Source organism: Pholcus phalangioides, unplaced genomic scaffold, assembly GCF_987345545.1.
Source record: "Pholcus phalangioides strain wild (caught in Gottingen) unplaced genomic scaffold, Ppha-v1.0 ptg000017l_1, whole genome shotgun sequence".
In the NCBI taxonomy this organism is placed as follows: domain Eukaryota; kingdom Metazoa; phylum Arthropoda; class Arachnida; order Araneae; family Pholcidae; genus Pholcus; species Pholcus phalangioides.
This window is the reverse complement of record NW_028301610.1, coordinates 4,253,628-4,325,356: the sequence shown is the minus strand read 5'-3', so window position 1 is coordinate 4,325,356 and position 71,729 is coordinate 4,253,628. Positions and strand designations below refer to the sequence as shown.

General features: G+C 36.3%; 1 protein-coding gene across 1 annotated transcript; it reads right to left on the bottom strand.

The window, feature by feature from the left end:
* Positions 1-17,119: 17,119 nt before the first annotated feature.
* Positions 17,120-44,083, bottom strand: LOC149072126 (uncharacterized). Its single transcript, XM_089246439.1, has 3 exons — positions 43,702-44,083; positions 37,224-38,190; positions 17,120-17,450 (listed from the first exon to the last, which is right to left on the bottom strand). Exons 2-3 carry the CDS (start codon positions 38,043-38,045, stop codon positions 17,445-17,447), a joined length of 828 nt encoding a protein of 275 aa, XP_089102565.1. The 5' UTR covers positions 38,046-38,190; positions 43,702-44,083; the 3' UTR covers positions 17,120-17,444.
* Positions 44,084-71,729: the final 27,646 nt, after the last annotated feature.

Sequence of the window (71,729 nt, the reverse complement as noted above, 5' to 3'; positions counted from 1 at the left end):
AATATCTTCCCAAAATCAGAAATTTCATTACGATAATTGCGAATACAAATAAGAAGGTAGGCAGATTCATGTGTCTCCAGTGGTGTAGATGGTAGCATGTTTGCCCGGTATGCAAGAGGCCTGGGTTCGAGTCCCGGCGGAGACGTGATGACTTTTCTTTCCGAGCTCACCTCAGCATAATATCCGGAAAATAACTGTTTCCTTGACAAATAAGAATATTCGTCTCACTTATTTTTGTCATGTTTTTTATTTTAAATCACTGCAATTTTAAGTGGAACTTCATTTCCCGCAATTTTTCCTTTGATTTTAGCACGAGTTGGAAATTTTGCTTACTTTTCGCATCATTTTTGGCGATAATTGGCAATGTCCCGTATTTTCCCGTATTTCGAAGTCTGATTTTCCGTATTTTTCTCGAGCAAATATGGTCAGTCTATGTATAATTTATATTATTATGTTTTTAAATGTGTATATGTAAGAGCGAAAAGAAATTGAAATTACTACATTAAAAATTTTGAGTATTTTGGGAAAACAAGTAATAATGACATTTTATCACTTGAAATATAACACAGTTTATTTAATTCAATTATAATTCTTTTAAATACTTTTTATCACATAAATAAATTTTTATCAAATTTTAAATTCTCTTTAAATTTCAATCGATGTATTTTCAGTTTTTGCTTTTAAAATGAAGCACTGTAATTAAAAGTGGATAGAAGAAAGATGCATTATTATTTATAGAATCGTATTAGAAGTAAAGAATTCATTGCATAATCAGAATTTAAATATAATTGAATAAAAATAATACCTCATTCCTCTGCACTAGCCGGCATGCCGCCGGAACTCGAGGGACACCAGATTTTTGAAAGTTGGGATTTGGTCCGTTCCTTGCAAGTCGGGAAAAGCGAGGTTTGATAGAGATCGCAAAATGCATTCAGCCAATTCACACAATGCACTTTTATAATAAAGATTTTTATAGAAAGAATTTTCCAAAATCTGTGATTCGAACTCCTCGGCAAACCGGCTAATATGGGGGAATACGAATCACAAAAAATTAGATTTTATATCAATGCAAAATGTAAAGAAAACAACAATTTTGCTGTATTAATGGAATGCAGTCAGAAAAGACACCTTTGAATAATATGAACTACTGTACAATCATGGATCCCTGGACAAAATGATGTTCTGGGCCCCCATCTAGCAAAAAAGTACCCCTGTCTGAATTTAAGTACCGCGAATAGCCTGGGACGTTTCCGGTTGGGCCCATGCGTTCAGATGCTCTGCGGTACTATATTTTTATTCGGAAACGATTAATAAAGCGAAAAAAATGACCTGTGATATTCAATTATGACCACTGAATATTTTCAGGTGCACCCAGCCTTGGTAAAGTTATAGTATAGTGGTGACTTACGCTATCAACGTTATATAGGCAACGCCAATAGTCCATTTTCAAATAAGACATGTTACAGGGTGGACGAGAAGTCCTGGACATATTTCAAAAATTAGTAACAAATTAACAAATTGACATAGAAAGGTGCGGTTTGCACTGAAATACTTACCATGACCAAGCGATTTTTTATTCTGATAAATTAAAAAAAGTTTGAATTCCACTCGCGGTAGCGATGAAAAACGAAAACTTTAAAAAAAAGAACCCTGAGAGTTGGTTTATCACCTTAGGATCACTCTCCTATAATTCCCTCACCGGGAAGTAAAGGCGATTAATTATATCCGCAGTTGGAATAATGGTTATAGTACGAGACTCGCGTACCGAAGGTTGCGTGTTCGATTCAGTCTGAAACCCATATCTTTGAATTTCCATTTACTGACTTTATTAAAAAATCGTTAAAATTTTTGTTTTGGATTTAATCAAATGCGGTTCACGTGCATCGAGAAGACAATAATAACGGCTCAAGAAGCTGGGCCCATCAATCCTTTACCTATTCAATAAAAAATGCTTTCATTTTTCGTGAATGAACTTTGAAATTCAGTTTCGCCCAAAACTTCGCCTCTCGTGACGTCTTGCTAGTTCTCAATCGAAGAAATAAAAATCTAAAGGAAGAGCAAAAGTAAGCGCTACAAATTTCCACACGATAAGATTTAAGTTCTACGTAGTTATTGTTTCTTTGTATTCTAAAAATGTGTTTAGTCATTAATTACTAAAAATTATCATTACAGAATGCTTTCTCACACAGGAATAATTTTGTTGTCGGCGGAGGTTGAGTTTGTGCGGTTCCCAACTTCGAGTTAAAAAGTTTCGCCACAGATAGCAACAGGTCTACAACGGTACACCTATTCAATCACTTCACTTCACTCCCAGTTTGAAAAATTAATGACAGATGGCAGCACTATAAAAAAAGCATTACACAGAAACAAAGGTTAGGTTCCCAACACATGCATTCACATTTTCCAGCATAGTTAGTTCTTCTTCGACCATCTGCTTACATGTATCTTTTTATTGAGACAGAGCGGCGGGCCATGATCTGGTGAGAAGGAGGAGGGTTATTTTTGAATAGATGAAATGTGCGTGGGGGCAATTTTCATTTAGTTGATGTTCGAATGTTATGCGACAATGTTCATAGTGAATTCTTAGAGATTGTGTTTTTTCTAACAAATATTAAAGTAGGCGCTAGAAGCCTTAAAAATTATGTTTTGAGAAACACCGTGATGAAAAGGCTAAAAAATACTGTAATTAATACTGTAAAATCAATATTGGTTTTTAAACTTAAACGTAATTAAAAATTTATTTTTGAAATGTAAGGTGAAAAACGATTGGTGTATTGGTTCACAAAACCCGCTACGACGAAATTTCATTAATCATTTCCTCCGTTAATTTATTTTCAATGAAAGTTGTGAACAAACAGCTCAACCCACATTTTGGGGACCAATGCGACACCTAATTTTTACCTTTTTTTATAACCTCTTGTTCCTTTCTACGAAAATAAGGAAGGTGTCTTGTTTCACACATTTTTTAACCTGTTTCATTTTTCTCTTTTCTCATCAACTGATTTGATGTTGCAATTCCAATCCACCATGTTGGTGAAACATTCCATTCTATCACACTGTAGATTCAGAAAGTTACACATAATTGAAGCGTTCGGACAAATAACGGTTACAGTTTTGCGAAATCGGTTTTTTTGACTGAATAACGTTCCATATAGCTTCCGTTACACGTTCCTATAGCAAGTTCCTGCTTAGTCCAACAGATGTAGTTGCTATGCAGCTTAACACATCTGTAATCCACGCTAAAAAAAGTGTTTCCCTAATTCAGCGATGACTTTTACTGTGTCTCCTCTAAAGGTTAGAAAAACGACATAGACCATTGTTCGGCAGAACGCTTCAATTACAGAAATATTTAATTGAAAGGAAAAAATCAAAACATCAAAATCAAATAATTTTCTTTTCTCGCGTTCAAATACCACCCAAGAAGTTGGAACTTCTTCTCGCCCTATATTTGGACATACCATGAGAAAATAAATTCCATTACAGCGAATTCATAGCCATTTAGCAATCATATTTTACGACACCCTCAATCATTTACCGAACAGGTAAACAGTTCGCTATTATATTGTGAGTCGAACATTCGGATCATTATTCATTTTAAACAACAGTCACATTCACAAAGTGTAAGAGAATATTGTTTGTCATAAGGCCTGTAACCAAAGAACGTGCGTTTAATATAATCATAGCTATTAGATTGGATCCCAGAACCATTCGTGAATCGAGGGTTGGAGGTGGAATCGCAGGTAGCGAACCATCTTGAGAAGGGGGAAGGGACCCACGTCAAATATTAATCATGTCGGCAAGGGGGCCTCCATCTTTCTTTTTTATGCTTTCTTATTGTATATCGCTATTCGTCCATGTGGAAATATATTGACTCAATATCGGTAACACATCCGTAACGTCGATAATCGCGAGCAGTTTATCATACGGTCGTGCGTATTTTTAGCGTTGTTCGAGTATATTTTGTGTATCGAGATACTATTTTGTTTAGTTCTTAGTATATATATATTGACCTCTTAAATAATACTTAACTATGAGAAGCGTGACGCCATAAAACTTTAAATGATCCGCTAAAGTCAAAAGACTGGCCATTAACGGCCAGAAGAAATATTTACGGAACGATAATAGGACGTTTATTGTAAACGCTTCTATTACGTTCTAACATTATACTTTATGTATTTCTCGTGTGTTAAATAATCTCTCATTTCATATATTGTACATGAAATCATTTATTAGGTCCCAATAATCTAAAAACTTTCACCAAATTTAGAGTTAAAAGCGCCTCTGGTTAAATTTGATGAGGACTCTTATCCATATTGTTCTTTACACCGTCTATCTCTTGAATATACCGGAAAACGCATTGTCTTCTATCCCCCAAGTAAATTTTCCTGCTTTTCACTGAATGCACACTACAATGTTGAAAGAAGCTATAATGCCAGGTGAAAAATGGCGATTAAAAAAAAGTAACTGTTAGAATTGATGGTCATCACCTCAGAGATGATGTGTGTGTGAGTACGATGAGAAATAATATCTTGAATTTTATTTAAAAGAGAGAGAGAAAATACTTTTTCCACTAAATACTTTTATTCGATTATCATTGTAATGCAATTGAAACAAACTATAAGGCCAACTCCTTTTTTCTCGCGTGACTTCCTTATTTACATATTCTTTTGTCTGGACATCATTTCTAGGAGATTATCGAATAATCCGACGTTGTTGTTTTCCGCGCTTCGTAAACATGAGACCAGGCAAAAAGTTATCTCTTATAGAAAAAGGTAAAATTCCATACTTTAAAAAAAGTGTGTATTAATTTCTCGAGAAATTGGATAGAATCATTAGCGTACGAGGGGGGGGGGGCGGAGCTGAGATTCTAAACCCCCAAGCCGAGATTATGGTGTTATTTTGCAGGAAAAAATGTAAACCCTCCCTTCAGAAGAAAAAAGAAATTGAACCTTCCCCCCTTGAGAAAATTCTGGGTTCGCCTATGGATAGAACACTAATATTTCTACGACACAGGTTAACATTTTCTTGAAGAACATCGAGTGTTATTCTGAGTATAAAGATAGGGTTAAGCCATCTTCTTTAACAGATTTGCAGAAGAGAATAGCAATAAACCGAAATATGAGCAAAAAAATATATCTTCAGAGAAAATTGAGAACTATTTGAAACTCCCTTATATAAGTAGAAACGTTCACAATAGAAGATTAGGAAGTTCACAAACAGTGTCTCAGAAATTAAGAGCTGCCTTTACTGCCCTCTGCAAACGCATATAGTGCAGTGGTTCAGTGCAAAGTAGCTTAATGTGTCTCAGTGGCCCATGCTAACTCTGGAAGAAATCACTTTCTCTTATCCATCCAAGATATAAAAGCCAATGAAAGCCTGATAGTGCAGCGGCCGGAATTCACACATCATCGTTTTGGATATTTTCTTTCGTTCTTATAAACTGAAAACGGCCCAGGCCTACTATAAAAAATTTATCCATTGCCTCTGTTACGGGGCGAGATCATGTCGGGGGCAAATTTACCATACAAACGTAGAACGAAAGTAAAAAAAAAACATTTATGGAATTTTTGATAACGACTGTAAAATGAATACAGATTTCAATCCAGGAGGGGCTGTTTCACATAAGTTCAAGCCCTGGGCAAAAATTACTTTTCTTTGGTCCCTTATATAAGGCGGGGAAGTACGCAGGAGAAAAGGGAAAATTTACAAAAATTGCTAATATTTTTGTAAAAAATAAAATATCAAAAGGAAATGAAATTTTTAGGCCGACAGAAAATTTGTGGGCACTTAGCGCTGCCCCGTTTGCCCATGCGAGAAACAGGCCCTAAATACAGGGTGCGTAAACTGGTGATACGTATATGAGCTAAAACTTCACACAGTGTTGTTGCTAGAAAGACATAGAAATGCTTACTATGAGAACTTAAAGGGAAAAGTGAAACCAATCTGCTGAACTGAAGGCAAAAATTGCAGATTACGGCACAGATAATGGAAAAATTATCCGCAGAAAAACGTGATTTTTTTGCGTTTTGACATTGATCAGTTTGTCTTCTTCAATGTGTTATTTTGGAAACTGCTCTTTGCAGTCAGCCATGCTCAAAATATGCCAAATATGCATGCTTCCACTAACCTCTATATGTAAAAATTTCCATCGATAATGAATTCATAACATAATGTCCATGGAATCTGTCCAAAAGATAAAAAACCATTACGCTTAATATTATTCATTATATTGAAATCGCACTTTTGTTTTTTTATTCCCGCGAAAATCCGGAATATGGAAATTGCTCCTTAAGGAATCACACCAGCCTTGAAAAAGGGGTATGCCATGGCAGATTCGACCGCCCACAACATGATATGCTTAAATCACTTTATTTGTAGCAGATTTGCCAAAAGACGGGGAACGTTCAAGTCGATTGTAACGTGGACTTTGGAAATTATCCTTTGCACTGATGTGATCATGTTTCTTTAAGCTTGTTCATGGCCTGTTACCATAAAAAGAGATAAACGACCACCAGAGCAGTTGCCAATTAACCCCATTTGACCCAAGCCGTCCCTTCTATAACCACCAACATTCGTACACAGGCCACATCACGCTTAAAAGCCCATCACGTTATGGGGGCACCCACGCAAAAAAAATAAAATAAAGCGGGTGTAAGAATGTGTGTGTAGATACAATATATAAATGGTGTTCACCATTGCTTTAAAATAATTATTTCAATGAAAAGAACGATAACATGCCATTCATTCTTGAATCCTCTTACTACAAGACAAACAACATCGCTATTTCAATAAATGTCTTCATAGATCATGGTCTTTGCATCTACGGGTTCTGGTAGATCGCACGATCCACGTGAGAAATCTCTAACCATCGACGATGTAAACCGGTGACAAGAAACTTGACGAAACCGATAATTTGGCTCTAACCGATTAGCTGAGTATTTTACCTGCCTTGGGAGATAAATTAGGCTCCCGAACAGCTACAAGATAAAAGGTCAAGATGTCGAAGAAATAGGCGGTACGAGAGTACCGAGATCTTGTGCTACACAAAAACCAGATACATAATATATTTCTCCTTTCATTTATGGCAGATTCGGACTAAAATTCTTTGGATACCTACAATTTTGAAGGAACATTGAGCAACTTGACCCGTTCGCGGTCGGTGTCGACAATTCACAAGTATCATTGCCAACCCACCCCGAAGTAACATAAAGTGCCAGTGACCTAGTCCAGTGTTTCTTGATCTTTTTCCGCCCGAGGCTCACTTTGGAACATATTTTTTTCTCATGCCGCTCCCTCCCATTTATCTTTATCCAGATAAAATTTTGTAAATGAAGTCGATTTCCGGAATCCTCGATCAGGGCCGTCTTAAGAGCACCAGAGTGATCTTTGGCTCTTGGATCTTTGGCCAGCCGCTGTGGTGGTCGAGTGGTTATAGTGCCGGACTCGTGATGCGAGGATCCGGGTTCGAACCCCACAGTGGTGGTCGGCTGAAGTTGGTTTTCTGTGGTTCCCAACTTCAAGGCGCAAATGCGAGCCGATCTCCCCGTTAAAAAGTCTCGCCACAGAGAGCAACAGTCCTACAACGGTAAATCATTCAACCATAACACTTCACTCATAGTTAGTAAAACTGGGGGCAGATGACAGCACTACACATAACAAGCATTACACAATAACAAACTATACGTCAGGTTGCACTACACGTACACACACATTCCCGCATTTACCGATTCGTTGGGGGGTTCCGCGGGGGGGGGGGGGTGCATGTGTGGTGTAGCAGTAGTAGGTAGGGGCTCGGGGATCCATAATGTTCTTAAGTCAGCCACCTCGTTGGGCAATTTGCCTGTTGTGGCGTTGTATTTGTATTTCTGAGGTCTTCTATCCGGATGGAAATATCTGTACTTACCTATTTTACATACTTTGTCTCGAATTGGTCGGCTGAAGTTGGTTTTCTGTGGTTCCCAACTTCAAGGCGCAAATGCGAGCAGATCTCCCCGTTAAAAAGTCTCGCCACAGAGAGCAACAGTCCTACAACGATAAATCATTCAATCATAACACTTCACTCATAGTTAGAAAAACTGGTGGCAGATGGCAGCACTACACATAACAAGCATTACAGAGAAACAAAAAAACTTCACGTCAGGTTTCACTACACGTACACGCACATTCCCGCATGTACCGATTCGTTGGGGGTTCCGCGGGGGGGGGGGTGTGTGGGCGGGGTGCATGTGTGGTGTAGCAGTAGTAGGTAGGGCCTCCAAAAAATGGCTCGGGGATCCATGATGTTTGTATAAAACTGTAACCAGAACTCATTATCACGAGGTCATCTCTATACTTGGGCCCATGCGTTTAAAGGAAATGATATTCGGTCGGGACTGACCGAAGTTGGTTTTCTGTGGTTCCCAACTTCTCGAGCCGATCTCCCAATTAAGAAGTCTTGCAACATGCCTGCATCCAGAGTCGGACTTGAGTATTTTGTGGCCCGATGCAGAAACAGCTTTGCGGCCCTTTAAAACGGGGTTCCTTGTGTCCATGAACACCCTGGTGCACCCCAGGTTTCCATTGACACCCATGACCATCAAACTATCACTATTTCATGGCCATGAAACAAAAACATTCGACAATAAATTTTGACGATAGGGCTCGCTGTTCACCGAAAAAAAAAATTGCAAGTGTTCCTTTAGGCACTCAAAGGTCGAGGACTGCCAGGGCTAGAGAAGCGATACCCAGGGCCGTAACACTCTTTCAGCCGGGCAAGTATGTATTATGCCTCCTCCATTTTGAATAATTTTAAAAGAAGGATTAAGTGCAGCTTCTAGTCTAGAACCTAGTGCACCAGATCCACTTGTATCCTTCTCTTGGATTGGGGGGAAGGGGTCCTGTCAAAAACTTTTATGCTATTGCACTTTGTTAAGGAGTTGAAGTCAAAATGTAATCAAAATATTTTCATCCCGTTTTACTGCCCCTTAAATTTGGAGGCCCGGTGCAGTACCGTAAAATGGTACAACTTTGTGCCACTTTTTGAGGTTTTTAAAGAGTATCTCCTTCAAATATGCACTTATTTGCCTGAATGTTTTACTTATTATACCTACATATCTCACCTATTGAATGATGCGTAGGAAAAAAATCTATTTTTGTAGGAAGGGAGGGAAGATTTTTTTTTGTACCCATGTAAGTTACAACTTTGGGCCACCCTTTTCTCTGCCTTTAAAATGCATTACAAACTTGATCTGCTTTTATCGTTTCTACGTATTTGCTTTAATAAAACCCTCAAAACATTTTCTATCCCTTATTTTTCTTCTTTTTTCATTATAAATTGAAGAATGAAAAATTATACAAACTTAACTTAAAATTATACAAAATTAAACAATCAAAATAAGTTTTCAATTCAATTTCAATTTATTTCATTAAGGAACTGTTGGTAGGTTTGACACACATCTACCTTTAACAATTTTAAACCCTCTTATGGAGAACACTCACGGCTTCGTGTCAACTAGGTACGTGCTATGTATTGCCCGCATGTTCTCTCTCTCTGGTGGAGTTATTTCCCTTACAATTTGATTTTCGCGACACAAGACGATGTCAGCAAGGTCTGGCCATGTCCAATACTTTCCTTTCTTCACCATAGCGGAAACTAGTACATCTCCTTCGTCGTCTCTGGCTTGGAAACCTTCGGTCCTGGATAAAACTTTCCATTATATTTCACAATAAAGTAAATATTTTCATCCTTTTGTTGTGCACAGAGGCGTAGCCAGAAATTTCGTTCGGGGGGGGGGACCACTTTCATTTTGGGGGGGGGGACCAAAGTGACAGAACAATGGATTTGGCCATCTTTTTCCCTTTTTTCGGTCATTTTCTCACATTTCGGGAGGGGGGGGGGACCAGACCCCCAAGTCCCCCCCCCCGCTACGCCCTTGGTTGTGCATCACCTTGTACACTCTCAACTTCATCTCGGCTTTCAATCCTATTAGAGAAAAAAAGAGATAAAAATATGAAAATTGGGAAGAAATTGGTGGCGCAAAGTTGTAACACAAAGTTCTGATTATTGATAACAAATGATACTACGGATAAACAAAAAAACATTTAGAAACACCCAAATGCACCAATTTGTAATAGATAACATATATAGAAATAAACATATATATATATATATATATATATATATATATATATACTTACCAGATCTCTAAGGAAACCCTAAATGGTCTAACCCAGTGTTTCCCAAAATGGGCAATATCGCCCCCTGGTGGGCGATGGAATGGTCCAAGGGGGCGATAGAACCTACTGATTTAACATAGGATCTTATGGGTTTACTTGAGTTGGGAGGGGCAATGAGAGGAAAAAATTTCTGATGAAGGGGGTGATGGAACAACAAAAAGTTTGGGAGACTATGGTCTAACCAAAGGAGACACTTTTCAACTTTTCATGAACACCAAAATCTTGCAAATCACCAATAATTTTCTGATAAACACGGAACTGGGAAGGTTATTCTTACCCAATATTACCTCTACATACGTGTACCTTCTACCAGTATTTTTCCCAACTTCTACTTTCACAACTATTCACTGCTAGAACGCGTTGACGTTTGGAAATCGTGTGTGGCACAATGTTGTAGCCTTGGCACAAAGTTATACTATTTTACGGTAGCACACTTTGCAACTGTCTAGATCCCGCCCTGCTTACACAACGGTAAAAATATTCAATCATTACATTTCATTCACAATCGGAAATATAGATGGCAGCATTGAAAAATCAGGCACAACACTAGACACGCACTCGCACGCACACACTCGCACTTCCAGCAAAACTCACTAGGTACTCGATTACCCATGGCATTAGGACCATAGTTGTGCTCAGTTTGAAGGAAAGAAAACTCATGGTGGCCTCTCTAGCCACCTCTCATAGCTCCCCTTCTATTTGATTTTCATCCGTGGCTTCCTTAGAATATCCCAGGACCACAAGGGGTTCATATGGCTCAAAGTTGTGAAACACTGACCTGGTCAAGCTACGTTTTATAATTCTTGGTATAACGATCTTTAAAAATTTAGCATTTATGATATCCCGTGGTAAACCATTTTCAAAGGAAGGTATGTATGATTATGTAGTGAAATGTAAAAAAGGATAAAAAGAGTAAAAGTCCTTCCAAAAGACGTTTTTATTTTGTGGTTAACTAGATGCAGGTCAAACTGGCCAATTTTCCATTAAAAAGCAGGAGGGCCCATACCGATCGGTATGGAAAAAAAATAGCTGGCTAATTGAAACATTTAACTATACGGTCAGGGCCCAAGGCCTGCAATTATGTCGTGGATTGAGAAAGCACGAATAGCTCATCAAGAAATCTTTAATAACAAGGGAATGGTAGAGTTATCAGCTTCATAATTAGGGCCATCTTTAATAACTCTCGTGGGTGTACAAAGCTAAGAGCAGGATGGATGGAGATATCTCTTCGACCTTCGATGATGGCATTCTTTATTTTTGTTCTTATTATTATTTTGCTTCCAGGAGGGTCTTCTGATGAAGATATATCCGTGTCTATCTATACATAACCGCAACAAAACAAACACGCAACAAAAAAATTTCTCAAAGTTGAAACCACGATATTTCAAGCTTCTCCAACGAACATAGCGATCTCTGATGTGCATATGTGGTATAGTATATAACGCACGTTTCTCAGCCTTTCTGAACCCAAGGACTAGTAGAACGTCCGAAAGAATTCGACGGATCACTTTTGTCCCGTATTACATGACACTCTTGTATTTTTTGTTGTTCTGTTTTTTGAAACATTTGTTCAGTTGATCCCAGTTCCACTTGTTTTTCTGTTTTTTCAGCAAATACATTTTTATTTACTGTGGTTTGTAGCACACACACAGCCCTTTATTTTTCCACTCTTTACCCATTTTAGCAATAATTAGCAAATTTGTCTAAATTGCATTCTTTTGGCTACAATTAGTGACATCCCGTATTTAGGATCGAAATTTCTCGCATTTTTATTGATAGGGTGTGGTGAACCTAAGTATGAAAGTACAATTTTTATTTGAACCCGTATGGATATTGCTTATATCAATTACGACAATTGAATAATTTTTCATTCAGTTATAATTGAATTATCAAGTTTGCTTGAGGACCAGTAATGCCATCGTTGTGGACCACCTCTGGTCCGGGGCCATAGATTGAGAAACGCTAGTATAATGTATTCTTTCAAAGTATCAATTATTCTAAAAAAACCTTTAACGTTTTCTTTGTGATTTATTACATTCAATAGATGCATGTGAAGAAAATGAATTTAATACGTTGCGTATTAAAAGGAATATTCGCCATCATAATAGTATTAGATTGGTCGAAGGGCTTAGCAAAGCTGGTAACATGCCATAAACAAAACCATTTTATTATACATTATTCATTCTTCCTTGGGATTTTAATCAGCATCAACAATACGACCGAGAATCGAGTCGGCAGTACAATTTTGTAATTATTGTTATCAATGATCAGCTTTAAAATTTTCAAGGACCCGGATGCCCTTTACATATTTGTTACTAATTACATCTAATTCGTTAGCTTTGATAACTGCAAGTTTCTGTAAAAACAACGATAGTATTCACTATTAGGGTGATTAGAATAATCAATTCCAACAGAGCATTTTATTACCATTTTACATCCGAAGAGGCTTCAGAAGTAAAATGGTAGTAAATTGTTTCTGTAGTGATAGGACTAGAGCTGTGTACTGGTAAAATATGGTAGTAATATATGCGTAATAAAGTTTGTCCAAATTGTGGTCCCACATAATACAGGATGAACCTGACCTATTCTGCCAAACGAAAGGAGATGATAGACGAGCCTAATTGGATTATGAAACATCCCACAAACCTTGTTCTATCTGAAACCGTTTTCGAGTTATGGTGGATAATCGATTATGGAAAAAATGTGTCTAAAAACCCTGCATTTGGGAAGTTTTTAAGAGGTTAAACTAACTAAGAGGATTAAACTAAGAGGCAAACTAAGCATATATTTGGAAAGAATGGAAAAAGTCCTATAAATTATCATACATTTCGTAGAAATATCTGGATTTATTGGTGAGCTACAAGCGCTGAAAGATTGGCTAAATTCAAATTGAGATTGTCGCTAAAATTTTTCATCGCCAATTACGCAAATACCCTTTCGACTACAATCGGTCAAATTTAACAAAAACTTGTCCATTGCACCAGCTTTCGAAAGAGCCTACAATAAAACAGCCATTAGCTTCAATACTCTTCACCCGGTCTAATTAGTTCTCCTACACATAAAATGAACATGGTGCGGTAAAAATGACCGAATGATACTGAATCAAATGCATCTAACATCGTTATTTGTTTTAAATTTTAGTTACCGAAAAAGCAAAAAACGCAATCTTTCCATGGTTAATATACAGGATGAAACCAACCTATTCTGCCAGACGAAAGGAGGTGATAGACGAGCCCAAGTGGATCATGAAACACACTAATATAAACAATATTAGTGTTCTGGTTCAGGAGAAATTTATCCCTTTGCCCACAATACATTACTGAAATAAAAGTTTGTCGAAGTAGATATTCTATATATCTGTATTTAATGGCAAGCTTCAATCACTGAGAGATTGGTGAAGTAAAAAATCGAATTGTCGCCAAAACCTACTAGAATTACTTCGACGAACGCAGGTTTCAGTGACGTATTGCGAACAAAGGGCTAAATTTCTCCTGAACCAGAACACCAATATGGTTTGTTGTAGGCTCTTTCGAAAGCTGGTGCAACGGAAATGTTTTTGGTAAATTTGACCGAAAACGGTCTGAGATAGGCCAGAGTTGGTAATGTGTTTCATGATCCACTTGGGCTCGTCTATCACCTCCTTTCGTCTGGCAGAATAGGTTGGTTTCATCCTGTATATTAACCATGGAAAGATTGCGTTTTTTGCTTTTTCGGTAACTAAAATTTAAAACAAATAACGATGTTAGATGCATTTGATTCAGTATCATTCGGTCATTTTTACCGCACCATGTTCATTTTATGTGTAGGAGAACTAATTAGACCGGGTGAAGAGTATTGAAGCTAATGGCTGTTTTTATTTACCACTCCTGTGTGGAATTCAAACCCAGACCTTTAGAGCTCTGAACGTTGTTGCTCTGATCTCTTTGCTGCTAGACTTCTTTCCAGTGATAGGCAATGAATGAACGCCAGGGGCTCTGCCACCGTACTTATCCCGTTGTCGAGATCTCTTCCAGCCCAGCTAAGTGGTAGAGTCTGGAACAAAGTGAGTGCACCTAACAGTCTGAGTGTGTAGCTAGTGTTGTGCTTTATATTTTAGTGCTGCCATCTATACTTCAAATTGTGAGTGAAGTGTAATGATTGAATATTTGTTACGTTGTAGGCCTGTTGCTCTCTGTGGCGAGACTTTTTAACGGGGTGATAGACAGGATGTTTTCCCTTTCATCATGAGAAGTAATTTTTTAAACATAATTCTCTGTTATTTATTTAGTTTCTAAGAAATTTAACTCGGAGAAACAATGTAATAGTACGATTTGAAATATAATATTATGGAGTTTTTAAATTTAAAGGAAGCTTTTTATTACTGAGCCAATATGCAGAGATCCCCATAATCATTCTATACAATATATTTTAATATGATTTCCGTTTTATCAAGTAATGTCGAACAAATATTGCCATTTTAAATTTAAAATATACCAATATGATATTTTTGTTTGTAATTTCGGAAGTTCGTTAGTGCCGGGAGTCCTTACATTAGTATGTAAAGGCAAACAAAATAGTTACAAAGAGACTGATGATGGGTAGCAGAGGCATGGTCTGAAGGCCGTAATGGTCCAGGCCAATCGGCTAAAAAAATATGTTGAGCAGTTTTGTGGTTTTGAAAACAGCTCATATAGTTCTTTTTCGGACCAGCAAGATAACAAGTCTCCTTGGGAAAGATCAATGACATCAGTATTAACATATTATAAAAAATAGTTAAATTTAACAATACTTCGAAGTATTGGAACGGTTTAGGAACGGGGTATTATATGGCAGTGTTCAGATAACACGGTATTGGAGTTTGAGGAAATAGAATGCAGGAACGAGGGTGAATATGGAGAACGCCGAACATTTTTACATGGCTCTACAGACAGTTCTATCCCAGTTTATGCGGTAGGTATATTGCGGGTGCAGACATAGAAACATAGAAGATGCACGTATATGATACTCTATGAGATGATCAGCAATTTTCAGCCGATGTGCACTTTTATGTAGTAGTAATTATTATAGTAATTATAGTCTCGTTTTTTATATATATATTTGTAGTGATATAATACAAATATGTGCCAGGGCGGTTTAAGGCGAATGCCACCAAAAAAAAGAAAAAAAAAGTCGGCAGCTAGCAATAGTAAAGATTAAGTTTAGCAAAGATTAATGACAAAAGTTGAATTTGTATGAATTTCATAAACTACTGTATTTAGAATTGTCGCGAAATCACAAATGTTGAAACCACGAGGATAGACAATCATGCGCAAAAAGGGGACTAAAAGGTGCTTGAATGATTTAAATAATAATACAATGAGCTCAAGGTAAGTGGTAATATCTGCTTAAGTCTTTACAGGATCACACTTAAGGACAAACGGATAGAAAACTGTATGTTTAATCAGTACCTAAACTGAGGAGGAACCAGACGAATCTAGTGAAAAATTTGTTTTTTTCTTTCATCATTTCTTCCACAATACGTGGAGGGGGATGAAAGAATTCACGTTTACACTCCAGCTGACCAACTATCTAGTTGCGCTTAGTATAGTCTTAGTATAGTCTAGCTGGGGTTAATATAGTGAAACCTCGATACAACGATATTCAGCTGGCCAAGAAAAAATATCGTTGTAGAGGAATTATCGCGGTTATATCGAAAGGCAACATTGTCATCACGTGTCACCAAATATATGCTGTTGTTGGCATTTTTTTATAAATCTGCGTTATTAGCGCCATCAGAAAACGCGCTTTAAAGTATTTACTTTTCGCTGAAAACTAATTGATTAGTACAGTGTTTCCGAAAGTGGGCAACGGCGATGGAATAGTCCAGGATGTGTGGTAGAAGCTTTGGACTCAGTTTAAGATCCTATGAGATCTTATCCTATCTTATCTTGAAATGTGGCGAGGCGATGAGAATTTTTTTTTTTTTTTTGAAGGAGGGGGCGATGGAACGAAAAGTTTGGGAAACTGGATTATAGTAGATTATTGAAATTCATTCAGATGCATCGCCCCTGTAAAGATGTTTACCGTATTGCACTTTTGTGTCGTACAAAGAAAGTGGCAAAACCAACAGCTTTATCAACAATTTCAGTGATCATATAGTGCGAAACACCGATGTTATTTGACGCTCTAGAAGAATGAAAACAAGTGACGCGAAAAATTAAAATTAAATTCACGACGATTTTGAGGAAAATCTCAAAAAATATTGTTATAGAGGGATTTATCGTAGTGGAGGATATTGTTGTATCGAGAGGTGTTTAACATTAGACTATAGGCAATTCCAAACAAGATTCGAGAAAATATCGTCATAGAGGAATTTATTTTTATATTGAGTATCGTTGTAGAAAGGTTTCACTGTATCATAAAATATTAACCAACTATCCGAGTTCGGCAGTTTTCTGCATATGATCATTCAATGGCATGTTTTTCGTCAACAAAAACATTTTCAGTTTCACGTCTTTCATTCGTTTATCCATCACAATAATTCATCCCAAATTATCACCAGTGGTAAACCTGGGTAATTTACCTTCGAATAAGAATTTCTTGTTCAACGGATGTTCATGGTCTGCAACTTGAAAGCAATCAAATAAGAGATTAAATTCTTGCACATCAACCCCAGCTTAAACGGGTCTAGTTTCGAATTCTAGTGAATGCACGGAAGCCTAACCGCTGAAATTTTATACTAGGCTGAAAAAGCCGGCCTAATCAGCCCATTAAGTGATTGTGGTACGACAAAAATAACCAACTACCCACGCATGCATTACGTGTGTTGTTTTCAAAGAAACACAATTTCTTCACAAATACAACTTTGTTTTAATATCTTTCTTATCATATTACATTTCATATAATACAACTACAAAAATTTACTCTAATAAATTCGCACATAAACAATAACAAATATATATATATATATATATTTATAAAGACATTACAAAAAAAAGTTGGATGATTGCAAAGGACGTGTCTCAGTTAAAGACATCAATATTCACAATGGAGCCTAATTTTCATAGGCCATGTACATACAATTCAATGCAATCTCATACATTTTTACTTCATATATATATAAGGTAGGTTATCTTATATAATTTCTCAGTCAAAAGTCTTTGTAAATCTTTCGAATGGGAAGCTTCACCAATTGCACGACTAATATTATTCATTGAAATAGACTAATAGAGGAAAAATACTTTTTTGTGGTTCGACTTTCTGTAGATCATTCACACCTGTAACAGAAAAGACAGTAATTGCAGTATTTTGTGATCTAAAAGAATAATGACCATAAATACATTCATGTATAAAAATTTGAGAAAACTTGTATGCAGCCCAGCATTTGCAAAATTTCAATATTTGGTAAATAAAGGGACATATTACTACTATGAAGACATCGTTTGTCCTTTTCCTCTATCCGGAGTGACTTGTTGAGGCCCACATAAACTCTGCGGCACTGTAAGGCTCTCTCTGTGTAGATGGAAAATTCCGAAAAAATCATACTTTTCCGACCCATAGTTTTAGAGTAAAACGCGAAATAAAATTTATGACGCTATATCCGGCGCAAGGGATGGAAACCAGTACGTAAGTTTTGGTCCCATTCGCCAGATGTGACGTCATAAATTTTGTTGCGCGTTCTATTCGAGAAGCGTTGTAGAGTTATGGTTCTTCAAACTCTTTTTATCTACTCGGAGTATTGTTCATGACATTGTGTGTTTTATATACAGGGTGGCTGACATTTACTCAATACAATACATATACAAATACAACGCCACAACAGGCAAAATGCCCAACGAGTTGGCTGAGAAAAAGATGCCCATAAATGAATGTACGTAGCGCTCATTCTGATGGAGGTATATGAAACTTGGTATATAGGGGTATATAATAAAAAAAATTCAATTTCTCACCAACAGATGAAAAAGTGGCTCCTTTATCGCAGTTAAATTTTTCCCATTGTCCAAATAATGTATATATCAAGTTCCGATGAAATGGTCAGTTTAATTATACTGGCACTACTTCGCCCGTTGTGGCAGACTTATTTCATTGAAACTTGGTACAGGGTGATCAGCGAATAAGCCCTTATTTCAAAATTAAATATCTATACAACAAAGATCAATAGAATTATGCGGTAAACGGTACGTTTATTATCAAAACTGTAAGAATGTTGTACAGAAATTTCGAAAATTTAGTTTTTTTTAAAATTTTTTGCGCCAGAGGCTTTATCGGCCCCATCTTCGTGCGAGAAACGATTACTACTGAACGTTACGTTACAATTTTGGAACAATTTGTCAGCACACATGGCGCATACCGCAGCCCATGCAGTACCTTTAGGCGAATGCAGTGGTTTCTCTTCACACAAATGAGGATTTTCGGAACCCCAAAATCTCCAGTTTTGTTTTTGTTTTTTTAATTTTAAAAAATTAAAAAACAAACTAAATTTTCGAAATATCTGTACAACATTCTTACAGTTTTGCTAATAAACGTACCGTTTACCGCATAACTCTATTGATCTTTGTTGTAGAGATATTTAATTTTGAAATAAGGGCTTATTCGCTGATCACCCTGTATATACGTTATTTGGACCATGGGGAAAGGATACCTGCGACAAAAAGCGCCACTTTATCGTCTGGTGGTCAAAAATTTAACTGTTTTTTTATTGAATCTTTCTTTTCCCCACGATCCATATATCCTATACACATACGAAGTTTCATCAAAATACCACCATCAGAATTGGCGCCACATACTTCTAAGTAGTGCCAGTTCATTCATAAACATCCTGTAATTTTTAATCCGAATTTTTCCGGACTGTGTGTGTGTATTTCATTTTATCAAAATTATTCATTATTTTTCGTGATAATTGTTTTTTTAGTTGCTGTATTTTAGATATATTTAACAACCATATTTTTACGGTAATCTTTTTTCAGCCACCTTGTTGGGCATTTTGCTTACTTTGGGCTTTTTATTTGTATTTGTATAGACAAAAATCCCATCTCTTAATTAATAAATTCCGACACGACGTTATTATTCCGTTCAGAGCCGCCATTATCAGATTCGGGGCCCGGTGCGAAAATAATATCGGGGTTCCTTAGCCCCGATATCATATATTTTGTGGGGGAAGAGGAATCGGCATTCACAGATTTATGCATTATGACGGAATATTTAAGAATGCTGAAAAACATCCACTCAAAATATATATAGATACAATTAAATGTGTGTGTGTGTAAATAAACGCAAAAATTAATGAAAATTCAGAGCGAAAGAAATTTTAAACTGATGAAAGAAATTATTTTTCTTTTAAAAAATAAAATTAATGAAAATTTTAGGGCCTAATGATCCACAAACTAATGATAATTTGAAATTGATGAATTAAAAATGAGAAATAATTGTAGCAAAAAACCATCAATGAAAATTCAGGATTAGTTAAAGAAAAAATCCCCCAGAATTGATGAAAATTCATAATCAATGAACGAAAAATTTGGTGAGTGATCAAAATTCAGAATTAATGAGGGAAAAATCCTCAAAATTGATAAAAATGGAAAATTGATTAGAGAAAAATTTTAGAACCGATAAAAATTCAGAATTAACGAGAGAAATAATCCCAGAATGGCTGAAAATTGAGAATTTATTAAAGAAATATTTTTAGAATTTTTACTTCTACCATCGTGAGTGTGAGGCGCTCCAAACCGTGGGCCCCGGTGCGATCGCGCTTGTGGCACAACCCTAAGGGCAGCTCTGATTTCGTGTCTAAAAAGCCTTGATAGATTGGAGCAGTGATTCCCCAAAGACGTGGCGTGAAATCTCTCATGGATTCCACTAGATGTTTTAGAGTTACGTTTGTAAAAAATATCAGATTTTCTCAACCAGTGTGTGTCAATTAGAAAATTGTTGCCCTGTCTCTTCTGTCTTTCACAAAAAAAAATTCATGTTTCTAAGTGCAATATTCTTTGAGATATTCAAATCAAAGAAACGGAGGAAATTTAGGAAAAAACAGCGTTAAATGCGGGTGAAACGGTTTTTACGCATTTAACGCTGTTATTTCCCATTTTTCCTCCGTTTTTCGAATTCGAATATTTTAGTGACTATTGAAAACGTGGAATTTTTTTGGTGGCATCAGGAGAGACAGGGCAACAACTTTCTAATTGGGTTTTGGATCACGCGGGGACTCTATATGAAAAGTTAAAAACCCCTTAACACATGAATGACGTTTTTGAGTACTTCCCGTTACTTGAAAATTTTTTTCTAATTGGAAGTATACCTTTAGGATCAACGGTTCGCCGGTAAAATGTCATACTCCCGTTTGCTATTCACCCCGTATACATATACATATATTGAGTATATGTTCTTTGCTCCCACCGGAAAAAGTTGAAATGACGGGCCGGGGGCGATAGAAGCTATGAGTATAACATAGGATCCTATGAGTTCGTTTGAGTCGGGGGGCGATAAAAGAAAAACATTCTGGATTGGGGGCGACGGAACAAAAAAATTTGGGAAACTATGGACTAAGGAGTCTGTAATGGTTATTTGACTGTTTTTAATTAGTTGATAGTCACATAAATAGTGTTCAATTAATATAGAAATTCCTTGTTTATACAGTGAAACCTTGATATAACAATACCTTATGGACAAAGACAAAATATTGTTGTATAGCAGGATTATCGTTATATCAAGAGGCTCGTTATACCGAGAATCGTTGTAGTGAGGTTTAGCTGTAGTTTATTCATCAAGCATTGTCTGAATTTCAATTTTCCGGGCCACACGGTCCAAAGAGGTTCAGAACCACTGTCATAGGGTGTCACGGGAGGGTCCTTGATTGTCTCGGTTTCCGACCAAGGGTCCTCGGTATATGTTAATTAGAAAAAACACCAAGACAAATACTTTCAGACTCGAGAATTCATTTTTTGAATTTTCAAAATGTTCTTGCATTTTTAATACACACAAAATGCATCAAATTCTCAATTTCTTTTTAAAAGAAATAATTCACTTCGCTCAAATTTTTTTCTTTCAAATTTTTTATGCAAAGTTTCCAGAATTTTATTGCTAAATTTTATGTAATAAATCACATTTTTGTACAAGAGGAACTTTCTTCTGGAAGTCATCTTGAAAACGCCCTGAAAGTTCCATTTTAAGTGCTACCCTTTAATGAAAGGTCCCACAGTTCATATTCAACATATTTCCAACTCAAAACTTACACAATCCTTCGAGTCAGAGCTTAACTCCCTGAAGTCAAAAGAAAAAATTCTACAGTGAAAAAAAGCAACCCACACATTTGTGACACCAGGGTCTGAAAGGGTTAAGAAACAATGTTCAAAATAGTGTTAAAAAAATATGAAAATATGCCTTAAATTCTGAAAATCATGAAAAATGCCTCAAAATTACTGAAAAATCATGAAAAATTGTCTTAAAATTTCTAAAAATCTTGAAAAAATGCTCTATCATGTAAAAATAGCGAAATATGCAAAATCTATAAAAAAATATGCTAAGTCATAGCAATCCGAGCCCTAGTGATTATGATTACTCCATGCGGCTATAGTTCGATCCAATCAACCATCTTATTCTTCATGAGCAGAGCTCTCTAGCCACAGTATTTCATTAGTCCACCATCTGAAATTCCTACAAACACCATTAGAAGTTTATTAGTCAAGTTTCTCCAATAGAATAGGATAGCGTTTCCCAACCTATGGTCCGCGGACCAGAGATGGTTCTCAATGATGACAATAGTGGTCCACCAGACTTGATAATTTACTTCCAAATCAATCGTAGAATTATTCAATTGGTGTAATTGATACTAGTAATAATCTTATGAGTTCAAATAAAAATTACAGCTTCATATTTGGCGTCAACATATCTCTTCGAGAAAAATGCATTTTGGTCAGTTTGATAAATTTTCCTAAATTAATCCCTTTTACCGGCGATTATACATAGTACCCAAGCGTCGTTGGTAAATTTGATAAGTACTAAAAAAATACCACTTTTACTGACTGTTATGCATAATACCCAAGCGTCGCATCGTTGATAAACATGATAAATCATACTACAGTAAAACCTCTCTTTCACGGACACCAACGGGACGAAAAAATTGTCACTAAAAGAGAAGTGACCGTTAATGAGGTATTTGAAATGCATACGTTTTGTGTGCAATGGGAAATTATTATTTGGCGGCAAAAGAGATGGATGACCGCTAAGAGACATTTTACTGTATATGATATACTATACATATAATTCATACATGTATCATTATATCGGGGTATGATCGTAAAATTTGTTATCATTATATCGGAGTCCGGATATATTCATCACCCATACTAGACTCATTTCGAATTTTTTTTCATATTTGTCAAATTTACCCACGACACTTATGCATATTCACTGGTAAAAGAGATAAATAGAGCCCGGAATTTCAGGCAAAATGTCAGAAATGCCTTTTTTCGAACTTTTTTTGGAAAAATACCTTTTTTGAATTTTTCCTGGCGCATATGCCTATTTTGACATTGTTTTATGTTTATTCGTTAATTTTAAAGGGTAGTACTTGCATATTTTTAGCATTGGGAACTTCAGAATAATTTTCCTTTATAAAATCTTCAACGCTTAATATTTATTCTTATCAGCACACCCGGACCTATTTAAACGCATATAAGGCTACGTGCCGGAGAGACAGGAAAATCGACGTTTGGCATAGACTTTTCAAGTCAGCTACATATAGAAGAGTTGATCCACTTTGCCCAAGAATATTTAGAAGACACCAACGAATAAGGCAAATACACATGTGTATTTGCCTTATTCGGCGGTGTCTTCTAAACAGCTACATATAGCCTTCAGATCATCAACATACCGTCGAATTCGCATCAAGATGTATATAAGATTTCTGGACGAAAGCAACCCATGTATATATAAGAAAAGCTGAGAATAAATTATGAACATGTTTGTAAATAATTCCATATGAAAAAGTTGTAGTTAAACTTCGGCCTAGCACTAATGCATCTCAACTAATCACATATCAAGTGTTCTATTGAATCGAACTTAGGACTAACCCTTAAGGACTGCTAACACTTTTTTTGGCAGAATAATATCAACACAGCTAATAATGCATTTATTACAATCTATTATTGAAACAGTAAATTCAGTGAGTGCAGCCATTTTTTAGTCAGTTTTTTGACTCTTAATATCGTAGCGCTTTCAGTTACTTTTTTCCCTTCTTTCGTTAATTATAAATGCTTTTTTAGTGCCTTCCTGCCTGCCTATTTTGACCTTTTTTAGTGCCTAAACTCCCAGGCTCTAGGGATAAATTTATCAACTTACCTAGACGAGATTGGTAAGTATGCATAGTAATTGGCTATTATATATAATAACCGATTCATCACATTTACCGTAACATGTATACTCCATGTAATAATGGAATACATGTAAAATAATGGATGATTTCGTAAAGTGCCACCTTCGTAGGGACTAAAGGGAAATACTATTAGTTACTTTTCCGCATATGATACCATGGAGAGAATTAAACGTTTAAAATGGAAATGGGCTGGACATAATGAAAGAAGACAGGACAGCAGATGGACCACAACTATTCTGGATTGGTATCCCCATGGTGTTAAACTTCCGAGAAGGAGTCCCCACGCAGGATGGATAGAAGACATCAGGAAAGTGGCTAGAGTCATTTGGATGACAAAAGCATCTGAGTAAAATGGAAAAATTTAGAGGAGACCGTCATCCAGCAGTGGATAGAAAATGGTTGATGACGATGATAACTTTTCCGCATAACGTCTGTAAAGAGGATCACGCCAACCTCTGCAACATGGGAGCCTAATGATGGGTGCACAAACCCCAGGCTCAAATTTCTCATGGCTTATTCCACAATCGGAATCTCTGTCAGCTAAGATTTCCAGAGAACCCTCAGAGTTCCACGAAAGCTTTTCTATAGAAAGCTATAATAGTTTTCATTGATGTTACAATAAAAATAATTATATTAGACAAATATTCATATTCTGTTTGGCTTCCGTGAATATTAACCACTTCACGTACAAGCTTCGCGTTAGCAATAAATTTGGATTATCTCTATGTGATGAATCGGCGATAAATCTGGTAACCTCGTCCTAACCTAACCGCACGTTAGAAAAAAAAGGAGGAAAGAAAAAAATATATATACACAAAAGGAAAAGTATAGTAGATAAGGTAGACAGGAGACTTTTTAGTGTCTCTTTTCACTTTCACCCTACGTGTTCTCTTTCGCTCTTACATGCATGTAGTAGAAAGATACATTATATGCATGAGGGAAAAACCATTAACAGGAGTATAGGAAGGAAGGAAACGAAAAAAGGAGGAGGAAAAGCAACTTCAGTTAATAGGGTTACTGTAAAGCTTCGCGATGGCGAAGAGAAAGGAAAGAAAACGCAGTAAACTTTTGTTTGAATTTATTTCGCGCTCACGTTTGAAACCAATATTACGTCTGTGATCGTAAAAAGTTTAAGGGGGGGGGGGCGGCAAAGAACATATACTCAACATATGCATATATATACAGGGTGAATAGCAAACAGGGGAGTATGACATTTCACCATCGCCCACCAAGGGGTGATATTGCCCACTTTGAGAAACACTGCCTTAATCTGTGAAATTTGTTATCGTTGGGACTATTATACTGTAGTATGATTGATGTCGTGGCCCCGTAGTGAGAAACATTCTCCAATGCCACATTGTCACTACACATCTCATATTATTATTTTTTCTTTATTCTGAAACATATTCCGTGGACCTCTTACAGACCCCTGAGTCCACGGAACATTTTGGAAACCAATGATCTCTAGGCCATCCTATATTTTTATTGTGTTGTTTGTATTCCCTGGTAAGCTCTCTACTGTCGTTTATTCCTCTAGGAAACATTTTTGACTTCGATACTTTTTGTATGAGCAGACAGAGAAAGCTGTCACATAATAATTGATTTCGAAACGGGAAAAATTTCAGATTGGAAAACTTGAAGTATAGTGCAGAATAATTTATCCGCATAAGCTAACTATGGATTATACATGTTGATTACTTAGTTCCCTTCGCACATTTTACCGTTAGTGAAGGCATACTTTCAATTAGAAAAATTACCAAAATAACAATAATAAATTGTAATCATTTAAAATCTAAACTTCGTTTCATTTTATACAAATTCTTCAACCTAAAACCATATGTAAATCGATCTTTCTTGTTAACCTATTATTATTCAATGTTTCATTCACACTTACTGTAATTTATGGTCTGCCACTCTGGGGAAGTCATTATGTCACCAATATTGCACCCATTATTTCTTTACAAAAAAAAGTTATTAGAATTTTGGCAAGCAATTACATCACTCCAACAAATGAACTTTTTCTTCAATTAAACATCCTTCCTGTAAGACATCTATACTTTTACAGATCCATATTTATAATTGAAAAAAACCAATTCTCTCTACCTCTGAACTCGTCAAAAACATCTAATAGACACAATTTTATTCACTAAATGCCTTCAGTTCATAAAACTATCCTCAAAAAACATTTTAGCTTTTTCATTCCTAAATTTTTTAATAGCCTTCCAAATGATCTCATACAGTCCCCCTCATTTTCAATTTTCAGAAAAAACCTCAAAAAACACTTGTTATAAATTTTCAATATTGAAAATTATTTCTGATTTCATCCTCAGATTCTCAATCACTCCCTGTTGTGTGTGTGTTACTGTCTTTTCACCTCCCGAGGTTGAATTATTCATTAAAATACCCTTGCTGTCAACTGCTCTGCCAATCCAATTCATACATAATCGTATGTTGATTTATAGTTTTTTTTTATAATCACTAAAGCACCCTCCTGTGACCGTTGCATTTTTTATATATATTTGTATTTTATGTATTATATGTGTTTGTGTATTTGCATTCCCCCCCCCCCACCCCCCTTCCTATTTTGATGTTTTTTCATAATTTTTTGTTTTCAATCTCAAAAATTACTACATAGTGACTCTTTATTTTACACTGTATGATAATTGAAATGTTATTGAATTAACTTCATTGTTACAACCAGTATGGGACCTTGGTGTCTCCTTGGTGGTTTTCACTAACCTAATGTATTGTTATCATTCTTCTAACATATTAATAAAATTGAAATTGAAACTCAGATACGTCATTAATGTTGCAAGGTTTTCTATAGTTATCAAAATATAAAGATTAACTTTTTATACGGACACCCTGTCCTCAAAATCCAATTACAAAGTTGTTGATCTGTTTCTCCTGAGACCAACTCCAATAGTCGTTGAGGTATTTGAGTTGGAAACTGGGAGAAAAATTGCGAATAAATGGAGAGAAATTGCAAAAACTAACGGACAACGTTTATTTCCCTTATTTATGCTGTTCTTTCCTCGGGTTTTTAATATTCCAGTGAATAGTGCACTTAGAAACGCGAAATTTTCTTGGTTGGCTCCAGGAGAGACAGAGCAACAACTTTGTAATTGGGACAGGGTGTTTGTATGTATAAAAAGTTGATTTTTTTATTTTTATATTTATTTATTTTTTAATTTTTACAACCCCTCGCAACATGAATTTCATATCTGAGTACTAGATATGCCTAGTGTAGTGTACTAATATTTGGATAATTTTTCTAACTGAAAGTATGTCTCTAGGATCCAACTGTTCACCAGTAAAATGCGGCAAGGGGAGTTAAGCAAACACCGTGTATAACATAGCAGAACATCCAGTGTCTCTACACGACTTAGTATAAAATCTCTATGACAGACATCTTCAACCCGTTGCTCGCGAGCACCACGGTGTTCCTTGAAGCACCCAGAATGCTCGATGTTCGTGTCCAATTTCGTACTCGCGAGTACTTGATCAACGTCCCAAGTAAACACCTTGTACCAATTGTATCGAAGGATTGAAATCATCCTGATTTCGTGCATGGGTATGTCAAACTAGCCGTAAGGGTGCTCCTCTTTCGATGATAGGTACAAGCAGTGCTCGTGACTAGAAAAAAGTTGAAGACCTCTGCTCTCTATGATAACGAGTCCATACAACAGGAAAGTTTCTGAATGAAAATAAAATCAATTATTGGTGAACATATTCCGTGATATTAATACTTGACATCTGTGATGATAATGCAAACATATTCCAGCTCATATGAAAGGAATTCGATTGTAATTCCTGTCTAGCATGCACGCCAAGTAAATCACCTTGAATTTGATTGTGAAATATCTCTACAATGAACAAAATAACACCGACAGTTTTGAGGTAGTTTCTTCGACGCATCAATTAGAAAATACCACATTACATTCTCAAAAATGACCGTAAAAACATCAAATGAATTCATTGCACATCTAAACTTCAGTGAGGCGAAAAAAAATAATTATTGTAAGAAAGGTGACCCGGAATTCAATTAAAAACATACATATCTTACGATGGGGCGCAAGGAAAAAGAAATCAACATTACTAGTCGCAAATGAAAGAAAAGACACGTGAAATGGATATTATTACTAGGAGCCTCTGAATAACCTCCTCTCGTTCAGGGCATTGCGGCTTTTCCATCATCAAGAAGTGAGAGGTTGTAGGTAGTAGCCCCTGAGCCTTTGCCATCTCAAGAAACAGCTAAATTTGACTGGCATCCGCGTCCATGGTCGTGCTATTCGAGGTGAAAAGGTTAAACTGAGCGGTGGAGACCTCTCTCTCGTTAAAAGTGATTCTCGCTTTCTTTTCTTCTATTAGCTCAATCTTTTCTCTTTACACTTTTCAAGAAAAGACTGTCTATCTGCGTAACGCCTTTCTTTTTCATTTTGAGAAAACAGATTAGTCTAAGAAGAGCTGGCCGGAAGGAGTTCTCCCAAAACACTCAATATACGTACAGATATTTCTTCTGTGGAATCTCAAAAGTGATTCATTTCTATTTGTAGATGAGAGGAGCAAGATTAAATTGCAATTTCCTAAGGCTGCCTCCAAATGACAAACTCCAATTAGATTCAAAAATTTTTGTTTGTCACGCAGTACTGTCGGCCCTGCTTAATCGGATATCAACGATTCCAGCACACAATATCCGATCATGCGGGGAACAATTCAATATACGTATACGTTGCCATTTTTCAACGTTAATATAATTTGTATTTTGAAAGCGGATGGAGGAACAATATTAATAAAGCTTTTCGAATAAATCAGGTATCAAAAATGAAAGGAAAATAACAATCGACGATACATTTTACGAACCTCCAATTTACGAACGCGATCTTATTACGAACTGGTCCTCTGTCCCGAACCACATGCCATAAAGATAATGTTAAAATCTGCTCTAATTACGAACTCTCATTTCTATTAACTTTTTATCCCGCTATATTCCCCCCCCCCCCCTATTATTTTATTCTTCCAGCCGCCCTCGAGTTCGCTTTAACTAAAAGTAAATTTCAATTCGGACGTTCTACGTGAAAACAGAGAAAGAGGGGGGAGGGGGTTAATATGTTCACCAATTTTTCATCACCAACATAAAAATCCACATCATGTAGTTCGTGGGGTTGACTATGAAGTGAAGATGTGTTGCATTATGATTAGATAAACTGGTAGTTTTTGAGGGTATGGTACATTATTTATTGATAAGGCAATTTCTGAGTCGGGAATTTATTGAACTAACTGCTGTTGGTCTACTTTCCTCTTCGCAACTTCAACGAAACAGAAAAGATTGTGCTTGAGAGTAAATGAAAAAAAAAATTAATGAAATAAAATGCGCGAAAAATAATGAAAAATAATGTGCGAACACTTACTAAGAAATTTTCAAAACGCCCGGGATTCCAAAAAGTACATTGAGTACTCCAATCAAAGATCAACAAAAGTTCATTTCTGCGGCAAGTGGATCCAGCGGTATTCCACCATCAAGAAAATATTTCAGAAAAGCGAGATTTCCGGAAAGACACTTGTTAATTGGCTGACGAAAATGAGAGGTAAAAGTCCAATTGACGGAAACCTCTGAAACAACGAGCCAAATTATTTGCTTCAAAGTTAAGGAAGGATTTCAAAAAACCAGATGGATGTGGCATTAGAAATTCAAGAAAAGACACGGCCTGACTTTTTGGATACAACTGTCATTACTGAATGGGAGGAAGAGAAGCTCTAAAATCATTCATCACTGAAACTACCGCCAAATATATGATGAAGCAAACAAAGCTAAGTGGTTTGTTTTGCAAATCGTCAAATATAATCGTGACTGACCAATTCATTTTGTATTTCCCGCATTTTTTTCATCGTTTCTCCCATTTACGAACTTTCGATTTTACGAACTAATTATAAAGTCCGTACGGGTTCGTTAAAACGAGCTTCGACTGCATGTTAACTACAATGATCAGTTATTTTTCTTTAGGAAAGGAAGCGCCCTCTATTGGCTGTATGTAATTAACATAACTGTATGTTAATCACAATATGATCAGTTACTTTTCATTAGGCAAGTTAGCGCGCCCTCTATTGGCTCAACAGACAACTAAAATAAAGTAATTAAATGTACACATTGAATACTTGGAGGAGACGAGTAAGACGACTTGAATCCGTGGAGGCCAGTACCTACTCTCAAATGTATTTATTTTTAAATCTTTACTTGGCAACATATTTTCCATTAATTCTAAATGTTCATTCAATAAAAACATTATGTGTATAGGGGTTGATGTGTATTAACAGTTGACGTATTTGATTAAGTAGGGAAAAGTTGAAATTGTCATAAGTGGGGAAAATAACCATTGTCTCTATGGGAAAAATTTTGGAGCCGGAGGATTTTATCAAGCAAGGGTATCCGTTATTCGATTAAGCGGGGCTGACAGTATTTCAATGTCAAAAATCTAATAATCTAATCTAATTCAATGGAATGTGACACCCCATCTAGCTTGCTTAACCATGCTGTGAAATTTAATACGCTAGTCAACATAATTGTACCAGTATCATCACAGATGGAAAGAGTCAAACTACGGGTACCCCAAGTCGATCATCTGAGCAGAAATAGTTCGGGTCGGGTGCCAATGTTTCAGTTTTTCTTCTGCCCTGATCATGGTCCAAATGGCCTCTCATCGCCTCTGGCCCGGCTAGAATATTTTGTTCTAGCCGGGTTCTATTTTATAAATTTTAATATATTTATAAAACAAAATTTTGTTTGATCGTATAGCAATACCCAAGCTTACGCTACCCCGAGATGCGTGAAAGAGAAAAAGAATTCGGAGTATTCGATTTTCTGTGAAAGATGGTTGTTTCCAAAATTAAAGCATAATCACGGATATTATTGCGGAGATGGTGGAGATTATTAAGTAATAATCAATTAAACAATTGTTTTATTCGATCAGAACATTATATGAAACATTCCTTAAACTTTTATTGCGTTAACCCTGGCCTTATGCCGGTATTACACTATAAAAGTTTTAGAAAGTTCTTTTATAAAACTTAAAAAATGAAACCAATAATCGTATCTGTTACACCCCAGACAATGTAACCAATAAGCCTATTGGTTGTTTTTTTCCAAGTTTTGTAAAAGATCTTTTATCGAACTTTTATAGTGCCTTATACTATATTTATATATAACATGTGATGTCGCTCTGTCTACTTTTTTATGCAAAACCAGCGATGATTTCTCCATATAAAATTTAACGCCTCATGGATTACGCCCCTTGGGGCATTGAATAAATTTTCAGAAATCCCATCTTATATAGAGTGGGTATCTACACTATAAAATATAATACAACCAAATTTCATATTTATAGCTTCAGCGGTTTCAGTTCTTGCTCCATATAATATTTGAACCGCCTTATGACCCCCTTAGAGGTTGAAATTTGATACGTCCCTTCTTAGTGAGTCTTTAGATCGTCAATTAAAACTATACTGACTAAATTTCATATTTACGGCTTCGGCGGTTTCGGCTCGGCGTGATACTATACATAACTTTTAGATCCGTTTATGACCCCCCCCCCCTTAGGAGTCGAATTTCGAAAAACCCTTTCTTAGTGAGCCTTTACGTCATGAAATAAAACTACTTCTCACATTCAATATTTATAACTTCAGCGGTTTTGGTGATGATGAATGAGTGAATCAGTCAGTCAGGACATGTTATATATACAGGGTGCATGAGGCCAACAAAAAAATTACACGCTTCTAAGTGCAATATTCACCGAGATACAGTAAAACCCATCTTTTTCGCATTTGCGGGGGAAAAAATTGTCCGTAAAAGAGGGTTGACCATATCAGAGGGGGGAGGGCTCCTGTATTAATTATATTATTTAGTAATAACAGTAACCGAAATGGTTCTTTATTTGAATATGAATGAATATTTTAGTCGAATGGAACAAATGATGAAAATGATGTTCATGACTGTCAAATAGGGTTTCGAAATACATTATGGGGCGCGGTAGCCCAGGTTGATAAGATACTCGCCTAAAGTACCAAAGGATGTTTAGAGGTATCGCGAGTTCGACCTTGTCAGAAAACTTTCCTGACACGGGGGTACAACAGAAACGACGACATGACCGCAGAAAAAATTGCTACCGCAGGGAGTCCCCCATCGAGAGGTTAGCGCACCAACCTCTCGATGAGTATAAAGACAAGCCTGCCGTTCGGAATTGGCAATAAATTGTAGGTCCCGGTCTATTTAGCCCTTGTGTGCAAAAAATGACCGTGTTGAGACAAATGATCGAAATATATTATTTAAATACGCTTCTTGCCGGGATATTTTTATTTGGCCGTAAAACACACAGGGGTATCCTCATCTGAGGGGTGACTGTTAAGAGGGGGTTTCACTGTATTTGAATTGGAGTATGGGAGAAAAATTGCGAAAGAGAGAACGACATTTTAATAACTATACAACCCCTCGCAACACGAATGACTTATCTGGGTACTACATATTATTTGTATATTATTTTAATTGGAAGTGTGCCTCTAGGATCAAAGGTTTGCCAGTAAAATGTCATATGCACTATTACCTACGCACCCTGTATATACAGAAAACTGGATGTTGAGAGAGGCTGCTGAGATTTTTTTAAAGAAAAATTCATCACTGCCTCTTCCAGGAATCGAAACCGGGCTCCTCGTATGCCGGACGAGTGCTCTATAACAACTAAGCTTTATTTTCTTCCTTTCAAATCGAGAACAACTCCGGTCCGATCGCCATAGACAATTTACTACAAAGTGAGTTGCGGCGGAAGTGTGAGCATCTGGTGTGTGATTTCTCAGTGCTGGCATCTATATTTCAGAAGTAAAGCGAGTGAAATGGAATGCTTGAATATTTATACCGTTTGTAGGCCTGCTGCTTTCTGTGGCGAGACATTTTAACGGTGAGATCGGCTCGCATTCATTCGTCGAAGTTGGGAACCACAGAAAACCAACTTCAGCCGCCTGCCAGTGGGATTCGAACCCGGGACCTCGGGATGCGAGTCCGGCGCTATGACCGGACTACTACGGCGACTAATCACTAAGCTTTCTTTCTTTCAAACCGAGCACCACTCAGGTCTCGCCATCTATGGGCGATTTTCTACCTAGTGAGCTGTGCCGGAAGTGTAACTGTGTGTATGTACCTAACACAGTTCTGAGTGCGTATTTAGTGTTGTGTTTGATTTTTCAGTGCTGTCATCTATATTTCAGAAGCGAAGTGAGTGATTGTGATTGAATGTGTTATGATTGAATTACAATTGTACTGTTTGTAGGTTTGTTGCTCTCTGAGGCGAGACTTTTTAACGGTGAGATCGGCTCGCATTCAGAGGAGATAGAAAATTCAGATTTAATTGTAGATTCTTCCTTGGAGCGTATGTAGAAATATATTTAGAGCATTATTCCGGCTGACGTGGGGCCCGGGTTCGAGTCCCGGCAGAGATGAATTTTTCTTTCCAAAAAAAATCAGCATCTTCACACAACATCCATTTTTCTGTATATCTTGCAATACTCTATTTATATGTAAATCTGTGAAAAACTGTACCCCGACTTACGTATCGTGTAACTGTGTATAAAACTGCTTATAGTTTAAATAAGGCTGAAGCCTTACTTATACAGTAAAAGTTGTTTGTGTTCAGAACTTCTTCTTATCGTTCCTTATCATTTCTTGTTTATGTGAGTAATTAAATGATGTCCCAATGAAACAGTCAGGGAACGAACTAGAAATTTAGGAAAGCTATACTCCGCCTCGATGTTCGTCGAATGTCGGCCTGCAAGCGAACGTCATTGGCGTTAAAGTCGCTCAAAGTTCCGAAGAATTAAAATCAAATTTTTTCAACGCAAGAATGAACAATGCCTAGGAAAGTGATAACGACATCTGTAAAGATCGGATAGGGAGCCTATCCCCCTTCTCCTCAATCTGCAGCAGGGCTCCTAGGCTGGGATCTTTGGTGGCGCCTTCCATATAGTGAATTTATAGCGGGAAAAACAAAAAAATGACGAGAATCGTCTCTGGGCCCCAAGTTAAAGCTCTTCCTACTGTGGTTTCTAACTTCAAGTCACGAATGCAAGCCGATCTCTCCGTTAAAAAGCCTCGCCACAGAGAATAACACGCCTACAACGATACAATTATTCTCAGTGATTGAGATTCTCCTTTACTCATGAGAAGGAGATATGATTATATTTAAGATTTTCAGGGGGATCGATATATATGATGGGTCACGAAGTATTGTTATGTCGTCTTGACGATTAGTCGAAGATAGAGACAACTCTATGCCGTTGTGTATCAGGGAGTTTTTCTCCAACAGGGTTGTAAATACATGGAATGGCTTACCTTCGGATGTCGTGAATTCCCCACGATAGACACTTTCAGGAGGAAACATGATGAGATGGGTGGGAGTGATCGAGAAGCTATATGTATTTAAAGAGTGACAACCTTATTATTTCTATGGGCAGATATTTTAGTTGTTTAGTTACTTTTTCTGGCTTTACTATTTTTGGGTAGCTGTATTTACTACAAAAACCATAATTTTCTGATACTAATTATTTCTATTTATATATTTTTGTTTCTCCTTTTACTTTTTTTCAGCCACCTTGTTTGGCAATTTGCTTGTTGTGGTTTGCAATTACATATTTGTATTTGTAATGTTGGCTTTTTTTACGTATCAATAAACAAAACCAACACATTACCATTCGAATTCACCATCCTGGCGATAGTTATATTCAGTTATCAAGTTATATATTCAGTTAATTAAGTAATTAATTGAAAATAATTAATTGAAGATTTATAATACTTACCAGCACGAGCTTGGGATTAAACAATCTTAGTTGAATATGATAAATTCCTCGTTTATGACCAAAAATTATTATCATTTATTTATTATTATTTGTTTAATATTATTGTAATTTTTACCATCTGTTTTACCATCTGTACCGTTCCTTGCAATCTATGGTTTTAATTCCTGCGAACTTATATTATAACGGTTGTTATAGGATAATCATCAGGGTAATAATTTCCTGGATAAAGTTTGCGGTGTAAATGTACTGATACTCATAACGAATGGTCAGCCTCACGCGTCTATTCTTTTTATTTCGAAAACCTTTTAAAATATGTACAAGAACCCAGAGCAAAAAACAAATTGTATATGCAAAGAATTAAATTTTTATTGAGGTTCAAAGGTTCCTCTTTAGTTTCGGTTTCGTGTAACCGGAATAATGTATGAATGAAATATAGAAGTGGTTTCAAAAGGTAATAAATGTCTCAAAGACAGCAATGGAGATTGTCTTACGGCCGAATTATTAGTATGACAATTTTTAAACCCCTGTTTCACACAAATTTAATTTCTGGTTGAGCTATAAAAAAGTACAGTATCAATCGATTCAAATTTCAAAATAATCTATTATTCAGATCTAAACCTGTCAAATTTGCGGGTAATATTGTACAATGATTTAGCGTGTTGACTTGGTGTTACAAGTGTCTATATTAGATGAGAAAATGTTATTAAAGAAAATCGCCCTAAAATCTCGTGATAGACAAAGCATTTTTTGGTCTAAGCATGTACTGAACCTGCGAATGTAAAGAATCTAATAATGTACATGAAAATTTTCTATCTTGTGCGATGTTGCGAAATGGTAAAGTGAAATAAAATTTGAAAGAACTCTAATGTTTCTTCGGTATCAGGATATGGGGGGACAATATTCAAACACAATGCAACTCCAAGTAAACGGTAGATCGTAGAATATATTTGATTCATTAGAAGTCTTTCATGAATTGAAAGACGATAGAAAGAAGATAGGAAGACTACGAATGTGATATTATTGAAGACCAGCTCAATAAGAGATCTACGTATTTTACCAAAGAACGTTTTGATGTCACACAACTTCGAAATTGTTGTATGAATTTCCTAATGCGGTTCACCGGCTGTAAACCGCAGCTCAGTTCTCGTGTGCATGAATCACTCTGGTCTGACAAAAATTATCAAATGACCGACGAATAGCAAAGACTAAATACCAAAAAGAAAACAAGATCTTTTGTGGATTCGGGAAATGTTGATTTTACCCTCCCAGTTCGTGTAAATGAATGCGAATGCTGTAGATCTTTTATTAAATTCAAAGGCTGGCTCCGAGAGCCGAATTTATGATTTTGCTGACAGTGGCTATGCAAATTTTGTCATTCTTCTTCCGCTTTTTTTTTGACCACCCATTCCCCAACTTTGCCTCTCTGGGCTGTAGTCCACTTAGCCTACCCTATAAATATTCCCCTGACTCATTCTCGTTTTTACGCATATGTTGAAATATCTTTATATCACTTTATATAAGTGAGAGACATTAAGTAGTAAAAAATAATAATATTATTATTATATAACATAATAATTATTAATGTATGTATAACGCATTAAGTATAAAACTTGTACAAGTTTTATACTTAAGTTTTAAGAAAAATAGCCCGATGCGAATGTGTTAAAAATCTGATAATCTCCAGATGTTATGATTTCAAGCATTAGTCGTTGAACGCATCAAATCTGAAGAAAAATGGTAATAAAAAATACAAATATAATACAAATATTTTTATACAATCCTCTTTTCTTAAGGAAACAGTACAAGAGACCTCTTCCTTTCACCATCATTTATGCTTTGAGCACAAAATCGCGTAGAAAGTAAGGTGCTTTAATGGTGGGTCATTGGTGTGAGAAGAGTCATACATAATTCATCAATTACTAGATGCCTCATCAGCGTATCAGTTTAGAACTATGATGTGGATATTATGACATAATTTCCGTGCATATTTGAAGGATCGATAATATTTTGGCATGAACGTCAAGATGCATTTACTTAGAACCGGTTTCGTGATCTTCATACTTTGATCTGTACAAATTCGTACCAAATATAATTGCCGATACAAACTTTCTTGTCAGGATGTTGAAATATGTGATGTAGAATAATAGATCATAATGAATAATATCATGCCCCTTCTTTTAACATTTAAAATAATATTGAATTAAATTTATCATTTTAGCCAATCTCGACTTCATCAAGTAGATGGTAAAAATTTACAAACGCCTTGTAAAATTGTATTCAGCTTAACATTAAATTTTCGGACACAAGATAGCAGAGAAAAATAAATTTTAAACTGTCTTTAATAAGTTTTGGTAGAAAAATAAATTGCGAAAGAGTAACATTCTAGCTTAAACTATGAATTTGTAAAAATAAATTAAATTCAGCAAATATCTATATATATGAGTGTGTCATACTTACGGAAATCAGTTTTTATTTGAATGTCATATCAATGCTTTTGAACTGTGTCATGTGAAATGATCACATAGACCCCCCTCCCCCCGTCCCCGTAAATTTCAGTGTGTTTGAAATTCAAGATTAGACTTAGATTCCTTCTTTTATTCGGTATTGGCTTTCAAAATTACGTAGTGGTGTAATTAGCCCAAAGACAATAGCAGTATAAAACTAGACCATTCAGAATTTTTTTGTAGCGGGAATATTTCCTGTGTGGCAACATATAATATATCCGTTAATTAAAAAGAGACGGTGAATTCGTGATATTGAACTTGAAAAAGATAAAATTTGATTGAACTATTAATAATAATGATTTTGTATCACATAAGAAAAGGCCGTAAATAAAACTTACCGCCCAGCAAGTCATCTGTGAGTTGGCTTCAATTATCCCGCCACAATTGGGCGACATCTCGGATTCGATGCTCGTCGGGCTGGGTGATTCACTACCGAGCGACCACGTGCTTGGGCAGCCGGTTTCGCACTGGTGTTCGCCAGAGAAACCAGATGGAACACCACCGTCGTAAACGAAACCTCCGTGACGCGGAACGCCAAAATGGAACGGTACCGAGTGGTGCTGAGAATGATGGTGATAGTGATGTCGGTCGTACAAATGATGGTAGTAATCGGCCGCACCTGCCGCATCCTCAACGTAATGTTGGTGATAGAGCAGCAATTGTCGCAGTTGCCGTATGTAATCTATCGCCGACCTCAAAGTTTCAACTTTGCTAAGGCGTTTACCTCTGGTCGTAGTTGGTACGTACTGCCTAAGTTTAGCAAAACCCATGTTTACCATTCGTACGCGTTTTCTTTCTCTTTCGTTTCTTCTAGCAACCGAACCACCTGCTTGTTGAGATAATAGGGCCTCTGGTGAGTTATTACTGCATCCTGAGGACCCTTCCCCACCTAGGAGACATGGTTGAGGTTGATGCTGTGGGAGCGAGGTGGATGCGTTGTTGCATGTGGGTGGTGAACTGCAGCAGTTTGGATCGAGACCTTGTTCCGATGATAACGATAGAGGTGATGAGCTACTGGGAGTGTCGTATCTACCGTCGGCAAGAAAAGATCTCTGCTCCATGTATGTGTCACAACATACTGCACTAGAACATATCTGTGCGTTGATGTTGGCGTGGCCCATATCCGGCCCGTTAGACATCGGAATCCCGTCTACATCCATGTCATTCGATCACTTTCTGTCGTTCATAGCATAGAGCTCTTCGTCATGTCGAAAGGCAGATCGATCTCTCGCAGTCTATGAAGGCCTCAGAGAGACGCCACTTCACCAAATGGTATTCTTCGGACTTTCGGGAAAATGTTTGCACCTGTGAAATATTTGGATGAGAATCAAACCATCAATAATGATACTTGGAGCGCTATCAATTAAAACCTATGTCTAAGAATAATCAGAGAAATGACACGATAAAATCTCAAAAATAATATAAATGGGGATGTGGTAATGTAGAACAGGTCTGGAGAAATCTCAAAAAAATTACATGCTCAGTCGGGCACGCGACTGAAAATTATACATGTCCAAATCAATATTTCACATGCCCGAACAAAATTACTAAATATTATATATATATATATTATTGCGTTCACATATTTCATCACGAAAATATTTTCCGTTGTCATAAAGAACGCACAAAACAGCTTCATGTAATAGTTATTCACATAGTCTTTTCTTTTTTTCAAAAAAAATTGAATACACAAATTTTTAATATAAATTATCATCTGATTCTGCTTTATCATTACTATGACTGTTGATTTGATGAAAACAAGCACAGAGAGTTTCCCCAATCTTATTTGTCTTACTGTTCCTTGTCAAATTCTTTTCCCCCCCTTTAAATGCATCCCATTAGGTTCGGTGTCAAATTTTTAAATTTTTGGACTATCGATCTGAATGCTCATAAATTAATGTGGTCATTAATTAAAAATCTGAGCTCAGTCAATTATAATTTTCCACGCTGTTGGTGTCTGAGAAAGAAGTATGTGTCTGTTCAATTTGTTGGTGGAATAGTAGCCCACTAGATTCCAACGTAAATTTTCTTGCGAAAAATTAGAGTTATAAGGCTGTTTCGCGGAACCGTTGATGATAATGAGGCGTCTGATCTACGGAACTCAAAATTATTTTGAATATTTTTCCAAGAAAGAAAATGTGTCACTACTTCCGTCTAAACAGCATCATAGTCCCAAAGCAAAATGAAAGAGGGCTTAGGAACCACCACTTAATTTACATATTTATTGTCACAAATAATTGTACCAGATTTTATCGCGGCAGCCACTATGCAAATGAGATCCCCGTGCCGTGTCCGCGTGGGACTAGTGCGTTAAAAAGGGCCCTGGGTGTTCCGTAAAGTACACGTAAATTCTGTAATTCAATAATCTTCACTTCTAGTGGATGAAAAATATCGAAAGAAAACAGTTTTTACAACTTATAATTTCCTGATAAAACGGAAAATGACCTTCATGAACTTCTGGTTTAAAAATTTCATGTGAAAAAATGTCATGTTATTGTTTCCAAAGTTGTTTAGTGTTTTGATTTATTTAAACGACCTTAATTCATGGAAATTCAAAATAAAGAACACATTTGTGAGTATCGGTAACAAGAAAGCTTTCTTCCCTCAAAGTACCCCGGGTTCTGGGAAACTGTAAGGGTTCCATGGCGGTTGATCATACGGAACCCCAAAAAAAGTTGTCACGAAACACCAGTTGGAAACCCATGTCATAGCCGATTTACGTTCCAAGATAGAACTTGGGCAGGTGCGAGGGACGCAGCAGCACCGTGCCGCAAAATATTAAAGGGCGTAAAAAATATATCAAAATACATTGACATAATGCATCGCAAATGCCTAACAACATCTTATCTAGGAATTAAATGAAAATAACTAGTAGCACCCAAATAAGACTTATTTGAGAGCTTATGTGTGTAACCGTCTCATACAGCTTGTCTAGAAAGTCCTTACCCAAGCGTTTTTCTTCTCAACCGGTTATGGAAACCTACTTCAATTAGCAAAAGTCTCCAAATAACGTTCTCATTTTACATGTCATTTATTTTACTAGGGGTCCCCTAGTAAACTTTCTGGACACGCTGTATATATACCGTAAAATCCATATATGTCTTATTACGCACCCATACAGTTATTTTAGTGAGTCGCAAAATGATTGATCTCGGCCTTGTGGTAATTTTAATAACGTAAAAAATAGTCTAAAATTAGTCTCTCGTGTTTTAAAATTAAAAACACGAAAATGTTTTAGCTTTTTTTATGTGCTCGCGTCGGACGTGTGGTTGATAAAAAAATGCACGGTAAGAAAATTTTGAATGCCCCGGGCATGTCGAGCCCGGTAGTTCAGTAGAAATTGTCCAGCTCTGTCAAGAACGAAGTATCACTATCCGTAGGACTCGGATGTTGATCTGTATGGTCCAGTCCAGTGTTTCTCAGAGTGTGCATCGCGGCTCCTAAGGGCATCGCCAACTTTCTTCGAGGGCGTCATGACTAGATGAAAATAATGAAGCATGTGTGACTTTTTATGCTTTATAGGGGTTATTTTATAGAGGAAAAACACCAAAGTGAAGTACTTTGGGGAGCCGCAGATTAACCATGAATAGGGCAAAGGGATCTGTGAGTGACAAAAGTTTGAGAATTGATCGTGGAGATGAAACTGGAGCAAAGCACACCCACAGAACACTTTTCCACCAAAATCAATAAAACCAAACCTTCTATTACTTCGGCAAAAGTAAAATTGAACATAAGCAGAATAAAAAACATTGTGCAAAAGTTTTTGGAAAAAACCAAAGAGATCGTTTCGGAACACTTAATACTGTTCCTAAACGATAGCGAAATCACTGATTTTTTTACTCTACACTGTATTAATTGATTTTAGGCATTTGCCGAAATAACGTTGAGTGTGATTTCATTCATGATCAATAGCGTAGGCAGGATTTTCTAGGGAGGGGGGAGGGGTTGAAATTTTTCAAGGTTTTTTTTTTGTTTTTCACTGATAAAATACACCATAATCTCGGCTCAAGGCCCCCACCCTCCCTTGCGTAAGCCTATGTTCACGATACCGAAGATTTCATCAGAGATCTAAATTTACCTCAGAGTCTATTTCAGCGCAAAAAAACTTGCAGTAATGAAATTACCCATTTTTCATTTACTATGGAACTTAGGAGAAATGCATGGCATATCCTTTCAATTTTTTTCATTTCGAAACTAGTTTCGGTTTCACTGGACAGCCGTGCGACACATAAATCCATTCTGACAAGCTTCATATCGAAATCGATTCTAGTGTGTGGTCGTGTTTTTGCTAAATAAACCGCTTTTTCCCCTAAACTTTAGATATCGTTCCGAAGAGAGACCAGAAAAATAAATTCAAACATATAATTTCATGTATTAATGTAATTTTAGAGTAGTTAAGTAGTTATACAGAGGTTACCCAGGAACTCTGTATAAATCTATAAGCAAAGTTGTCGATATTAATTAGAATTTTCATTTATATACTTCGCTTTATTGTAATTCGAACATTTTAATAATGTATGTTATTTTTATGTTTGTATGTATCATAAAATTATTTTTAATATAATATTTTTCACGCAGAGTGACCATTTTATGAATTTAAGTGAATCAATTAGACTTGCTTCAAATTGATTCAAAGCCAATTTTGAAGTGCAATAAAACCCATTTCCTGACTGGATCCGAACCTGAAATACATTGAGTTGGAAATTGATGTTTCAAACCCCATGGATGTGTGTGGCCAGAAAACTAAGGAAAATTAATAAATTTATCATTGAATCCAATAATTTATCACGAATGAAGTTCTACATGGGTATGGGAAACTCGTCTGAAGAGTATAGGTGTGGTCTAACAGAAGAAAAACATCATCGTAATCAAAAGTGACTCGATTCTCTCTCTGGATATACAGTCACGGCTTCTCTTATCCTAGATCACGATCTTTTTATTCATATCCTTCATTTTTTATCTCAATTACTGGCTCAATCATGTTAAACGAGAGCCTTAAATTAATACGAGAGCCCTAATATTATCATGTTAAACGAGAGCCTTAAATTAATACGAGAGCCCTAATATTATCATGTTAAACGAGAGCCTATCAGTTTTGTACGTTGACGCTGATTTTTGTTAATTGAATTTTCAACATGGTTCAATTCTTAACTACATGTAAAAAGCATGATTTGAGGGATGCATTAGACCACGCGATTTTCCCCCCCTAAAGAATGTCGTTATAAGTCTTTGCTAGAAGTGAATCTTTGAAACTCATTCTAATTCTTTTTTTGCGGACATTCAACATTAGTGTCTTCCAAACCTTCACCGCAATTCGTTCGCTTCCAGTGATACATTTTGATTACAATAACCGAGCTATCAGTTCGCAAAGCAAACAACGCATCATACAGAGATCTCGGCACCACACAAACGTCGCTTACATATACTTGCATTTACTTAAACGTATATCTCTCGTCACGTTCTACGTGTTTAATACCACCAGCTGCTTTCATACGCATTTTGCTTCCGAAATACAAGTTTTACGTATACTTATATATATATACAGGGTGATTATAAAAAAAACTATCCCGACATATGGGCCCCTAACTATCATACCATTCACAGAAACTGAATGAAATTTCGGCATAAGGTATTTTGAGGTATGCGCTCAAGAATGATATGGAAAACAACAGTGTCACTCTAACAGTTACGGTTACAGTGAGAAAATTTCGAAAATATCAAATGGCAACACCAAGTTTTTTGTATTGGAATGCGATCTCCATACTGAAAAACACTAAATAGCGTTGGAATGGCACCTGTAGCCCGAAAATCCCCGGAGCTAGGCAAGGAAAAAGTAAAAAGGACTTTGCCGTGCACCAGAGCATTAATGTTCGTTTCATTCGGCTGAGATCCCAGCCTGATTAGTCCTCCACAAGGTCATGTGGAAAATTTGTGAAACACAATAAAATGCTTTATTTTATGCTGCTTCTCTGTCCTTATTGGTTGTCCTCACTTTTAGCCTATCTACCGCCGGGGATTTTCATGCTACAGTTGCCGTTCGAACGCTATTTAGGGTTTTTCACAATGGAGATCACATTCCAATACAAAAAACTTGGTGTTGCCATTTGATATTTTCGAAATTTTCTCACTGTAACCGTAAGTGTTAGAGTGACACTGTTGTTTTCCATATCATTCTTGAGCGCATACATCAAAATACCTTATGCCAAAATTTCATTCAGTTTCTGTGAATGGTATGATAGTTAGGGGCCCATATGTCGGGATAGTTTTTTTATAATCACCCTGTATATTATATACTATTTACTGATACTTTTTGCTTACGTTCAGTGCATCTATTGAAACATTCATTCAACGTTGCAGAGGCGTACAACTTATTATGGCATTTCATTTGAGCAGAATTTATAGCTAATCAACACAGCATACCTTATTCATCTCAGTTGCAGAATTTCTATGCAGTAACCAACATTGTTGCACACGTGATCCTTTACATGTATTTAATATTTTAAATATTTAGTCATATTTTGCTTTCAAATACGTTTTTTTGCACTCACTGGATAGTGAAAACGCGTAATTTTTCAACAAATTGAGTATTGATTAGCACTAAAAGCAGTATGAGTGTTTGATAAACAAGTTTGTCATGCAAGAAGTTAGTTTCTGGAGAATACAGACTTATACTTCTTCTCTAGTTAGAACTCAGCAAAGTTATTTATAGGTTAGTTTTTATTCGTTCTAGATTAAAATTAAATAAAAGCTATATTTGATTCGAATACTGAAAATTATAAAAGAAAATTAATACAAAACGATGATGCATTAACTTACCCTCAATCGAAGTTCCACGGTTTTGCCGGAAACACTATATCTGTAATGGACAACTGCAACGGGATTTACTAGCCGAAGGCTTCCGTGTCTGGATTACGCAAGACTCAATCACTTTCTGGACGTTGTAGACGAGTCGTGTTGTTTTTTTAGTAACTGTTTGCACACATTCACAATAAAAAGGAGGTAGGTAAAACATTAATCGAAGCTCCGCCTTCCTACAGGTAATGCACCTATGAGCAACTATTTCAAACGGCCTACGCTATGTCGGACGTGTCTGTCTCTCCTCCTACGATCCCTGGACGAGAGTATTTTCGTGTCTTGAGACTCCTATCCTCCACAACTACCACTACTATCTGGAGAGTGGTGTTGATGAAATAAGCATTTTGGCTGTCAATTTCCATTAAATTACTGCAGAGAAATCAGCAATCACGAACTTGCCGATCGAGCTCAATAAGCTGCATCGTGGTTTATCAGACGGAGCCAGTTACTTGACTGGTTGGTCTCGTCAATCTCTAGTTCAGTGAGGCTTGCTTCTTTTTCCTCTCCCCCTCTCTTTCAAACACGACTTGTTATGTGTATCGCGTTGTTATACCACTAAATATTACGGAACAGTTCTAATATTCAGATACATCTGTCAAATCTTATGGCACAACGAGAAGTAAAAGCGGTAAAATTTGAATATTTCGGTCTAACTGAATCTTTTCGTATGGACGTCGTGGAGAGAGTCAAAGATAGATTGTGATATTCTCCCTCAATTAAGTTGCATCTAAATATATATATATTAGATTATTTTTAGCTATTAATCAAGAATGTGAAGATTCATCTTCAAGAAAAGATTCTACGAGGCATCATGCTCTACTACTTCTAGGCCAGTGTTTCCCAAAGTGAGCAACATTGCCCCTGGGGGACGATGGAATGATCTACGGAGGAGTGGGGCGAAAGAAGCTACGAGTGTTACATGGGATCTTATGGGTTAGCGGCAGAGCAAAAAGTTTGGGAAACAGTATTTCCCAAAAGTGGCGATGGAATGGTCCAGGTGGGCTATACAATCTATGTATATAATATGAGATACTATTGGCTAGCTCAAGTGGGGGATGAGGAAAAAAATTGAGGAAAAGGGTGGTAGGATAAGACATTTTGGTAATTTTTGGTCTAACGCAACGTTTCTCTACCTATTGATCCGCGAAAATGAGACAATTAGTTGAATAATTAAACTAACGGAAAAGTTTTATTCCAATTGAATTAAAATTATTCAATCAGTAATCAGCCAATACAATTTTATGGAAACACCGACAATGGATTGAAATAAAAGATCCGAGCCCCTCCTTCCCTAAATTAGTCCGTCGAATAGGTTAGAGACATTTTACTGTCCTTTGGTCTTAAAAAGCTTACAAATCAAAATGAAAGAGTTAATTTTCTTGTGATTTTGCTTATTTTGCATGAGATATTACTACAGTGGAACCTCCCATAACGCCAACATCTGTTAGCGAACACCTTCCTTCAAAGCAGTTTCACTGTATTATAGTTATATATATATCTAATACTGTTATATAATATAGTAGAGAAATATTCTAATGTTGAATATATCTCATGCAAAATAAGTAAAATTTAGGAAATTAATTCTTTACAATGCCTGTAACTCATCTCAACCGAAAAAGTATAGTTTTAAATATACTGACTGACTATTAGGTAAATGGGAATGGAAAGACTTACAAATACAAATACAACGCCACAACAGGCAAATTGCCCAACGAGGTGGCTGACTAAAGAACATCATGGATCCCCGAGCCCCTACCTACTACTGCTACACCACACATGCACCCTCCCCCCCGCGGAACCCCCCAACGAATCGGTACATGCGGGAATGTGCGTGTACGTGTAGTGCAACCTGACGTAAAGTTTGTTTCTGTGTAATGCTTGTTATGTGTAGTGCTGTCATCTGCCCCCAGTTTTACTAACTATGAGTGAAGTGTTATGGTTGAATGATTTACCGTTGTAGGACTGTTGCTCTCTGTGGCGAGACTTTTAACGGGGAGATCGGCTCGCATTTGCGCCTTGAAGTTGGGAACCACAGAAAACCAACTTCAGCCGACCACCACTGTGGGGTTCGAACCCGGATCCTCGCATCACGAGTCCGGCACTATAACCACTCGACCACCACAGCGGTGGTCTGACTTGAAATGGATCGGGTAGAAAAAAAAGATTATATATATATTTTTTTTCATTTGATTTCAGGAATTATATACACATGTTCAAAATAGATCTGGTTTTACGAAAGATATCAAGTTCAAAAATAGTACAGAGCAAGTATGATTTAATTTTACAGAAAAGTGTAGCTGATCGTTCTCCATAGCACGCGATTGTGCAGGGATTGCACAAAGGGCAGTTACTCATTGAAGAATATAATTTCCCGTATCAGGATGTCATAGTTGGCATGGTTCAAAGTTCGATCCAACGCTTTCAGTCTTGTACCAAGTTTCCAGCCATCCAACACTGTCACCATCACAATATTAGACTCTCTCATACATTTTCCCGTTTTTGCTATTTTTCATAAGTTCACATGGAGTGGTATTTTGTACATTTTTGTGCAAATATTATACATTCTCCCGAATTCGCAGTCAGAATTTATAGCTGACAACATTTTGCATCTTTTCTTTTGCGAATTATTCACCTTCCTGTTGATATTTTCTTTCATTTTGTTCAACACATAGTTCAGACTATAATTTTGGGTGTACGGTAGACTTTCGCTAATTATGCCGGATTACGGAAAGTCAATTGAAAAAGCCCATTTAAATAATATAAACTTCTGCGCAGTGACATGGTTTTCTGTGAAATGCTCAAAGAAATCCCGCCTAAAAATGCCGGCCTATTGGACGGGCGGAATTAGCGCACGGCCGGATTATCAAAAGTCTGTATGTGTAGAAATTATGGTTTACAAAGAATAAAAAATCTCTTACTATCATCACACATTTGTTCGTATCAATATATTATATGCTTATTGTACTAAGGATATTTCCTAGGTACAGAATTTCTTTTGAAAACTGATTTCAATTACGCGAGTCATTATTTACAGCTTAACCCCCATTTATCCTTCTCCCTAAATTATCCATCCTCCCCATTGTCCTTCTCACCAAAGAATTTTGGTGCATAGCCTAATACTGTAGTAAATTATTTCTGAACAAATTCTCGATCAAAAATGATCTGAAAAAAACAGGAGTTACCGCGGTTTCCTGCCTATAATCTACACATTGATGCGCATTCTTTTAAATTAACTGAAAAAAAGCTCTATAATGCGTAACGGAAGACGTTTCACTGATGAACTATCAAAACGTAAAAATTTAATTGATTATTTTCCGTTTATTCTTTCAACGATGCTGCAGTTCATGAACTTGATGCGTGGTATAAAAACATTATGAAAATCAAATCATTACGCATGAACAAAGTAACGAAAAGAGTGCAATAAAATTTATTCGAATCTCTCGGATTTAGATTAATCAACATAGACTGAAACAAATACAGAAATTCTGCGTTAAAATTACACTTTTCTTCTTCATTACTTGATATGGAATGACTGATTTTTTCGTTTATAATTTTTACTTAAGAAGAAGCATTTTTTATTGTCACATCTTTCCAGGCGACTGTCATCCAATCATATGAGAATGCGCAAAGTGCACTATGCATTTGTCCACCTTTCGAAAAAGTTATGGTTACCCGATTACATACACATTCCTCTCACATTTTACATCAAGAAGCTGTGAAATTTTATGGTTAGTATCCCGGTGACGATCTCTATCATGAAGATGCATACATATATGAATTTCTTACGAAGTCTTCAGAAATAAAAGGCTGATCATCTTTTTTTTTTTAAATACTGCCCATTCTTCTACTTATTCCTGCAATCTTAAAAAAAAAATGTGTATATTATTTTTAAAAATACTGTAATGTCTGTACTAAACGCAAAATTAAGCGAGGAACTCGAGAAAAATTGCATAATCCATCACAGAACTTCCGCACTTCAATACTTTTAGGATATCCAAAAACAACATAAAATTTTTAGTGTGAAAATTTTTACAAATGTTTTTCAGAAAAGAATTGCCCCTTAAACCACACCAGCGAAAACGCTGCATATCCTCAAAAATGGAAAACACTCAAACACAGCGGCACTTTTACAAGAAATTCGACACTTACTTTTATTCCAACACATCGCAGAAAATAAAACACCATATAGAACATAGTGGTCTGTAATCCCCATCTATACATTCGGAAATGTTTTAGCGCTTAAACCGCGAATTCTTCGCATTAAATTATTTAAGTAATGCTATGGTGCTGATTTAGTCAATTATCAGAAATTATTGCTGTAACTCCATATATATGCGTCAACGATGAGGCAAGTTCTACAAATCCAGTACCAACAGAAGAGCTGGGCATTAATTAATGAGAAGAGCTGGGACTTTGGAGAACTGCTGGCCAAACAGTTGTTTGGAACGTTGGAACCAAGTAGTGGGTATTGAATTATGTTTAAATACCTTTCTTACGTTTAATTAAAGTATACCCAACCCAAAGATGACTAACATTGAAGATTTACAACAGCATTAAAAAAGAAAAATTCTACGTTATACCAGTCTGAATGTACCTATTGTATCTGTGTTGATGCACGTTATCCTCGCGTTAGACTTGGCGATATCAGGAAAATTCTCTCGAGTCTCTTCATAAAAACTCAATGCAGACTTCCTGTATCACACTACATGTATTATACAAATGCGAACAAACTATCCCGTGAAGAATGAAGAGAAATATCATTCGAAAATCTCGAAGAATCGATCTTAATACCTATATTGGGCCATTTTACTAGTAGTGAAAATTCGTCATTTCATCGTCGTATCAACACACACAATTCGTCATCTCAATAATGTATAATTTTTATATACAGTATTTTTTTGAGACTGTATTTAAATACCTATCAGAGAGTCTGTTAATTAACGAAAGGCTAGAAAATTATGCGTTAGCAAAGTGAAATCGCTCATATACTTGGACTGAGACTCCAGTTTAGCGGGAAATTCTTCCATAGCTCTTACCGGAATTTCATGGGCAGATCTGGAGAAGGGGATTGACTAAAATTCAACTGCCATATTGAAGTCATTTCAATGTTATTCGTGAATGACTAGTCGAGTTGGTTTTTCATATAGTTATATAAGTTATTTATATAAGTTAATTGAGATCAAATAGTTTTTGAATAGATCGATATAAGGCCGGGATTACCCTATAAAAATTTTATGAAAGATCTCTTTTACAAAACTTGAAGAAAACAACCAATGATCCTATCGGTTACAATTCACTTGAATGTATTTTTCAAGTATAGAAAAACTTTTCTAAAACTTTTAATAGTGTAATGCCAGCATAATGGAACGAATAGGCAAAGTTTCATTGCACATGTGGATTCTGAATGACAATTCTTACTTGATTATCACTTAATAATTATACTCCAATCTTTGTAATTGAAAATTTTCCAGAGAATTTATTTGAATATTTGAGATATTGCATTTTCCCCAGAAAATCGCGTAACTGAGAATTCTCTCGTGCAAATCTGGGTAGCGTAAGTCCAGATTTTCTTGTATTACTAAATCGCACATGCACCTCGTAAGCATTCCATCTGAGGAATTACCTAGTAAATTTATGATGTTTGGTGTTTGAATTGCTGTCATCTACGTTCAAATTGGGAGTGAAAAAAGTAAGTCTGAAACTTTATGCTTTGTAATTATCGTGTTGCGGGTGTGAAGCTCTGTGTGGAGAGATATTTTTCCAATTAAAGAACGCATTTGAACTTTGAAGTCTGAAATCCATCTTGAAGATGGAAATGTGGCTTCCTTCTGTAAAACCAACTTCAGCGACAACCACTGCGCCTCCTGCGGAGATTAAACCTGGGTTTTCGTGATGCGAGGCCATTACGATGCCCACACGACCGGTGAATAACTGGCTGAAACACTGTTTCATAACGCTATCTCAAAGAGACAAGGAATAGATGCGTCTTCAAACTATTGTTGTACATTTGCGCCTAAGCCTGGGATTACACTATAAAAGTTTTGTAAAAGTGCTTTTACAGCGTAATCCCGGCCTAAGAAACAGTTTTGCGTAAACTTTTATGTTTTCCGCTACACACAATTATGAGTATTTCCGTTCAAAAACACTTTTTAAAGAACACTGCACTTTATTTTGTTCCTTTTTTGGACGTATATATGTCATCAAGAACAAAAGAATTAATCCAGATTATTTTTTACTTTCAATACTCCGGCATTAAGAAAAACTGAAATTTGACTGATACGGGAAGTTAATTCACCCGTGTAGTACTCGAAAGTTGTAAAACACTGTTTTAAGAATTCATCCGTTCAGCAAATCGAATAGTGATAGTTCGTACGTGTGAAAAACGCAGCTCCGCATGATTTATACTTAATATCAATACCATATTTCAACTTCGTATTCAAGTTTTGAAAAATATCTAATTCTAATATCTAATGACACTAATGTCAAAATTGTGTTCCGATTGCCACTTAATTGCCACTTGCCTATGCATCTTCAAATGTAGACACACGCAAATCTATATAACGTTGAAACATCGATTACGTATATTGCTTCTTCAAGAATTTTACGAGCATTTTCGGAACTGTTAAAATTTATGAGGCAAGTGCTAATTTACATTACATTTATAAAAAAAATTTACATACTCTATTACTTTTTCTTCAGTCATAACTGATTGCATTAGTGTTTCTTGACAGAAAATTAGTCAATTATTGTATAATACACAGTTTAAATTTCATTTTACGGTTGTCTGAGATTAGATTTGGATTAGCGGCCTGGTGCCTTCGAAGATAGATATAATTTCATCCTTAACCCATTTGTATCCACTGTACTCATTTGAGTGCAGCTAGATTTTGGCCTTGTATAATATATTAGACTTACAGCAAGATGTTGCATTGATGTAGCAGACACGTGTAGATGACAACCTTACTTAGAGTTTGTCATCGAAAAATTTCTCGAGAAGCCATTTCTGGTTTAGAAACGAGCTCATGAAGCTGGTATATTTAATTATCTCGTGGATAGTTTTGTTTTCCACCTTACATTATCGACATTACACTGTTATTTTCATGCAAGTGATTCTTTTGTAATTGACTATTTAAATTACAGTTTATAATGCGAATAACTAACGCAATGCAATTTCATTTCACTTCAACTTTTTTTTTTCAAATATGCAGTCATATTTTTCTGTCCTCTCAGTCCAGTGCCATACTTCCTGTTGATGCATTTAAAAAATCTCTGGAAATATATTCTGAATTGGTGCGATTTCAACAAAATATCCCAATATTGAAATAGAATTCAAAGCGCATCAAGGTGCGAGCATAAAAAAAAAGGGTTAAAATGGTAAACTGTGGAAAAACCAATAACGCAGAACTATAAACGCATTCTCTGAAATTCACAAAACAAATGATATTCAAATTTCACGTTCATCTAAAATTTTGAGTTTTCTGTTCAAAAAATTATATATATTCAGAAATCTAAGAATGTCAAGAAATTATTGTATTCAAACATTACGAACTACGGATTTTCTTCGACATGACTCGCGCACAGATGTTTTAATAGAGTGAATGATTCACAAATCAGTCGTTACATAAAATGCTATTGCCGCCAAATTGACCTAGTAGTAAGGCGATTTCGATAGAATCCCAGATAACGGACAGATTTTAACGACAAATCTGAACTAAAATATTATGGCAGCTCGGATGATTGTTGAAGAACTCTCGTTTTTAGAATATATATTCCCGAACAGTATAAAATCACTCATTCGTTAACAACGTTTCGAAAAATCAAGCCCATTGGGTATTGACATTTTTTACCAGTGAGAATTCGATAATCTCACATGGAATGTCATCAAGCTCAAGATAAAAAAATATCGATGGCATATTCTGTATGAGACAATGTAAACGTAAATTTTGAATCTTTAAAAATTAGAAAAACATCAAATATCATGAATATTAGAAACACCTCTCACGTGCATAAGTAGCCGTTTTTTGGGCATTATTGGATGATTATAGGATGTTATGATCACATTTAAATCTACTCGAAACCATTTTACTCGCATTCACAGGATTTCCGCTGAGCCATAATGCAGCTAGTCTTGGTTCAGCTAGAGGGTTACTTGAATCTCTTCGATTATGGGGCATAATCGTTAAATGAGAAAAAGACGATTGTCAAAATAGCATATTTCAGATTTTACCGGCCGAATTAAGAATTGAACTGATTTTCTATTTTTTTTTCTTTTATTTTCCCTTCTGATGCTTTAGTTTAGAGATATCAATTATAAAATTCATGAAAGAAATTTTGTTGCGTTTTTTAGACTTCCACGTGTCCATAAAAACAACATTAAAATTAAAAACAAAAACATTAAATTTTATTCTTCCTTAAATATAAAACATATAAAAAATTTAAATTTATAACGTAAGTGCTGAAATGAATCGTTCGAAATCTCGCACTTTCATAAAAAAAAATTAAGTGCTTTTATGTTAGAAAAATATATTGTTTCCAATTAATAAAACCGATGTTTTGGCCGTTAAAAGGTTAAGGCCGGTATTACGCTGTAAAAGTTCTCTGACAAAGATCTCTTTAAAAATTTTTATTCAAATTTATTTTCACTTTGTCTTCATCAAAGTTATCATCGTCTTTTATCAAAGTTGACCATTACACTATCATATTTCGTATAGAACATATTCTATAAAAGATCTTCGCCAAAAACTTTTATAGTGTACTGGCCTAAAATCTGAGAATACCTAGCAGTCAAGGGAATTTAGAAATCTAGAATTCACGTGTTTTCAATTTCATAATATATTTCATCATTCATTCATACGTAGCTCGACGAACTCATCCAAAGATACAGAACAATTATATCGAGTTTTAAGATATAACGGAAACGCATTTTTTCTCATTTAATATTCTGGCAAAATGGATTCTATGATATGTCTATGAGTACAAAAACAATGACAGAAGTCCAATGCAATGGCTGATATTCAAAAATAATTGAAAAAACAAAATGAAATAACGGGTTGTGTCGGTAACGTGATATTGGGAGGTCGTTATATCGAACGTTTTCAAAAAATCATAAAATTTAGCCTCTTCGCTTTTTCTAACTTGTGGAATTTCCCTTCTCGTGATAGATGACGTGAATAAGGAAACCCCAACTCTTCTGCTTTCATATAATTGAATCATGGTTTTTTGTCTCATCTCTTTCCTTCTCTAAACATCAAAGCACACTCAACGGTGGATTTTGTACATTTCTTTGCAAAGAGAAAAAAATGGGGAACCGAGCTGAGTTCGGTCGTTGAAATGGAATGAATGAATTGTACCGGTCATTATATTGGATAAAAAACAACATTGCAGAAAGAAGAAAAAATTTGAGATCTGTCGTAACAGTCGCTATAATCGCAGGGTCGTTATGACTGTACTAATTCCCTGCACCGAAAGGATTTTTAAGGTACAAAACTGCACCGCTCATCATGTGATCATATGAATTATGGTCTATACACTGGTACATATGGTATATACACATATATATCGTATATTTTTTATCTTCTCTTCCAATCAGTCATTACTTACATCACACGTGTATTAGTTTTGGAATTCATCACGATTTTCACTGAAGACACAAAATTTCGCTTAAATGCTGTAACATATATGAATAAAAATATATAATATTTTTTTAACATGTTGCAGTAAAAAACAAACATATCCATACTTAATCATCCGATATGATTCGATATGATTCATCCAACGTTCACTGGGATGGATCCCTGCCACCCTTCATAAAGAGGGGCTATGCCATATATGTTACGGTGAAAGTGATAAAGAGCTGTTTGCAAAGAGCATTTTCGTAAGTTTGATAAATTTTGCTCATATACCGTGAATCTATCACATTTGTAGGTCAATATGCATAATCGTCAAACCATGGTTAATGCGATAAATGAGTCATCGTTGTGTTTACATTATGTATGTAAGTGAAGCTAACGTTAAAAGACTAACAATAATTTTTATAATATGCTTCATGTTTCTTTAAATTAATTGTCATGGAGAAATGAACGTGGTACTGTACATGTATTGCATAGGTGCTTCATGGTCCAATAAAAATAATATATATAGTGATCAGATAATACATCAATATTAAAAATGGTCATCGCTTCTGTAATGTTGGCTTTTTACGTACACCGAAGCATGTGAAAAAAACAAACGCAGCAGCAGGTTAATAATGATTTTTAATTTATGTACAATTATATTTCGGCCGATTAGAGCTTCTTCTCACATATTTTGTGGAGGAAATTCAATTTTCTCTCAAGTTTTAAACTAATAAAAATTTTCAAATCTACAAGTTTCCATGATATGAAAAAAATTGTATTTACGACTCATCGATCATGATATTTATGGATTGAAAATTTGAGAATTATGACTCCAACACTTTTCAACTCTCCCACACAACCTTCAGATAACTTTTCGATATAACTTAAAAAGTCTGACGAATTCCTTATTTGGAAATAAAAATGCATTGTTAAATTTTTTCTCCATTTTTTAAAATATGAATCATAAAAAAAACTTCTATTAAAGAAAGAATTTAAGTTATCTCGCATGGAAGAAAAAAAGTTTTTTTACTAAGAATCGAGCTAAGAAGTGGGCAGCTTCGGTTCTTAACTCCATTCTTAACTACGGAACAAAAACGATTCTTTGTTATGAATGTGGTAGCAAAATTCCCTCTCGATTCTTAACTAAAGATCAAATCCATAGTTAAGAAGCGGATTATTATTAAGAATCAGAATATGGTACATCTCCAGAATTGGATGGGGCATTTTTGGCAAAAAACTGTGTAATTCTGAAGAGCCACATGTCATTATGCCTGAAGAGAAAAGTGTTTAACCAGTGTGTGCTCCTAGCACTGACTTATGTAACTGAAACATGGACACTCACAAGCAAGACGATACAAAGGCTGCAGACACCACAAAGCATCATATAAGAAGAGAGAGATAACTAATCACTGGGATAAGAAGCCACGCAAAGGTATATGATGTAATGGAAAGAATTAAACGTTTAAAATGGAAATGGGCTGGACATATTGCAAGAAGACGGGACAACAGACGGACCACAAGTATTCTAGATTGGTACCCCAGTGGTGTTAAACGTCCGAGAAGGCGTCCCCACTCAAGATGGATCGACGAGATCAGAAAAGTGGTTGGAGTCAACTGGATGGCTAAAGCACCAGACAGAGTAAAATGGAAAAATTTAGAAGAGACCGTCATCCAGCAGTGGATAGAAAATGGTTGATGATGATGAGATAAATGCCGTATTCTACAGGGTGATTCCATAATTCCTTTTTCCTCAAATAACTGATGAACATTTGATCCAAGAGGCAATATTTCCAATTCGAAAAGGTATCCAAACAAGGTCTAGACCTCATATACGTCGTTCATATTGCAAGGGGTTGCTTAGTTATTGAAATAAAAAAAAAGAAGAAAAAAGGGGGAAGGGGCGCGGTAGCCCGGTCGATAAGATGCTCGCCCAAAGTACCAAAGGGTGTTTACAGGTGTCGCAAATTCGATACCCGTTGCGTTCTTGTCAGAAAACTTTCCTGACACAGGGGTACAAAAAAAACGGTGACATGACCGCAGAAAAAATTGCTACCGCAGGGTGTCCCCCATCGAGGGGTTAGCGCACCAACCTCTCGATGAGTATAAAAAAACAAGCCTGCCGTTCGGAATTGGCAATAAATTGTAGGACCCGGTCTAATTAGCCCTCGTGTGCAGAAAATGACCGTGGTGCGACAACAATGATCAATGATCAATGAAATAAAAAAAAATTTACGTTTAATACGAAAATTTTGTGCTTGAACACCCTAGTAAGAAAGTTGTTACCCAGTCTCCCCTGAGACCAACAAAAGAAATTCCATGTTTCTAAGTGCAATATTTTCTGAAATATTCGAACTCAAAAATTGCAGAAAAATTGGAGAAGAACAGCATAAACGAGAGAAATAAGTGTTGTTCGTTAGTTTATGTTGTTCTTTCCCAACTTTCCTCCGATTTTTGAATTCGAATACCTCAGTGAATATTGCACTTATAAACGTGGAAAGTTTTAGTTGGCATTGGAGAGACAGGGCAACGACTTTTTAATTGCATTTCTGAAGACTGGGTGTCCGTACAAAAAGTTAATTTTTATATTTTAGTAACTATATAACCTCTTGCAACATGGGAATGACGTGTCTGTGATGTCTACGCATTATTTAAATACTTTTCCTAATTGGAAGTATGCCTCTAAGATCAACGGTTCGCAGGGTTGTGGTATAGAGATGATAGCAAATTTTGACGCTTTTTTTTTTTTTGCTTTCGTTACGTATACCGTATATAACGGTCATCCGAAAACGCCTTCACGTCAATGGGACACCTTTGAATTTGTCTTAACCGTTAAGCGGTTTTATAAATTTCACTGATCCGCATTATACCTGGCATCGTGTCGACTACCAGACCGTCCGTAAAATGTCGCAAAAAAATGTCACCTTTTTTTTCTTTTTTTTTAAAGAATTTTTTCCGATTTTGTGCAGGTGTGATAACACTTTCCCCTTTAACTCCGAGAATGATAAAAAAAAAACCAAAAAAATATAAATACTCTATCTTTTTTGTATTATTTATACTGTACGCATATTCCCATACTATCCCAAAGGTAAGGGTGAGAAAGTTATATGCTGATCAGCGTGTCTGTCCTTCTACTATCAAAATGGGAAAAATATGTGACTCCGCCTTTTGGCAGTTGATCTGATAAGTTGGGAGGGTCAGAAAACACGTTCGCGAAAAAAGCAAGCCTGCTTTACAAAAATCTCTGGGATCGTCATTGCCAAAATAAGAGAATTTTAAGAACGAAATTGCCGAAATACCGAGCATCAAATTCGGAGAAATACCTTGTAATTGCCGGTTAGAGTGTTAACAACACGCCTTTGTTTTCTCTACACTCCTTCGATATATGCATTTATGCCAATGCTTCCATGTGTTTTATCTTTCTATAAAAACTTAACGAAGTATTCTGTACCAAGACAGATATATTATGGGAACGAAATCTGTATTATTGATGAAAACGAAGTATGTTTGCAGAACAACGATAAAACTTTGAACTATTATACTCCATTCAAAAACTTATGACGAAATTGCTCAGAACTCTCATGATATTGAATTCGAGAACTTTCTATACCAGGGGTGCACAATGCACAAACCTTTCAGTCCGAGGGCCAGATATGCGCTATTATTTTGCTCGCGGGCTAGAAATGCGTATATGTACATGTATATATAGAAAAATTTACATTATGAAAAATTGATTTTTGTCGAAACTCACCAATTACAGCGTCATAAGCAGCTGTAATATGCAGTGTAGCAAAAACACATTGTTAAACTGAAAACAAATTAATTATGTGAATTGGAAATTGAAAATTTCAAAACTTCACTATGAAAAAAATCGAAGAATTCAAAAATGAAAAAAAAAAACGAATGGTTGAATCTTGCAAAATTTTGTATTTTTGAGAATTATTTTTATTTAATGGTATTTGTTTATATACACAAACCACAAGGATTCTTATGGGGACTTGTTTTTGAAGAGCTTTTGCAAATATTTTCTTGCATTACTTTGAAAACAAAAATTTCATTTCTCTTAATATTACTAGTTTAAGATCCATTGATGATTTAATAATCTTCAACTACAACAACTTTCACGAAATCAGCCAGCAAGTTTATCTTAGCACATTAAATCTTAAAAAAACCAATCACAACAATAACCAAGCTGATTTCCTTGACTTAAAAATAAACATTGCTAACAATATGATCTTGAATGGTATCCACGACAAAAGAAAACACTTTAATTTCAAAGTCAATATTAATAAATTAATCTAACTAATCACAATTCAAAAATCAGCAAAAAGGGGTTTTCAAAAATATTGTTTTTTTCACGATTTTCTCGCATCAAACATATCTGTAATAATGCCAATGATTTTCAAAATTCATTAATTAATCTAAAAAAAATCTTAATAGGCAACAGGTTTCCTCCTTACACCTTGGACTTACTTCCTCCTCGCACCAATAACTATAACTGTTCACTTTAAATCTGACCGGCATAGCTAGGCCTTGCACATGGTATGTACTTGTATCTATTTTTATATATTTTATATTGACTGCAACTTTGCTTTTATTTTCAACTTTGGCTATTTGCTTTTGATTTTTCTATATTTTTGAATTCAATGGTACTACAGCAGAACGTCGGGATCGAGCATCTATTTAGGCTCTGAAGGCCAAGGTATGCTCTCAGAAAAGTTCTGGTTAAGCCAATGTCAGGGTGCTCTCCCTGAAGAGAGCCCTAGAAATTGCGTACGATTTTTTTTTCATTTTTGAATTCTTTGTGAATTCTTCAATTTATTTCATTCTAAAATTTTTTTGAAATCTTCAATGTTCAATTTCCAGTTGTTCGCATAATTAATTTGTTTTAAGCTTTTCATATATAAACAATGAAACTTTAACAATGCTTTTTTTCACTACACTGCATAACTATGGCGCTTGTATTGGTGAGTTTCGAGAAAAAATTAAATTTTTTTACATATTGCACATTTATATATATATATATATATATATATATATATATATATGGTAATCACACACATATATTAACCCTATTTTAAGAAGCATTCCTGCAATTTTGGTCGTCAAACTTTTTCATAATAATTGTCCGTTCATTTTCCGTACATGGCAATTTTCTAGCAATTTCAGCGGTAGATGGCAACTTTCCTTACCTTCGACATTTTTTTGCTGTAATTGGCAACTTTATTTGCCTTTGACAATTCTTTTTCTGTAATTGTCAACTTTACTTGCAATTTGTTTGCGATAATTGGTGATATCCCGTACCGACATGGGTTTGCCGTGTTTTTATGAAGAGAATTTCAGCCTAAGCATTTATCGTGTTGTGTGTATTGATACTTTTCTACCGGAACATCTTTCTCGGGCCGGATGGAACCCCTTAGCGGATGACATTTGGTCCGCGAGCAGAAGATTGTGCACCCCCTGTGTTCTATATAATCCAACTCGTGAAACTTTAGACTTTTACAAATCTTCATATGGTATAAAATTTCTGGAATAACGGGCGTATACATGGATATTATGCGTAAATCATACGCAGTTCTACAATTTCAAAAAAAATCTTCTGAATACGAAAGTAACATTATTGGTATAATAAAGGGTCACTTTTTTGTACGGAACCTTCTCACCTTTTACACTCTTGTTAATTTTAATGAATAACGCGTGGGAAAAAATATAATGATTGTAAATTATTAGCAGTGGCTGCTTTTCCTCGTCATTGGCTGATTACGAACAGAAAAAAAAAATAAAACCCAAAATAATAATAAAAAATAAATAAATAGCAAATTACTACCGCACGTTCTTTTAAGATATGTTCTTATGATAATAAAAGGAATATCCTTGAAGAAAATCCCCACTGACGTTGATCACAACTTGACCCGCTTCCATGTTCTGGACGATGATGGGGGTCACGTTTATTCGGACGGATATGGATAGAAAAAGTATACATGTATATATTCGCATCTACGATATGCGATTGGTAGGGAACCAACGTGATGTCATTTCTCTGCTTGACCAATTGAAACGATTAAATTTCGTGAGTTGCGTCAACATGATCAGTTGCGACACGATACATACATAGAGATTGGTGAATTCGTCAAATTTTTTTGGTTGTGAAAGTTATTATGATGAACCTGTTGTTTTTTGGAACGAGGCGGAAAAACACACATTCAGAGAGAGGGGAAAAAACCTTGTTTTTCAAGAAAAAGTAAAAGAAAACATTTAATTAATACGTTTGCGATCACGAAGTTGTCTTATCCGTTTTAAGACAAGTCCAGAAACTTATTTCCCATCGGTATAAACGATTTATTGGGTATGGGGTTGGAAAGCGTTAATTGCTATTGCTTTTCTTGGTGAGTTTAATCAACGCAAAAGGCACGATTGCGACACAATTCCTTTTTATTTTCATTTACTAAGTGTCGGATTTTGGTTTTTTTCCTTTGGGAACGGGTTTGTTTATTTTTTTTTTGAGATAAACTCGTGTGCTTAATTAATGACTCATTAGATTTATTCATTTATGTCACATTATGGTCATTTTATGCACATGGAGTGACCGGAACTTGCGATTCGAGCTCACTCTTGCATTACTGGAGGTCAATACGGCAGCCTTAAAACTTCACAGATGGTTTCAGGTTTTCCAATTGTGTTCGTAACTTATTCCATGAATAGTAATTTTTCCTTACAAGATCACCATTTGAATCAAACAAATATCGTTGTCCATGGCTATTTCCTGAACCGTTGCTTTCAGAGACAACTTCAATTAAAAAAATGTTTCAAATGATGTCGCACATCATCTTAAATGCCGTTCAAATGGAAAAAAATATTAATAAAAAAGTTACAAAATTTAAATTTTCATACCGCCCTCTGTCTCTAACCTCCAACTAGAAAGTTGTTACCCTGTCTCTCCTGAGGCCAGCAGAATATTTCCATGTTTCTAAATATAGGGTGATTATAAATAAACTGAACAATGAAATTTGGTATATAAAGGATATAAACTGAAGAGCCAAACAAACTGGTCCACCTGCCTAATATCGTGTAGGGCCCCCGCGAGCCCGCAGAAGTGCCGCCACACGACGTGGCATGGACTCGACTAATGTCTGAAGTAGTGCTGGAGGTAATTGACACCATGACTCCTGCAGGGCTGTCCATAAATCCGTAGGAGTAAGAGGGGGTGGAAATCTCTTCTGAACAGCACGTTGCAAGGCATCCCAGATATGTTCAATAATGTTCATGTCTGGGGATTTAGGTGGCCAGCGGAAGTGTCTAAAGTCAGAAGAGTGTTCCTGGAGCCACTTTGTAGCAATTCTGGACGTGTGGGGTGTCGCATTGCTGAAATTGTCCGTCGGAATGCACAATGGACATGAATGGGTGCAGGTGATCAGACAGGATGCTTACGTACCTGTCACCTGTCAGAGTCGTATCTAGACGTATCAGGGGTCCCATATCACGCCAACTGCACACGCCCCATACCATCACAGAGCCTCCACCAGATTGAACAGTCTCCTGTTGACATGTAGGGTCCATGGATTCACGAGGTTGTTTCCATACCCGTACACGTCCATCAGCTCGAAGCAATTGGAACCGAGACTCGTCAGACCAGGCAACGTGTTTCCAGTCCTCAACAGTCCAATGTCGGTGTTGTCGGGCCCAGGCGAGGCGTAAAGCTTTGTGTCGTGCAGTCATCAAGGGTACACGAGTGGACCTTCGGCTCCGAAAGCCCATATCGATGATGTTTCGTTGAATGGTTCGCACGCTGACACTTGTTGATGGCCCAGCATTGAAATCTGCAGCAATTTGCGGAAGGGTTGCACGTCTGTCACGTTTAATGATTCTCGTCAGTCCCGTTCTTGCATGGTCTTTTTCCGGCCGCAGCGATGTCGTAGATTTAATTTTTTACCGTATTCCCGATATTCACGGTACACTCGTGAAATGGTCGTACGTGAAAATCTAAATTTCATCGCTACCTCGGAGATGCTATGTCCCATCTCTCGTGCGCCGACTATAACACCACGTTCAAACTCACTTAAATCTCGATAACCTGCCATTGTAGCAGCAGTAACCGATCTAACAACTACGCCAGACACTTGTTATGTTATATAGGCGTTGCCGACCGCAGCGCCGTACTCTGATTGGTTCCATATCTCTTTATTTGCATACGCATGCCTGTACCAGTTTTTTGGCTCTTCAGTTTATTATGGACCATTGGGAAAATGAAAATTCAATATAAAAAATTGCTTCAATTTTTGATCACCAGGTGGAAAAATGGTGGTTTTTTATTACATCATGTTTATCCCATGGTCCAAATAACGTATATACCAAGCTTCAATGAACTAGTCTACCATAACGGGCGCTACACATTTCGGAGTAATGTCAGTATAACTAATCTGAGTAAGTGTCAGTTGAATTATACTGACACTATTCTGACTGGTGTAGCGCCCGTTGTGGTGGACGTAGTTCATTGGTACGTACGTTATTTAGACTATGGGAAAAACATAACTGTGATTAAAAAGCGCCACTTTTTCACCTGGTGGTCGAAAATTGAACTATTTTTTAATATTTAATTTCTATTTTCCGCGTGGTCCATATATCCTATATACCAAGTTTAATCAAAATACCTCCATCATAATGGGAGCTACCTACATCTGAGTAGTGTCAGTTTATTTATAACCGCCCTGTACAATATTCGCTGACATATTTGAATTCAAAAACAGAGAAGAAGGGGAAAGAACATCGTAAATGAGGGGAAGGAGCGTTGTCTGTTAGCTTATGCTGTTCTTTTCCATTTTTCTTCGGCTTTTGGAATTCAAATATTTGGAAATAGCCGTTGGACAACGGTAAGAGTGGACGCTCTGTATATATAATTATTTGCGAGCTACATAACTCTCTACGGTCCCGTGCATATTTATACTAAGTGTATATACTCCCGTGTATACAGGGTGTCCTGTAAGTCTTATAATTCGGCGTTTATCTCATAAATCGTTCGCTGTAGAGGCGTAGTTTCAATTTGAAAAATGCTCCGAATGTGTTCAACAATCATCCATTACCAGTAAATTATATAACCAATTGATTATATAACCAGCCTATACATGTTCAAATATAATTCATTTATTCAACGCAAAACCTCAATTATTCGATGTTTTCACTTCGATTCGAACTCCGAATCTCTGAAGAAACGTCATTTATATCTATCAAATGCGTACAGTTTTATATGCAGTGAAAACGCGTTGCGCTGCAACAGTTCTTGCATCTTGTCACCTCAAACGCCATAAATTTTTAGGGTGATTGCTGACGTATACAAAAATAGCCAGTGAAGTGGCTGATGCCCATTTGTAGTGGACACTAAAGTGATTTGTTTATTGCTTGTTTCTGAGAATACCCAGACGCGGCGAGCCACAAAGAAACTGGTTTCAGTTGTTTTGATGGCCATATGTCCTTTCAGAATTATTTTTACCTAAATGTTTTCAGCATTATTCCCACGGGATAAGAAAGTTCATTGTAAGTAGTCCATTGGAAGTTCATTTGGAGGGTACAGCTCTGCCGATAATTAATCAATCATTTTTATTTCGCTTCTGGGGCCAAACCCGTGCGAATGGTTGGGGAAAATACAAAATGTATGTTGGTAGCGTATAGATAATAAAGAACAGCTCAATTTAAAAGGTTTAGTAATTTGATCGTGTCATTGCAGAAAAGTACAGGTTTCTGATTTGGAGCCTTTGTTATATAAGATAAAAACTTTTGTCGGTTAGTGTTGGATTTAAAAAAGAATTTAGATACGTGCAGTACGTTTTAAATTGAATAGCGGTCATTCCACAAGCATATGAAATAGACCGAATGTTTGATTAGACGCATTACTATTATACTGTTATTTTGGCAGTTTTTGTCCTTGTCAAGTACTACATATTCGTTAGATGTGAGCAGAAATTTTCCGCCAGACCGCATTTTCAATATCAATCGTTTCCACGAAAATAGAGTATTACAGCAAAGGTAGTTTAACATCGTGAATTCGGGGAAAATTTGATTGTAATACGCGTATTTTGTTGAACGGGGGATAAACTAAAATTAGATCGTCTTGGATCGTAATGTATACATACCTAGAGATAACCAGTGGGAAATGTTTCTTGGGTGAACTTGGTGTGGTTTTTGAATTTCCCAAATATATGCCAGTCCGATTGTCTGGAGAAAATTTGAAATGCTATCGGCCCAAACGCGGCTATTATTTATAGGAGGGCGTCGAAAGAGCGTTATAACAGATTTTGATAAGATTATTGGGCACTGGTAGTAATTTATACCAGAAAAACCGGGTGTGTTTAAGAATGTCTATTGATATCGGGCGATATCAATCGATTCTAATCTTAATATGTGTGCAGGGCAACACCTAAAAGTTAGAAAAATTTTGCGTAAAAAATTGTTCTGTAACTTTTCAATAGCTGGTAAGTAATCTAAGGCCCAGGTCGGAGAAGCGTAAGTTATAACGGAGCTCACCATGGAATCAAAGAGTTTGAAGGCTGCGGGTATAGACGTATTTTATCGGATTTGCTCAAGATTTGGCAATTTTGGCCTTAGCTATAGTACGATTATTGTTTTTCAGAAATGTGCCGGTGGTGGAGAAAATTGTACCCAGATAGTTGTATATTCGTTTACAAAATCTATACTCTGTTCCTTCCATGTGAAGCGATCCCTGCCTGCTGTTTTTGCGTTATTTCTAAAGATCAAAATTTTCGTTTCATTGAGATTTACAATAGCTTATGTTCATCGAAATGTGGTATATTTCGATAAACATAAGCTACTTGTAAATCTCAATGAAACGAAAATTTTGATCTTTAGAAATGCAGTCTCATTTACGCGAATGATATAGTACTTTTTTCAGAACATTCAATCTCTTCAGAAAAAAATTGATAGAATCGTATCATGAGTCTTTGAATTTTTTTCTGAAAAGACATTGAATGTTGTGAAAAAAGTACTACATCATCCGCGTAAATGAGACTATGCAATTCATTTTTGTGATCAATGGAAACACAGGGAATTCAGGATGGAAGGTGTCATCTAGGTCTGCCTGGAATAAGGGGAAAATTAGTGGAAAGCATGGGCCTCCCTGTTATACTCCATTAGTTATATTAATGTGATTTGTGAGTCCTTCTATTGTTCTTATCCTGGCTTTGGCGTTACCAAAGAGATTGTGGAAAATTTTAAGAATTTTGGTACTTAAAAGTCTCAGTTCATGGAGTTTGGTCCAGAGCAAAGAGCGGTCTACAGAGTCGAATGCCTGGGATAGATCAATAAAATATATATATAGTTTTCCATTTTTATGGTGAGTGTGTAATTGTATGAGAGCGTTTATAAGGTGAAAATGTGGTCGAGACATCCTCTTCCTTTCCTGAATTTGTTTTTCCGGTAATATTTTTGTCTGGTCAGCCATTGTTCCAGTCTCTTGGCAAGAATTGAGAAGATCTGTTCCATTAGATTTAGAAGTGATACGGGTCTGTAATTAGAGATACCTGCTAATTACAGACTATATATCCTATCTCCTTTCTTGAAAATAGGTGCGACGATTATACTTCTCTCCATACGGCTGGACACGCTTCATATGACATCGTATTGTTAAAAAGCAAAAGAATTTTTCAAAAGATTATTTCAGGGGAAAATCGATTAGAAATTCATTCAATAACCCATCGCTGCCAAGTCATTTATTTGGTTTTACGTTTCAGATAGCATTCCTCACAGCTCTGTGTTAGATACCGTACATTCACGTATAGGAAAGGGTCATATACAGTTAGTGTATGGGAAATAGTGGGAACTATTTCACGTGAAAAAATTGTTTTGAAATGACTGTACGATCCGCGGTGTGTGTGTGTGTGTTATATTAGCTCTTACATTTTTAAATGTTCGGACTCTATGTCGATAAGAGGCACCGTATGTGTCATATGGTACACATACACAATAAGTTCTTTCGGTCATTGTCTGTACAGTTATTGTTCGTTGTGGTGCTTTGCAGTCAAATCCGCCGTTCGTAATGTCGAGAAAACGAAAAGCGCTTGCCCTAAAAAAAAGCAAAACTGGAAATTTGGGAAGACTTTTAAACTAATGACGAAAATACGGAAGCCTGGGGAAGTGAATGTGAATTTTCTTTCCGAACTACATCTCGATCTCCGCTTGGTTATCCAGGCTTTCGTACTTCGTATGAACAGCGGAGAGTGACATCGTTTCTCTGTATGTCGCCATCTGGGGGCTAACGTCGTAAGAGCTATTAGCTGAGCTAGGAGGCTGTCCATGCGCAGTCCCGTTCTGCATTAATACATATGCTCTAAGGAACGGAAATGTATGTCCTCTGTAATTCAATGGTTAGAACACTCGCCCGGACAGTGATGGTTCGATTCCCCACAGAGGAACGTGAATTTTCTTTCCGAACTACATCTCGCTTGGTTATCCAGGCTTTCGTACTTCGTATAAACAGCGGAGTGACATCGTTTCTCTCTAATGACGAAAAGTTTATCTTGCGATACAGGTGATTATCCCTGTATCAACTTTGAAAACGATTATAAAGCAGAGAAACAAAATCAAGGACTTAAAAGTTGCAAATCATCTACTGCCAAAAAAATGAAAGTCAAAGATGGGAAATTTTCCCAAGTCGAGAAGATTTTGTTGCAATGTTTTACGCAATGCCCAAAGATAATGGTCTCCGCTAAATTTCATATTTCATTTCCTAAAGTGATTTGAAATGCGATTCTATTTTTTCTCCTCAAGTATGATTAAAATGATATTCTTATATAACAGAATTGGAGACACATTTAATTTTATAATATTTTGTATATCTGTGGGGAGGAGACAGGGCCAAAACTAGAGGGGGCAGGAGGAGAAACTACCCCGTTCGGCAAATATCCTCGGGGGAAAAGTCATTTTAAAAAAAGTCTCAGTTATTCGACTTACACGACGTTTTGACTTGGCCTCTTAAACGTCGTATAAACGAGGTTCCATTGTAGTACGAATCTCTAAATTTCTTTAAATAAATGAGGAATATTCTATGAGCGGAACTTTATTCATCCAGCAGATACCAAGGAGAAATCCAGTTCGTCTCAAACACTTTGGAGTAAGATTCGCCAGAAGGTAACATTTTTTACTGCATTGCGTGGAAAGATGTAATGCACCATACGCCTACTTTTTTTTCGGGAAATCAAGTATCTCAAGATGCTTAGAAAGTCACCGTTGCCATATTTCGACAAAGATAATGCTGATTTCATTTTCGTTCAAGATGTTCATCAATGCCATTATCATATAGAAGTTCGCAAACATCAATGATGACAATCCTTTCTGGTACTGGATGGGCCGCTTGATAGACGTCATAAGTCTAACAAGTTTATTTTCAACAAGTTCGAATCTTACACACTGAGTGAGAGGTTTTATTATAGGGCTGAATCTCAAGAACCGGGGGTTTGTCCCTCCAATTTCTGTAAGTTTAACCCTGCAACTGCTCAGAGTGATCTATGAGCGATTGATGAGGTATCGTAAAAATGAATTTTCAATAAAACAAAATGCACGAAGTGATGTGTCTAAAACATTATATACTGCGATTCGCACACAGAATCATAATAATGATTCCTCAAAAAATAAATATGTTTTAAACTAATATTTCTTTAACTATAGAAATAATGAGACGGGAAAAAACAGATGGAATTTTTTTTTGCTCAGCTAAAGCGTTAAATGATCTGAAACACAGTATCACACAGAAAGCTGTAGACAGTGCTGAATTTACATGGTATCCTGGTGTAGTTTTTGAACTGAAATACAACGGAATCAGACGACTGTAAAATAAATTTGCTATAGATGTTCCGTAATAAAATATCGTGTTAATTCAAAGTTTACTGCACTGATCAAAGTTTGTGGTTCTGACACCAATGCTATGAAGGCATTGAACCACTGATGTTTGATGCATATGATATAATACTAGAACCAAAGCGTGGTTGCTAAGATTGCATTCAAGATTTGCTTCCACAATTCGTTTGTTCATCTAACACATTCAGCTGTTTTACTCTTTAAGTGGCATTGACGAAATATCTCGCCTCCTTAAAAGCCTCTTATTTTAAGAGGCTTATCTTATTTTTATTCCCTTTGGCAAGCATAGACATTTTGTAAAGTTGATTTCTCAATGGAAAACTTTTTCCTATACCCCTTAGTTTATACCTGCTGAAAAGCGGAAGAAAGCCTACTCTTCATTAGAAAGGTATGGTATTTTAGAGGGGTTTTTAGTGTTTTCCGCTGTGCCGCTTAAAGGGTTAAGAATCATAATCTTATCTTCTAGCAATGCATGTCTTCTCTGAGATTCAACTTGTCACCTCAAAGCAAATCTTTTGTACGTATTCTATAGGATGCCAATGACAAAAAAAGTTAAGCAACGTTTTCTGAGTAACAGTTATAGATGTGCTGTGTAAATCTGCCGGATTTAAATCACAACACAGTCTTAAACCACAAGGGTTTATTTCTTGCTCAATGATTAACCATAATAAAATAAATTGTCACGCGTTTTTTGTTGAAGTTGAAATCGCCGGTCAGACATCTCTATACTGATATTCTTCCTATTCAATATTTCCACAGCTGAACTTCGAAGATTTCAGCAAAAAAATCAGAAAATGTATTTAAATAAACAACTTCTGTATTCGATAAATTTGTTTATGTCTAAATAATTGTCGACGGTATAATAAGTATGATGAACTAGAAGCGCATAAAATCATAATCAACTAATTCAACCACAACCACAAATTCCAGACAATCATCTGTCTAAAATACATTATTGAAGCACCACGTAGAAAAGAAAATAGAAAAAAGAAATTAATTGCATCGGAATTTAAATAATATCCGACCATTAATTGGGCTTTTATTTACAATTTATGAGCACGAATCTCGGTCCCGAAAGAATTTCTCTCCGGTGTGTATTCAGCCATCTCGTTCTTCTTCTTATGCTGACCCTTTGCATGTTTTAATAAAGTTTTCGATTAACCAATTCATTTTATGAAAAAAATAATTCGTCACAGTTATGGTTTGAGTAGCTCGAAAAAATAAAATAACACCAGATAATAAAAAAACAGAACCGGTCGGTCACGGTTTTTTGTCTACGCATAGCGAAATTGGCGTCATTACATAGCCTGCCACCATAAATCACGAGCATAAATGCCTTATCGACATAAATGCTTCTAGATGCCGTACAACAAGAAGAAGCCCACCTTCTTCTACGGTCATATCCTCTACGTATGCCAGAGAACCTTTCTGGAACCCTCCTTGATGAGGTTAAAAAAAAGTTTCTGATTTTTGGCCGCGGTCTTGGGGATCGCTTCGTACTCATAAGCGGATACGACATTCTAATAGCATAATGGTAGGTCCGCCGAGTAAAGAAAATTCCTACAGCATTTTTTCTTTCCTTAGGTCCGCCAACAACAACCCGCCTTTGACTTGACCTGTGAAGGTGATCCGCGGAATTACCCATTAGGTCATTTATACTATGAAAGTAACTAATTTTTACATGATGTACCGTGGAAGGGCCATGGTAATGGTAATAATTTCTATCTTCATTAGAGGTCCGTTGGTCATGGTTTCATCATCCTATGTGTTGGTTGTACTTGCTCATTGCTGCTCACATTATCCCTTGGTGTCGGAGTATTTCAGTTTTATAAGCCATTTTTTTTCAACTGATCATATTTTGAAGATGCGAATCTGAATTATGTTGAATTTTTCAAATGGTACGTTCACTCCTGCTGGAAACGCGATGTTGCTTACTCTTATTGTGGAGGGTTCAGAATATGTATGAAGATAAGATCAATAATAACTAAAATAAGGTGGTTGTTGCTGATCATCTGGACAGAGTGACGGGACCTTGAGCAAAGCAAACACACTTTTGTTTCTGCGGATAAGAATCATCATTTCGATGATGGATAGTCATTGGATGCATTTGTTTTAAAATGAAAGTTATTTCTTGCTTTAAACTAATGCAATTCTGGTCTATAGTTCTTTGCCCAATGTCAATCCAACATACACTACTGATGAGATGCACAATGGTCTTTATGACCAATTCGTTTGAGCTTATTAAACATCGACATGAAAGATATTGAACACTTCCTACAAAATTATATACAGGGTGTCTCAGCACCAGGTTTACAAACTTCTAGGAGGGGTAGGGTACGCCTAGACGACTGGGAATCACATGGCAATGCATAGTTGGAAATGCTTCCCTGATGCGGTAGGGTATACTAAAATCACCAGAAGTGAAAGGACACCACGTAAGTGAACGCGCGTTTTAATAATAAATATGCATCGAAAAAGTAACAGGTCAAAGGTGTTCAAAGTGTCATCCACGAGCTGTAATGCAGGTCTGACATCTGGAGCGCATTGAATTTCGAACATTCTGGAAGATTCCAAGCACATCTAAGACTTCCCTGCAATGCCGGCAACAAGTTCCTAAGTGCAGTCAACAGGGGTGTGTTGACAGCACTGCCTCTAGTCTGAGGACATCTGATATGCCTCCAGTCTAGGGGACTCCAGAAGAAGTAATCAAGGCATGATAGATCCCACGGTCGAGCAGGCCAAAATGCATCAAACGCACCAAAATGCCAGTACAACGCCATCTAATACGTCAGAAAAATATTTCCGACCCTGCAAAACATACTGTGCTAAAAATACCGGTTCTCGTCCGATCACCAAAGTTAAGAAACATCGGGTGGGGTTAGTTTTTGGGAGGGTGACCACCTAGGAACACCGCATGTTGTTGGCATTACTTTTTACACCCGAGAATAAGATGCTCGTCTACCACCGTGAAGAATATAGATATTTTCCCTAACGAGCTGGAGGTGACTACCGATAGATGGTGCCTTCATTTCCAACCCAACTCATTAATGGCAGTAGAGAGAAATGAGGGAACAATAAGAGAAATTTGTAACATTCTGAAAATTAATGTGCATAAGGGATGAGAAAAAGAGAGTGTGGGTGTGGGTGCGCGCGCGTATATGCCCACGTACGTACGCATCTATTTTTTTGCACAATTTCAAGCAACTGGTCAATTCACCTGTTGTGGCTTCCTATTTTGTATGTGACTTCCTGTATTTGTATTTGGAAAATGACGTTAGTAACTAACATAATTAGCTAAATAAACTTACATAAAATTGGCGTAAATGGTAACGAAAATCAAAATAGATTTGATATAATAAATTGATCCCTGCGGTCATATTTATTTTGGTATTTATCAAGGTTTCCTGACACCCCAAGTTTACCAAAAAGTTCCCGGACAAAACAAGAAAGGATAGAGTTGGTAATAGTGGCTAAGAACCTATGGAAATTGACTGGTCACCTTGTGAATCACGTGCTTAAGTTTTATGGGGAATGCATTGCGTATGTCCATGTTCCTCTCTCTCGTAATTATAGCATCGTTCAATCGTGAAATAAACAAATTACAGCAGCGTTTTTAGGTTTTAGAGTTTCGTGGAAAACTTTGGAAAAATAAGGCCGAAAAGCTGAATATTCATAAAGACTTGGTGATTATGTTCTAGGAAAAACTCATTTTTTGAATGACACTCATTTTGGTAGCGGCCAACAGCTCTTGAAAACATACGTGGGAGAATTGGATTAACGCTATGCTGAAAATGTTGACAAAATCTAAGAACAATTGAGTAGTCCTGTATCCAAGAACCATATATCTTCATTTTTTTGTAACTTCCTGGTTTTCATGGTTTTTATTCACAAAAAAATAGCCTTCTTTCTATTAGTGCAACTACAGATATGGTTATAGTATGGCAGAAAAAGGTCATTCCTTGCTGAGTATTAAACTTTGCTAGATTAAATCACTTTTTATGTATAGAATTTTCTAGACTAGAATTAGCAAATGGAACTTTTTGATTCTCTTGTATCAGATCCTTCAATTGCAGACCTTGTCGAAATAGGAAGTGTAACTTCCCCATTCGGCTTGAGAATCCTGACAAACAAACGCGAAATATGCCTATCTGTTACGGTAAATACGTTGAATTCGGGAACAACTCCCGTAATCATTTCTCTTCGTCTACTTTCTGACATTGAACACCCATGCTGTCAAGTAAATAGTTTTTGTACTTTATACTTTGTACTTATTTATACTTTACTATACTTTTGTACTTTATTTATTTTACTCTCTTTTCTGTACCTATTTATTTTACTTTTTTGTACTTATTTTTTAATTTTTGTATTTATTATTGTACTTTATTTTGTACACCACAGGATGTGTTGTAATCATGCTGTTAAATAAATTTTTTCTCTACTCATTATTGACTTTTTTGTCCCATTCGACGTCACACGCATTTTTGCGAGATTTCTACCGACTAAACGTGGTTTGCAATA

What these genes read in the sequence shown, in the direction of transcription:
- LOC149072126 (XM_089246439.1), bottom strand. Translation starts at nt 38,045, where the DNA reads ATGGATGTAGACGGGATTCCGATGTCTAACGGGCCGGATATGGGCCAC.